Raw genomic sequence first — 72,089 nt, 5'->3', positions numbered from 1 at the left:
CATACTCCCAGAATGCAGAATGAGTTGGCCGATGCTTTTTCCACCATCGCCTCAATGATTAAACATCTAAGTACTGATTATATTGATCCTTTGGATATAGCATTGGAAGAACATTGAGTCCATTGTTTATATGTTAATGCAGAACCAGACTGTTTGCCATGGTATTTCAATATAAAGAAGTATTTGGAGTCCAGGATTTATCCTAAAGATGCTACATCCAACCAAAAGAAGTCCATACGCCGTATGGCTCTCCATTTATTTCTAAGTAGAGAAATCCTCTGTAGGAGGACTCCAGATTTAGGTCTTCGCAGATATGTCGATGGTGTTGAAGCTGCGAAACTTATTGAACAGATATATGCCAGAGTTTGTGGCACACATATGAATAGGCTCACTTTGGAAAGAAAGATCCTTCGAGCAGGTTATTTTTGGATGACTATAAAAGATGATTGTTGCAAGTTTATATAGAAATGCCATAAATGTCAAGTGCAAGGTGACTTAATCCGAGTACCGCCTCACGAACTTAATGTTATAGCTTGGGCATGGATGTCATCGGTATGATAGATCCAGCCGCTTTTAATGGACACGGATTTATTTTTGTTGCCATTGGTTATTTCACCAAGTGGGTGGAAGCATCTTCTTACAAATCAGTAACCAAGAAAGTTGTCGCTGATTTTGTTCGCAACAATCTGATATGCAGATTTGGAGTGCCAGAATCCATCATTATTGATAATGGTGCAAATCTCAACAGTCACTTGATGAGAGATATTTGTGAACAATTTAAGGTCACTCATCGAAATTCAACCGCTTATCGTACCCAAATAAATGGAGCTGTAGAGGTTGCCAATAAGAATATCAAGAAGATTCTAAGAAAGATGATTGACAATCACCGAGGTTGGCATGAGATGCTGCGATATGCTTTATTGGGTTATCGAACGACTGTCAAAACATCGATTGGAGCTACCCCATACTTGCTAGTATATGGTACAGAAGCATTCATACCTGCTGAAGTCAAAATACCATCTTTCAGAATTATCTAAGAAGCTGAGTTAAGTAATGTTGAATGGGTAGGCAAGAGGATTGATCAACTAACTTTGATTGATGAGAAGAGAATGGTTGTCGTTTGTCATGGTCAGTTGTATCGACAGAGAATAATTCGTGCTTTTCACAAAAGAGTAAGAGCTAGAATTTTTAAAATTGGTAAATTAATACTTAAACGCATTTTCCTCATCAAGACGAGTACAAAGGAAAATTCCCACCGAATTGTCAAGGACCCTACATTGTTCGCGAAGTATTATCTGGAGGTGCTTTAGTCATGTTGGAGATGGATGACACCACATGGACGAAACCAATGAACTTAGTTGCTGTCAAAAGATACTACATGTGAAACTTTGGTTTGCATTTCTGTTATTTACTTGTAATCATTCCATTTGCTTGTATTTTCTTTGTTTAAAATTTAATCCCTCCTTGTAATGAACTACGTCTGACCTGAGTTCTCAAAAATGAGATACGTAGGTGTCCTATGTTAGCTTCGGTCACCCTTTTTATCCCTTTAAATATTTATTTGTATTTGAACTACATTCGACCTGAATTTTCAAGAATGATATACGTAAGCGGCCCATGTCGGTCTTGGTCAATTTCTTTGTAATATCTTACTATTTTTAACCTTGAAAGTGAACTATGTTTGACCTTATTCCTTCCTCAATGGGGTACCTTGGTGCCACAAGGGTTCGGTCTTATTCTTGCATCAGACTCAAAGAAGTTCGCTAAGCCTAACGTGACATGACACTTGGCAGTGACCCTGTTCAAAATAGTAATTCACAAAAATTTATTTTTCTTATAGTTTTCCCTTTGTGTTTCATTTGTTTTGGCATAAAATATTTTTTCTTATCTATCAAGAGTCGGGATATCAGGAAATCAATTGAAGACAACTAGAAAAGGAGCAGACAACTGAAAAAAAGACACACATCAATCCGTTTTAAAACTAACGATTTTCTCTGGCTACAGGTTTATAGCTTTGTTCTGAAACTAGAAAATCCTTCGATCGATGAATATAGAGAAGTCAAGGGAGGAGAAAGCTCTCCTAAAATCAACGGTGTTCCTGTAACGCAGGAATTATTTTATATTGCTTATACCGAGAATTTAGAAATACGGATGGTTTATTTAAATCTGTTTCCAATAACTTGAAGTCTATAAGGGACTTCCAGCTAGATTTGAAGGTGAATCAAGCAAAAATCTCAAGAAAGATTTTATGGTTTCCGTAAAGGACGTCATCTGCATTGTAATGTCAGATATGATATTATATATTGTCGGATGAGTCATTTAATTTATTTTCAATTAAGACAATTTATTACCCAGGGGCTTCATTTGTTTTATTATCGATCAAGACGATATACTATCTGGAAGTTATTTTACCGTTATCATCAATTGAGAAGATATGATCATCCAGAAGGCACCCTGAAGATTCATGCATTGCGGAAGAACATGCATTGTGAGTTAATATTCATGCATCACGAGTCAATATTCATGTATTGCGGAAGATCATGCATCGCGAGTTAATACGCATGCATCGCAAAAGATCATGCATCGCGAGTTAATACTCATGCATTGCGGAAGAATATGCATCACGAGTTAATATTCATGCATCGTGGAAGAACATGCATCACGAGTCAATATTCATGCATCGAGAGTCAATATTCTTTTTTTGCGAGTTAATACTCATGCATCACAAATTAACATTCATGCATCACAAGAAGATGTCCATGTCTCGCAGAAAGTTATGCATGGCGATAAGATATTTATGCCTCGCAGAAATTTATGCATCGCAGGAGGATATTTATGCCTCGCATAAATTTAGCATCACGAGATGATATTCATACATCACGGCATATCATGCATCGTGAGTCAATATTCATGCATCGCGAGTCAATATTCATGCATCACAGAAGATCATGCATCGCGAGTTAATACTCATGCACCACGAGTTTATATATATGCATCACGAGAAGATATTCATACCCCACAAGAGATCACGCATCGCGAGAAGATATTCATGCCCCAAAAGAAGTCATGCACTCACAAAGAAGGAATCATGAATCTTTAGAGAAATATTTACCCATCGACATGAACTGCATCTGTATTTGGAAATATTAGACGCCAAAAGAATAATTAGAGATGACTTTAAAAGAAAATATCAACACACTGATCAACATTCATTTATTTTTAAAATCAACAGAATATTACATTGAAGAATATATTGCAGACACAGGACATAAGCTTTATGTCAAACGGATGAAGTTGACGTCAAATGTGACGGAGAGAAACTACGTGTCAACGCGGTAAAACACACTATCTCCTATTTGAACTGCATTTTTAAGCTCACAAGTTTATTTCAATCTTTGTCAAGAGCATCCGAAAGAATGCATTCTCTAAAAACAAACCATAGGTGTGGATGACATCAAAAGGGATGCAGCATAATGTGGAAGTTTTTCTTAGAAGCGAACTGGGACATAGTCCAAAGAGGAGTGCCAAACTCTTAGGAAGCAAACAGAGGAGCGACTTCCACCACAATCAAACCACACCACTATCAGAAGACATGTGGGTTTTCTTTAAGTTTTGTCAGTCTTAGTCTTGCATCCTGAATTTTGATCTGTCGAAAGGAAGTTTCCCATCTGAGTGACAATGGGCCAAGAATTTTGGAAATTATGTCAGTGTAAAATTCTTAATTAGGGGTGTGAAGCGCGCCACGTTCATGTATAAGAGGTTACAAGCCTCCTTTTCAGACTTATCTTAATTTGTCACTTGTCCAAAACCAAATGTTATCTAGCATAATATATTTCCTTTTCGACCAATCGATTCAAACTACAAGCAGCCTGATTCCTAAGGTGTAAGGATATGTAGGCGAGCTCAATGTCGAACACTCGACTGTATTTGAACCTTCTCTCTTAAATATAATTCTCTAGCATTTCGGTCCTTTCATAATTCAGTATCGGTATGACTTTTGGTTTCTTTGAAAATCATGCATTATATCAAGCGTATCGAACTACGAGTGGATTGAATTCTCATATCGCCTGAGATATGTAGGAAACCCATTTCCGCGGTTCAACCATACTTCCTAAAGTCCGTACCAAATTCCTTTCACAAAGATGAATGTGTGGTCAGTCAAAATTGGATTGGTCAATTTCATTTTCCTCGAATTTCTTGCATCAATCCGAGTAAAACGATGGACAGTTGTTGACACCCAATTTTTGACCCTCCCTAATAGGAATTGATTAACGAGCTTTTTAATTCTAAACGATTTGGAATAATTAGATTTATAAAATTTAAAATGTTTTTCTAGTCGTCTTAAATTAACCTTATCATATTTTTATAATTTTAGATAATATATATATATATATGATTTACATAATTATGTATATAATTAGTATCTTTTATGAATATTTGAAAATCTTCTAAAAAAAGACTTTAATTTTAGTTAAAGTTTTGATAATTAGTCTACTTACATAACAGTCTATAATTTTTATTTATTTAGCTTGTAATAAATTTAAGTAATTTATTTCGTAATGATCAAGAAGCTCGTTAATTAATTTATATTAATTCATTTTATTTGGGTATTGGCCATAACACTTAACTCAATTTTGAGACAAATATTGGGCGAAGATTCAATTAAGTTTTTCAGACAAGCCCAATACTATTCGCAGCCTAACATTACAGCAACCCAACTTCAAAAATAGTCCCATCCGGCCCAATCCTTTTTCTCCCTTCACAAAATGACCCGGCACTTTCCCTTTTCTCCTCAAAGCGATCCAAAACCAGACGATTCCAAAGAGCAACGTTAATGACATCTTCAGGGCGCCTCCTATGCAGCGACGAGTGATCAACGAAAAAAACCCCTACATGTGATTCATCACCGCCACGCGACGTCAAATAAAGGGAGGGTGACTTCCAATGTCTCCTTCTTTAGGGAGGTACAATTTGGGGCAGCCTTTTAACGATTTCAGCTTGCTTTTCCTGTGATAATCTTCTGCAAACTCGTCCTTTCCCTCGTGGCTAAGAGCCACGTAGCACTCAAGGACGAGCTGATGAATCCCAGCCATCCGTCCCCCTTCCTATTTTGGGAATGATTTTTAATTTTGCAGAAAAGGGTGTTTAGCAAAAATAGTGAAAGATTTTTTAATTAAAACTAGTTGAAGATTCCGAGTTTTGCGTCTCCCTTTCCCCCCAGTCTCAACCTAATTCTCCTCCTATATAACATAGCTTCCTGTTCATCAAAAGGGGCAGAATTTTTTTTTCAAGGAGTGAGGCAAGGAAAACCAAAGACTAATCTTCATCCTACTAAAACAATAGCTTAAAATAGATATAATACATACCTTTGGAGAGAGCATAAAAGAGTATCAATTCTATCCTTGCACTTTTCCTCTAATTCTCTCTACATAAACTCGCCTGGAGTAAAGGTTCCATCCATCGTTTTGTTTGTGTGTCGTGCTTGTGTTAGTGTATGTGTTCGTGTGGTCAAAAGAAGCTCATCCCTGGTCGTACTATCCCTGAATCGCTGCATTTAGAAAGGTAAATACACTTCTTCTTCCATCATTTACTTCTCAAGATGTAGGTCGTAATTATATGAAGGTTGCAAGATTTGTAAATATCGAAAGTTTGGAATAATTTTGATTTGCTCTTAGTTGAAATTAGTGGCTTCTTTCTCTGTTTTGGGTATTATATTTTTGCTTATGTTCATGTAGTTGGAAGTTTGGTCGACCCTATGTAATTCCAAATTGCTCTTACTTATATTCTTTAGTTTAATCGCTAATCTTATGATGTCAGTTGTGAATCTTTCTTTAGTTTTGAGGTCCGGAATCTAGTTTTATTGTTATTTATTTTAATCTGAAGATCTTTGCCCATCTTACTTTGAATCCTGCGGCTGAATAGCTTATTGTTATGTTCCTGTTTTCATAAGATTTGCCGCTTTCCATTAAAGGTCAAGTGCCCTTATTGATCCAGTAGTTATCAGTGTGTTAGTGCTTGCTTTCCATGACATTTATGAATGAGATGGCTTTATGGAGGTAATTTGTTGTGTTGTTTTTTTTTCTTAGAGAGATTGAACTTAATACCGTAAGATTCATCATATTGAGTTGTTTTCGCTTTTGTGCATGAATCATTTTATTTAGACAAATATGCAGCATGCTTTCTTGACATTGCTTGAGTTAGGTTGTTATTCAATGACTACGTACGCTTAGGGGCCTAATATATTCACAAGTGCAGACATTGCATAACGGATGTTACTGTGGTGTCATGTTTTTGTTCATGACATTTGTAAGTGATAGTTGGATTCTTTTGATTTTTTCTTGAAGTTATATATTTTGGCCTGACTTGAATCTCTTAAAATAGGTTTTTTTTACTTATAAATTATGTTGTGTTTAAGATGTGCCTTATTTTATCATTCATGGCTAATTCATTTCTATTTTATTGCATGTGAAACCCCTTCCAATTCGTCACAGAATTTACTCCATTTCTTGCACTACCTTGTTGAGCCATAAATGCTCAAATTATCCTCTCCGAGTCGGCCAGCCCCTCTAAATGGTGTACAGGTTGAGAACAATAAAAGAAAATGCTGGAAATTAAGCTTTCCAACACCAAAAAGGCAAATACATTCGTTATACCAACTGTATACACTGGTATACAGTCAGAATATACATTATATGGGTACAGAAAATGTGAATACTCAGGTCAAAAGTACAGTGGATAACGTTTCAAAAAATGCAAGCCTTGAAAGGTCCAAATGGGTCGGATATGCCATGTATACAGCAGTATACACAAATTGTATACATATCTTTTTAAGGCAAACAAGCCCAATGTTTAAGTGCAGGTTCAAAGGAAAAATGGCCTAGGACCCACATAGACATAGGATAGGGAAGAGGTTGGGCCCATCAGATTTGTGGATTAGGGCTGATTAGCCGAAATTAAATTTTCTATCCCCTCTCCCTCTCTTTATTTATTCATGTTTGACTAATATTTTGGTTTCAATTTAATTAATTCTAAACTATAGCCATTTTATTTATATTTATATACAAATACTCAAAATTTATTTATACATATATTTTTACTTGGTTTTTATTCTACTTCTTCTTTGTTAACCCTTAAGTTCATCTCTTTAGGTCATCCCCTTAGCTATTTTCCTCTGAAAGAGATAATTAATGTAAAGGATAATTAAATGAAAAGAAAATAACATAAAAAATTATTTTTATACAAGTCACTTATCCTTTATCTTATTTTTATTCTAATCAACCACCTTTAGTCACTCCCTTTTAAAATAATCTCTTCTTTTCACTAAATTAATTAATTAGAAAAAAATAATTTTAAGTAGCAAATGATAAATGAACTTTAGTTGGAAAAGTTTATATATTCAAGTGAAAGTCTTTTTTAGTGAAATAGTCGGTCAACCGCGAGTTAGCGGGCATTGCAAAGGCCTAACACCTTCTTGGAGTGTAAATTTGAACTTCGAACCCTTTTCAACTAATTTTCATTTGTTTTAAATGTTTTGAAAAATAATTGTAAGCTTTCTTGGTTTTACTAAAAAATTCAAGTGGTGACTCTGTTAATTTGGAAAATCGATTTTTCTTAAGATTAGTCGATTTTTTGAAACTTTGTCATTTTTACTTTATGTGTCTATTTTCGTAAAATAGTAACCCAACAAGAATCATGACTAATATCCTACTTCACATAACATGTCATTTAGTTGTACATATCATCTTACTTTAATAATATAAACCAACACATATTCATAAATGAACTAATCAACATATAGTATCATCAATGTGCAAGTTCATCGTATATATGTCATGTAGCGTTATAAGCATAATCGTACATAAGAACATCCTCGTAAGAATCCTCTCAAGTCTAACTTGTGCAATGCTTAGGTAGAGTACCATGCCCCAACCTAGACTAGGCTAGATCCCTTAGGTTATCTTAGTTAGAGTTTATTTCTTTAGTTCATTTTACTTTCTGGGTACATCTTGCCTTAACCGACATAGACCACATGAGCTAGTGTGAAATCCGGTTCATAAAACCCTACAACGATGGAAGGCAGACTACTTGCCAACGTAGTACTAAAAGATGAAACATAGCAACTACGGGGATCCGCTAGTTAGTATTCCTATGGGGGAAACATAGTTCAAGAACTACGAGACATAGTTGGGACCCTCTTTATACTACATTCATTGTAGTCTCCAATGTCAAGAGTACTTTAGTGATCCTACATTCCCTATGTGGGAAGGGACACTCCTAACTCAAGTTCACTCTATGCTAAGATAGAGTCCCTTTTTTGAATGTCTTTAAGCCTTTATTATCAATCATAACTTAGTTTAGGTCATAGGGTCTACCCTTGTATATTCATCATCATCAATAGCTCAATAAGAATTGCATTAGCATAAATCCTTTCATTAAAATTCATATAGGTAAGGTTAGGATATTTGCATATTCAGTATCACAATACGACACATTGGTAGTCATCACCATCCTTATAACATATACATCTTAATCAACCTCACAACAACGTCAAGACCTTTCAATTAAATATTATACTGACCCCATAAATCCTAATAAAAGGCATGCTATAATACAACATTATGACTTAATCACAATTAACCCTAATTTGAAGTAAAGGATAGAGATCATTAGACTTATTTAGTCTCCTTTATAGTTATCATCAAGGTCTTACCATAAACCCTCGATTCAACCCAATTTGGGTATATATCATCATAAGTCAATAATCAACATGATAACAAGGCTAGAAGAATCACTACATCACAATTCAATTCTAGATCATAACTTAGGAAAAGATACATAGGTCAATTCACTTCCTAAACTAGAGCATCTTCCCAAGAACTAGCATAAAAGACTAAAAGTTACTCTAATTTATTCATGATTAATGTAATCATCCCAAAGTAATTCAACCAATAATCAATTCAATTGAACCAATTATGACCTAATTCATATCAAGATCAAACCTAGGGTAAAAGGTTTAGGGTCATCTTTTACAAACTAGACCAAACCATGAAGATACATCATAATAAAGATATAATTCATGTTAATCTACTCATAATATCCAACAGAAAGCATAAACAAACAAATTCATGAAACAAAATTTGAGATGGAGAAGAACCAACATGAAAATCCAACTTCTGAAAATCCTTTGAAGGAACCCTTTGAGGAACTAGGTCTCAAAGGTGAATTAGATCCCATACCTCAACGTCTGATGAAGAATTGATGGTGAAATTGTCCCTTTAGATCCCCCAAATCCCTCCCCTAGCTTGTCTTCAATGGTGTCTTCTAATAGAGAGAGCAAGAAGAAAGAAGGAAGAGAGTTTTGTTTTGAGAGTTGTAATTAGAATAATGGGGTTGGGGTCTTTATATGGAGGGTTAATTAACTTGATTAGGCTTCCCTAATACCCTAATTAATGGGGGGGTTAATTAACTTAATTAGGCTTCCCTAATACTCTAACTAACCACCAAAACCCTTAATTAAGTCGTTTAGATTTAACTTATAATGTGCAGGAATATTGTAGTGTCAAACGACACCACGATCGATAGATCGTGAGTCAGTGGAATATTGTAGTGTCAAACGACATCACTCCTCCGTGCTGCACATACGTGGTTCTTGTTAGAGACTTGTGCAGGCGAGGGCTCCAAATATTTTTCTAAGTGTTGTTCGTTCTTTGGTAACGATGCCTTGTCGATCAACACATGGATCATCAATTGCATCTCGTGGGTACACACTGCCAGGCAGTGTTGACTCCCACGTGCAAGGAGCCTCCTCAAGGGACCTTGGTTGGTCCTTGGGGAGTTGTACCCGGATGTTCAAACCATGAATCAACTTAAACACATGTTAGTTACGTTTACACCAATTTTCATGAATTTTCGACTCCTAAAAATTAGTCAAATAGGCTAAGGCACGCTAGTACCTCCTTGCATTACTTTCCGAACGTCATGGACGTTCTTGGATGTTTTGGTTTGTAAACTTCCTAAATGACCTATATTCATTATGATAGGCCTTCAAACAGGTTCTAGACCTTATGACACTAATTTCTTGCTTTAAGACACGTCTTGGATTTTTAAAGTGTTACATTATCCTCCCCTTTAGGAACATTCGTCCCCGAATAACACTAAAATTTTTTAGAAGGAAGAAATAGACTCAAGACTAGAAGCCCAACCAACAACAATACATAACATCAACCATATCTCTTACACAAGGCAATTGAAAACTTCAATTACCACACATAGGGCTCAACATTACATTATAAGGAATATCCTTCTCATAATAACAAGATCTCAACATAGCATATATGAGTCAATGTAAGTCAAAGTTCAACTAATACTATTTAATAAAGAGTCACCATACCAAAATGCACGACATAACTGAAAACAAGACAAAGAGAAAAACTTCAATTTCAAATGCACAACTTCACTGTAAGTCACTGTAAAGCTATTCAAAAATGCACATTTGCAATACTTCACCAAACTCAAAGCAACTTGAATTTTAGTCATGATTTTCATTACTAGTAAAAACTACTAACCTTAGTTATCAAGTAGGTGAGAGTAACGGGACTTCATGTCGGCCTCGACCTCCCGTGTTGCACCCTCAACTAGGTGATTCTTCAAGAACACCTTTACCGAAGCCACCTCTTCATTCCTTAACTTCTAGACTTACCTACCAAGAATTTGAACCGGAACTTCCTCATAAGGGAGGTTATCCTTTACACCAAGACTCTCAATAGGAAGAATAGACCTTGGATCACCGATACACTTCTTAAGCATGGAAACATGGAAAACCGGATTAACCGAAGCCAATTCACTAGGAAGATTCAATTCATAGGTAGCCTTACCAACTCTTTGCAAGATTTCATATGGACCCACATAAAGAGTACTCAACTTCCCCCTCTTGCCAAATCTAACCACCCCTTTCATGGGTGAAATTTTCAAATATACCTTATCACCATCTTCAAACTCCAAATTTCTTTCTCCTATGATCGGCATAAGACTATAGGTTGTTTGCAATCGGTTCCTTATGATATGAACTTTCTCCAAAGTCTTATAAATCAAATCGGGACTAAAAAAAGAGGGCTTACCTACTTCAAACCATTCAATAGGAGATCTACACCTCTTACCATACAAGGTTCGGAGAGAGCCATGGAGATGGATGAATGAAAACTATTATAATAAGAAAACTCCACCAAAAGGCAAATGCTTATTCCAATTTCAATTGAAATCTATAACGCAAGACCTAAGCATATCCTCAAGGGTATGAATAGTACGCCGCGCTTGACCATCCATTTCGGATGAAAAGCTGTACTCAACCTCACCTTTGTACCCAACCCTTCTTGGAATGACCTCCAAAATCTATATCTAAATTGTGCACTCCGATCCGATATGATGGATAACAGAATACCATGTCAACACACAATCTGATCTATGAAGATCCTAGCATAATCTTCCGCTGAATAAGTAGACTTGATGGGAATAAAGTGAGTGACTTGGTCAACTTGTCCACAACCACCCGTATAGAGTCATATTGACTTTGAGTCCGATGTAAACCCACTACAAAGTCCATATTGATATCTTCCGACTTCCAAGTAGGAACTTGGATTTCTTATTGTAAGCCACCCAACTTTTGATATTTGGCTTTCACGTGCTGTCAATTCGGACACTTAGCAACAAACTTAGCTATGTTCATCTTCAAAACTTCCCACCAAAATACTTCCCTAATATCATGGTACATTTTTGTCAAACCCTGGATCAATGGAGAAGCGAGATAAATGGGCTTCCTCAAGGATCCGGTTCCTCAACTCATCTACCTTGGGAACACACAATCTTCCTTGGTACCTCAAAACAACCCCCCCCCCAAGGAGAATGCCTCAATAATCTTTCCAAGGACCGATTCCTTCAACTCCATCAATGATTTATTAAGGTGTTGTTTGGACTTCACCTCGACTACTAATGATGACTCTGAGTTATGATGGACTACGAATCCACCGTTTAGAGAATCTTCCAACCTCACACCCAACCTAGCCAACCTTTGAACATCCTTCGCTAGGTATTTATCGGCTTTGTCTACGTGAGATATAATACTCTTAGTCATACGTCTTAGAGCATCCACAACCACATTGACTTGCCGCGGTGATGAGGGACTCTCATGTCATAATCTTTCAACAATTCTAACTGCCTTCTTTGTTGGAGATTCAAATCCTTTTGGGTAAACACATATTAGAGACTCTTATGGTCGGTATTAACATTAACATGGACATCATACAAGTAATGCCTCCATATTTTAAAGGCAAACACCACGGACGCTAACTCAAGGTCATGAGTTGGATAGTTTCGCTCATGCACCTTAAGTTTCCTAGAATCATAGTCTATCACCTTCCCATGTTGCATGAGCATACATCCCAAACCCACTCGGGATGCATAAGGTTATATAACAAAACCCTTTGAACCCTCCGGTAAACTCAACGCCGGAGAGGAAGTAAGCCTATCTTTCAACATTTGGAAGCTTCTCTCACATGCGTGCGACCACTTAAATTTCTTACAATTTTTGGTCAAAGTAGTCAAGGGAGATGTAATAGACGCAAAACCATCCACAAACCTACGATAATAGCTCACTAAACCCAATAAACTCCTAATGTTGGTTGGAGTCAATGGTCTAGGCAAATATTTCACCGCCTCCGTTTTACTATGATCAACCTCAACTGCCTCACTAGAGATTATATGACCAAGAAATGTCACCGACTTCAACCAAAAACACATTTATTATACTTGGAAAACAATTGATGTTCTTTAAGTACTTGTAAAACCACCATCAAATGCGTTATATGATTTAATTTTTTGTATATACAAAGATGTCGTCAATGAAGACAATGACAAATGAATCTAGGAAATTCCAAAACACCCTATTCATAAGGTCCATAAATTCCGCCGGAGTATTAGTGAGAGCAAAGGACATTACTAAGAATTCATAATGAGCATATCTAGTCCGAAATTCCGTATTTGGTATATCCTTACCTCTCACCTTAAGTTGGTGATACCCCGACCTCAAGTCAATCTTAGAAAAGTAGCTTGCTTCTTGGAGTTGATCAAACAAGTCGTCAATCCGAGCGAGAGGATACTTGTTCTTGATTGTGACTTTATTGAGTTAGCGGTAATCAATATACATTCTTAAGGACCTATCCTTCTTCTTCACAAATAAAACTGGAGCACCGAATGGAGAAATACTAGGTCTTATGAAGCCTTTGTCTTGTAAATCTTTGAGTTGAGCATTCAACTCTTTCAATTCATCCAGAGCCAACCGATAAGAAGGAATTGAAATTGGATTTGTATCTGGTAAGAATTTGATACTAAAAGCATTTTCTTGTTCGGGAGGAATGACGGGAAGGTCATTAGGAAAGACCTTCGTAAATTCACTCTCTAGGGGGACCTACTCAATGGGAGGAATTTTGGATTCTAAATATTGTACTCTCATAATACATATTGCATGCATTGAGACAAGATATAATACGACCTCTAGGAATAGAACTTACCCCCTCCACTCAACAATGGGTTCAGTTGAAAAGTTAAACTTCACCACCATTGTCCAACAATCAATAGAGGCAAATCAAGCATGAAACCAATTGATACCCAATATTCAAAATCAAGCATATCAAGTTCTACTAGGTCAACACAAGAAACTCTATTGGGAAACATTATTGGAAAATTTCTATACACCTTTTTTGCAACAACCGGCTCACCCACCGGAGTAGACACTACAAAAGTTTCATGCAAAATATCAGGCAAAATAACAATTTTTTTGTCTACTAGAGGGTAACAAATGATAAAGTAGCATTGGGATCAAGTAAGGCATATACATCAATAGAGAATACTTTCAACATACCGTTCACCACGTCAGGAGAAGTCTCTTGCTCACTCCTAGAGTGGAGAGCATATAAGAGGTTCTTCTTAGGAGCGTCATGTGAACCACCTGCTTGAGCTTTACCACTACACTTGTATTGAACCCTCACATTACGACAATCCCTAACCTAGTGACCACTTTTACCACAATCAAAACAATTGCCCGTCCCCTTAAGACAATCACCATAGTTCTTCTTGCCACACTTTTTGCAAGTTGGCTTCTCGGTTGGTGAACTAGTATCTTTATACTTCTTAGGCTTAGGGTTAGACACCCTATCACCACTAGCCTTAGAGAACTTGTAAGGAACTTGATTAGAAACCCGCTTCTTAAATCTAGGCTTGTCTTGTATTTCACGCCTATTCTTTGAAGAACCTCCATCAAAAGATCTTGCCCTCTTAGCATCTCTACTCTTCCTCTTAGACCATGCCTCTTCCACATGTTTAGCATGCACCATAAGATGAGAAATGTTCATATTTTCATGTAGCATAGCCTAATCACACTCCTGTTGCAAATTATCTGACACCCCCTTCACAAAGCGGCTGATTTCATCTCTAGGATCGGAAATCACAGAAGGAGCATATTTTGACGATTTAGTGAATTTCAAGGAGTATTCATGAACACTCATACCTCCTTGGTGAAGGTTGATGAAATCCACCAGTTTATCTTTCCTCGTCTTCCTAGGAATGAACCGATCAAGAAAAGCCTTCTTCAAGATCTCCCAAGTTACCGGACCACCTCTAAATGGCCTGTTATCTCTCCATTGGACATACTATGCTTGATACACATACTTGACTTGATAGATGGCTAACTCGACCTTCTCACTAGTGTATAACCCCATAGCCAAGTTTATCTTATAGACTTCATCGATGAACTCTTTGGGGTACTCTTCAACTTAAGACCTCTAGAAAGTAGGAGGGTTCATCCTAGTGAAGTCCCTTAGATGGGAGGCCACAGTAATAACTTGTTGATTTGGACGGGGTGCAACCTCCCGGTTAGCTTGGGTCTTCATAGTTTGGGCTTGTGTAGTAACGACTTGCGCCAATTGGATAATGGCAACCCTTATGTCACCATCTGTCAAGGGTGAAGGATTGACCGGAGCTTTTTCAATGTTAGCATGTTCTTCAAGTGGAGGAAGTTGATCACCACCGGGAGGACCTCCCACATTGGCAATCTCCTCTTCAAGCCTTCGTGCCGCATTCCTTTGAGTGTTAATTTCCTATAATTGCAACAATAGGATTAGATGCAAAACCACACCATAAGTATAATCTAATGTTCCAATATTGGACTTCCAAGAAAATGAGAGTTTCCTAGGCATCTCGTAGGTTCCTATCCATAAGTGTGGCACGCTTCGCAATTATGGATACGAATTTATATATAGGTTGTTGAGAGAGACATCGACTCTAAGATAATTAAACCTCTTGATCTGGTACCAAGTTTTTCATATTCGGGTTAACCCCCTAGACGTACCCGGCGTCGTCGTCCTCTTTGAGGACTAAGATGAGTCACTTAGTTTACATCATTACATTCATAGGTCAAATTTAGCGAAAATTTCAAAAAAATTCATTACTTCTACTTGGAGGTTCACATAGACCTCTACATACACATAATACATACATACATACATACATATATATATATATATATATACATACATACATATATATATATATATATATAATATCGAGTATACATAGACCTTTCATATGGAAAGATTACATATTCTTCTATTTTTATTGCACATAAGTATATAAAGTAAAACATAGACATAATAGTCGTCTCATCTAATAACCATCTAATAAGAGTGTAAGAACTTGGTTATAACCCATACATCAAGTAAAAATGCCTCACATGGGCTACACAATGTTTCATACCAAACGGAAATAAAGAAACATAGAATTCTTTAACTAAAAAGCAAACTCCATAAGCTAAGTAGTGGCATCACCCTCGGAAGTTGAGGACCTACCCTACTTGGATGAATACGAGATCCAAGCCTTCTTCAAGTTGTCTTCGAAACACCTTAATGACCGAAACCTAAAATATTGGGGAAAAGAAAGAAATGGGTTAGTACACTAAGTATGAGACCATATGTGCGCATACTTTAAAATCATGCTAAACAAAGGGATAATTCATAAAGTATGCATTTTTCATTTAAAACCTTTATGCACATTCAAAAAGACCATACCAATCCGCATGTTCATTAAGTCATAGGCATGTACTTCACAAGAACAACAATCATCAATACTAGTCAAGTCAACGTGCTCATCATATAATCGAATAAATATCCAAGTAACTCTATCATCAAGTCATATTAACAACAAATATGTATAAAAGTAAATTTCCACATAACCAAAGTAAGTCAATTACCCATGAACCCCTATCAAGTCAACAAGTGAATGACCAAGCAAAGCCCCATAACCTTAATCAATCAAGTAACTCAACAAGAATCATGACTAACATCCTACTTCACATAACATGAAATTTAGGCGTACATTTCCTCTAACTTTAATAATATAAACCAACACATATTAATAAGTGAACTAATTAACGTACAGTATCATCAATGTGCAAGTTCATCATATGCATGTCATATAGCATTATAAGCATAATCATACATAAGCACATCCTACTAAGATTCCCCACAAGGCTAACTAGTGCAATGCTTAGGTAGAGTCCCATACCCCTACCTAGACTAAGCTAGATCCCTTAGGTTATCCTAGTTAGAGTTCATTCCTTTAGTTCATTTTTAACTTCTGGGAATATATTTCCCTAACCGACATAAACCACATGAGCTATTGTGTACTTCGGTGTCATAAAACCCTACATCGAAGGAAGGCGGACTATTTTCCAAGGTAGTACCAAAAGATGAAACATAGCAACTACGTGGATCCACTAGCTAGTATTCCTATGGGGGCAACATAGATCAACAACTAGGAGATATAGTTGGGACCCTCCTTATTATACATCCATTGTAGTCTCCAATATCAAAAGTACTTTATTGCTCCTACCTACCCTATATGGGAAGGGGCACTCCTCACTCTACTTCACTCGGTGCTAAGCTAGAGTCCCTTTTTGAAATGTCTTTAAGCTTTCATTATAAATCATAGCATAGTTCAGGTCATAGGGTCTATCCCTTGTATATTCATCATTAAAAATAGTTCAATAAGAATTGCATGACTATAAATCCTTTCATTACAATTCATATAGGTGAGGTTACCACATTATCATATGCATATCATAATAAGGCACATTGGTAGTCATCACCATCCTTATAACATATACATCTTAATCCACCCCACAATAGAGTCAAGAGATTTTAATTAAACATCATACCAACCCTATTAATCCTAATACAAGACATGCTCCAATAAAACATCATGACTTAATCACAATTAACCACAATTTGAAGTAAAGGATATAGATCATAAGACTTTCCAAGTCTCCTTTATAGTTCATCATAAATGTCTTATCATAAGCCCTCAATTCAACCCAATTTGGGTATACCTCATCATAAGTCAATAAGAAACATGATAATAATGCTAGAAGAATCACTACATCACAATTTAATACTAGATCATAGCTTAATATAAGATACTTAAATCAATTCAGTTCCTAATCTAGATCATCTTCCCAAGAACTAAAATGAAATACTAAAAATCACTCTAATTTGTTCATGATTAATGTAAAAACATCATCTCATATCAATTCAACCAATAACCAAGTCAATTGAACCAATTACGACCTAATTCATATCAAGATCAAACCTAGGGTTAAGGGTTAAGGGTCATCTTCTCCAAACTAGACCATACCATAAAGATATATCATAATTAAGTTAGAATTCATGTTAATATACTCATATTATCCAATAGAAAACATAAAAAAACCAATTCATAAAGAAAATTTTGAGATGGAGAAGAACCTACATGAAAACCTAACTTTTGAAAATACTTTGAAGGAACCCTTTGAGGAAAGAGATCTTAAAGGTGAATTAGATCTCGTACCTCAAAGTTTGATGAAGAATTGATGGTGAAATAGTCCATTTACAGCCCCCAAATCCCCCCTAGATTTTCTTCAATGGTGTCTTTTAATAGAGAGAGAAAGAAGAGAGAAGGAAGAGAGTTTTGCTTTGAGAGTTATAATTAGACTGATGGGGTTGGGGTATTTATATGGGGGTGGGTGGGTTTATTAACTTAATTATAATTACCTAATTCCTTAACTAAAAACCAAAAAAATTATGTAATTATTTAATACTTAAATTAAAACATGCAGGAAAATTGCAGTGTCACAGACGACACCATGATCGACAAATCGTGGGTCAGTCGACATACCAGCCCTCTTCCGTGCTCCACATCTGTGGTTCTTGTCAATGACTTGTGCAGGCAATGCTACAACAATTTTTCTAAGTTTTTTCGATGGTTGGAAACGATGCCTCGTCGATCCATACACGAATCGTCGATTGCATCTCGTGGTTACACACTACCCAGGCAGTGTTGACTCCAACGTGCAAGGGTCCTCCTCAAGGACCCTTGTTTTGTCCTTGGTGAGTCGTACTCGGATGTTTTGACAATGAATCGACTTAAAAACATGTTATCTACCCTTCCATCAATTTTCATAGATTTTAGACTCCTAAAAGCTAGTCAAATAGTCTAAGGCACGCTAGTACCTCCTTGCACTACTTTTCGAATGTCATGGACGTTCTTGGGCGTTTTGATTTCTAAACTTACTAAATGACCTATATTCATTAGAATAGGCCTTAAAAAATTGTCTGGACCTCATAAAACTTATGTTACGCTTTAATACACATCTGTAATTTTTGAAGTGTTACAAAACCCGACCCCAAAGCAACCTCAAACCATACCAGTTTTAGAAACCAAATAGTTGCTCCGGCAAAACTTCAATCGCAATTGCACTTCAAACCCACTTATCTTTTCTTCCTACTTCAGCGACCAAATTAACCATCGCTCAAGATCTCCTTTCCCATCTCCCTTTTTAATGTTTTTTCCTTTATTTTGCTAGTATCTCGACGCCCGCCATGGATCCATCTCCGATGACATAGTAACAAGAAAGATCCTCCCGATAGCAATAACAAACCATCACGAAATAACCAAATCTAGATGAGAAATCTTCATTTCCAGTGACCCTTGTTTAGACTCATTTTCCTCAAGGTTTTATCAAAACACAAGACAACGCATTCACAATCTATCATCCCAAGGGTTCAGTCACTACCAATTTACATGAAACTTCATCTATTATTTTATCCAAGGTCAATACCTTATTCCTGACATTCAAGAACAACGATGAATTGAGAAATTCAAAGGGAGTAAAGCCAATTACCTGACAAGCAAGGGAGCTAGGGTAATTGTGTGACAACTTTAGAATTCAAATGATTTCCACTTGCCTTTTGCACTGACCCCGAAGAACAGACTTGTTTAAAATTGTGTGATGAAAGGGTTTTGAGGAAAAAATAGAAATTTGGGGACATGGATGATGAATGTGGGGTGATTAGTGGTGAGATTATTGTTATAGAGAGTGAATTTAGTGAGTGAAAAGGGTAAGAAGTAGCGAGGGGGAGTTTGGAAGAAGATGTGGGAATTATTTGAATTAGATGTCTTTTATTTAAAGGCAAGTCGGGTTGGGTCCGCCAGGTTAGGGTTTGGACCCACGAGACCCCATCTACAGTCAGTGGATCGATCTACGTTCATAGATGAGGACCATAAATCCCTCTTACACTTAGAAAATTTAAAGCGCTTACCTAGGATCTACGGATTCCATTCACGGTTCATAAACTAAACTACTGACCTTCGATGGATTCTGTAGACCTCTGCACCAACCTTTTTCTGTAGATTTATATTTTTACCCCACACATGTAGTAACCATTAGGCCTTTCTTTTACATTTTCTTGACACTTTATACACACGGACCCTATGCTATATCTAGCAACCACTAAGATAAGAACAAAACACACATCTAAGTGAGTATAGAGAAATAAATAAACAAAACAAACTACTAAATAGAAAATAGAAACCTATCGTTGGCTAGATTTTAAATCTATGGTCGCTCCCAAACAACGGTTTATTTAATGTCGTGGTACGAAACATGCCTCTTGATTACTCAGACTATTAAGATAGTAGCCCTCTATAGCTTCTTGAACACTCTCTGTGTTTCCTAGATAAAGCTTGATTTTTGTCCGTTCACTTTGAACCTTGTTCACTCACTGTTTTTGAGCTCCACTGCTCCATGTGGAAATAATTGCTTGAGTAAGAATGGACCGGTCCATTTGGACTTAACCTTGTCTGGAAACAAGCGCAACCTACAGTTGAATAGAAGCACAAGATCCCCCACAACAACATCTAGCTTTTCAATCCTTTGATCATGGTACTTCTTTATATTATCTTTATACAAGGATGAACTCTCATAGGATTTTAGGAGAAAATCATCAATCATATTCAAGTCATTCTATCTTTGAGTAGACGCGGCGTCCAAATCCGAATTCAGCTTTTTCATTGCCCGTATAGCCTTATGTTCTAGCTCTACTGAAAAATGGAAACTTCCCATGTACAAGTCGGTACAGAGACATATAAATGGGAGTATTGCATGCAGTGTGATAGGCCTATAGAGAATCATCAAGCATCCTTGACCAATCCATTCTATTTGCATTCACCGTCTTCACCAAAATCTGCTTGTGACACCTCAACTTGTTCACTAGTTCTGCGGATGGTAAGGAGGGGCTACATTGTGGTGAAAACCACATTTCTCAAGTAGTGACTTGAACAACTTATTGCAAAAGTGGGATCCTCCATCATTCATAATCTCCCTAGGGGCACCAAATCTGGAAAATATATTCTTTTTCAAGAATGTTGTGACACTCTTACATTCATTGTTGGAGAGCACAATTGCTTCTACCAATTTCAATACATAATCAACCACAACAAGAATATACCTCATACCATGTGAACTTTCAAATAAACCCATAAAATCAATTGCCCATACATTAAAAAATAAAATCACCAATATCGGATTCATAGGGAGATCTTGTTACTTTGAAATTCCTCCTTTTCATTGGCGACAGTCACAAGACTTGACAAAATCATGAGTATGTTAGTGAATGGAAGACCAATAATACCCACACTTCAAGATTCTTTGCACAGTCTGGATACCACTATGATGCCCACCAACAGGAGATGAATGGCACGCCTCAATAATACTAACCATCTCAACCTCGGGAACACAACAATGAATAATCCCATCAACACAACTACGATACAAATAAGTCTCATCCAAAAGAACTTCTTCACATTAGGCATAAACTTATTCCTTTGGTGAAACGGCAAATCTAGAGGTACCAAGTCGCTTGCCAAATAATTAGCAAAATCAGCAAAACAAGGGATCAAATTCTGAGAGCAGCCAATGCCTGTTCATCTAGGGAAACATCATTAATTTCAGTCCTATCACCAAACTTTAACATAGACTCTTCTTTTAATCTAAACAAGTGATTGACAACTTGATTGTTGATACCCTTTCTATCTTTCACTACAAAATCAAACTCTTGTAGCAACAGTACCCATCGAATCAACCTCAATTTTGCATCCTTATTTTCCATCAGATACCTCAATACAGAATGGTCACTATGCAGTATGACCTTAGTACCAAGATAGTAGGATAAAAATTTCTCAAATGCGAAAACCACCACAAGAAGCTCTTGCTCCATCCCAATATAATTCCTCTAGGACATATTTAGAGCTTTGCTAGCATAGTAAATAGGATGAAGAATCTTACATCGTCACTTTCCTTAACCATACCAAGTGCCACTCTACTTGCATCACACATTACCTCAAACGGTTGTCCCCAATCCGGTGAAAAAGCATCAACACATTCAAACTCAATCTCCTTTTGAAAAAGTCTGCACAATGCATGAGAAGTTTTAGAGAAATTCTTGATGGACCTCCTATAGAAACCTGCATGCCTAAAAGAACTTCCAACATCTTTAACAAAGATAGGTGGTGGAATCTTTTTATTACAAAACTTTGGTCCGATCAACCTCAATACCTTTCTTAGAGATCCAATAACCCAAATAATATACCTTCCTTCACCATAAAATGGCACTTCTTCAAATTTCGCACCACATTGCAATCTTCACACCTTTTAAGTACCTTGGCCAAATTATTCAAGCATCGATCAAAAGACATATCTACAACATAAAATCATCCATGAACACTTCAATAGTGTCCTCCATAATATCAGAGAATATCGACATCTTACAACGCTGGAAGGTCACTAGAGCATTGCACAACACAAATAACATGTGTTTGAAAGTGAAAGTCCTATAGGGGCAAGTGAAGGTGGTTTCCTCTTGGTCTTTCCGAGCTATAGAAATTTGATTGTAGCCCGAACAACTATCAAGGAAATAGTACCAACTCTTACGCGCAAGTGTATCCAACATTTGGTCCATGAATGGCATAGGAAAGTGGTCTTTTTCTGTCCAAGCGTTCAACTTTGGATAATCCATGCAGACTCCCCATCCGGTCAAGGGATACATTTGAACAAGCTCAATACTTTTATTAGAAACCATAGTAATACCACTTTTCTTATACACACGTTGAATATGATATACCTAACTACTATCTACAATTGGTTAAATAACTCCAACATCCAACCACTTGATAATGTCTATTTTAACTACCTCTTGCATATGTAGATTTAGTCTTCTTTGGTGCTCGATACTAGGTTTGTGATATGGAATGAGTTGAATTTTGTGAGAAAATAATACCATAAGGGATCCCAATGATGTCCACCTTAGTCCAATCAATAGCTCTCTTGAACTTGTTCAACACAAATACCAAATATTTTAATTTTCGTCCATTTAAATTTGCTGCAACAATGACTAGTAGAGTCTCGTTTCTACCCAATAATACATACCTCAAATGTGGTGGTAGAGCCTTGAGCTCCAGTTCAGAGTCCTCCTTAATAGTGGGTTTTGCGGGTTGGACTCACGATTCTTCATATCTAACTCCAACTTCTTTGGCTTCAAATGATATTCACACCTATCAAGTGAGGCAACAAACTTATTGTACTCTCATTACAATTACTCTCAAAGTTCATCATGACTACTGCTAGTGCCTCAACACCCAGTCTCTGTTTAATCTTCACCTCAGACCCACTCCCAACTCTATATGTTATAGCAGATACCTATTAGTGCTCACCAGTATGCTTCACAGACCTACAAATATTGAAACTTGATCTTCATTGTTGAGTCTGAACTTCATCTACCCTTTCTCCATATCAACCAAAGCACACCCGGTAGCAATGAATGGTTCAGCGGCACCGCCGCTTAAATTTCATATTCTCATATTACACCTTCCTAAAGAAGCATACGAATCATTATCAAGTAAAGAAATCAAATTGTAGGTTGGGGTCGATCCTACAAGGAATATGGTCTAAACTTAAACTTAATTGATGATTATATATATATATTTATCTAAAATATTTTCGAAACTAAGTAATTAAAAGGGGGAGGATTTGTGAAAAAAATTTGGAAAATTATGTAAGTAATCAGTGATTAAGATTTAAACTTATAGTTGTTATTAAGATGAGAAAGTAACTAGGTGGTACGTGTTCCCCATAAGGACATAATGCAGTTATCTTCATAATAGCAACCCTTTCTTGGTATATTACATGAAAAGTGATAAACTAGATATCGCTAAGTCCTTCGTCCGGCATCTAGAGAATTTCACCCCGCACCTTGGTCCGGCGACGTGTGTACAATTTACCAACCCTTATCTTTACCTCATATGCGATATCACATCGATGTATGACTTAGCTTTCACCCTCACATCGATCGACATTAGACTTATTAGGTAGTATTACATTAAATGTATGTAGATAATTATTTTCTTATCAATCACTTCTTTGGTCTGGCAAGTAGCAACAAAGAGAATACTAACGCGTGTACTCGTTATAAAGACTTCTGAATGAAAGAATTATCAATGCATGCAACAACACTATTCAAGAATTGCTTAATTCCTATTCATACTTTTTTAAGATCTCATGTTTTCCACAATTCTAGTTGTGGATTTAGTTACCCATATTAGCAAGGAATACAATTCGTATTTTTAGAAGAAACAATCATGAACCCAGAATTTCAACTTGACTTGCAGAGTCAAAATCTTCAAAACGTGCTTTAGAAATCGATGATTGCCAAAATTTTCAAATTAATCTCCAAAGTCAAGAACTATCACAAGAATAATAAAGTCTAACCTACAAAATGAGGTTTATATATATAAAAATAAGTCCTAACTAAAAAGAAAACAAAATAAAGAAATAATGTTTCAGACTCGTCTTTGATCCACGACACTGACCTATGGTCTATAGATTAATTTACGACTTTATCAAATTTTCATTCTTCAAAAAATCAACATCTTTGATCAAATCGACGGATCAAAATTATGGATCGTAGATTAATCTATAGCCCGTGGATCCTCCTTCGTTCCTTGATACTTAGAATTTTCACCATCAGATACTGGTACCAACTCTTTGAATGATTTGATAGAGCAACAGTATGGTCCGTAAATCAATCTATAATGTGTAGGTTGCAACAATGGTTCAACACTTATTCTAGAATTCTCTGATCTTTAGAAATTTATTGCTTTCCCATCTACGTTCATAATCTACGGAGCGTGAATGGACCTACTGTCCATAGATTACCTCTATAGATGCTCTTTTATGCACTTCTTTCAGATGAGTCTCCGTGTTTCCGCGTCTGAACATATTTCGTGAAAACATGAGAAAAGCACACAAAAACAAATACAAGATGGATCTAGACACACAACTCTTAAGTGAAATGTACCGAAAATACTGTAAACTCACGTACATTAATTTCTTGGTCACACATTGCACTCGGCTCACCCTATCACTATTTGAATTTTGGTACACCATGCATGTATATAAATGTTGAATAATTTCCTTGTTTACTACCTCTTGCATTGGTGGATTCGATCTTCTTTGGGTTCTCAATACTTGGACTACAATATTTCTCCAGTTTAATTTTGTGTGAGCAAATACCTGGAGGTATCCCAATTCTATGAACAATGGTCCAACAAATTGCTTTATTGAACCTTTTCAACACCTTCACCGATGATTTGACTTGTTCAACACTACAATGTGCAGCCACAATAACTGGAAAAGTGTTATATTCACCTAAAACAACGTATCTCAAATGTCCAGGCAACTTCTTCAATTTCAACACATGTGTCTCCTCAATAGATTGTTTTGTTGGAGGGTTTGACTTGTTTAACAATTCCAAGTCTAACTATGATTCTCCCCATAATCAACTTGAGAGACCTGATCATCAAAGTTCATTATTACTACAACCAATGTCTCTAAAGTAAATCTTTATTTTATACATACTTCCGTGACCCCCTTCATTAAGTATATCAATCGCAGACACTACACTCATATCTTCTGTTTGCTTCATCAACTTGCACATTTTCAACTTCACCTCTTGATTATTTAGAAAATATTTAGCTCCCCACTTTGCACATCAACTAATGTTTTACTAGTTTCCAAAAATGGTCTTACAAAAATTATGCAAACTTTAAAATCCACCTCGCCATCCAGAATTACAAAATCATCCAAAAATATGAATATTTCCACCTTCACTAACACATTGATTTATTAGTCATCATCAATGTCAAAGTTATAGGTTTTAGTCCCCCAACTCCAACTATTCTTATATCACCACTGGCATGAGATTGATTCTGGATCCCGAGTAAAACACAACTTTAGCGAACTTGAATTCACCAATCGTGCATGGTACATTAAATTCACCTTGGTCCTGTTTCTTCTACACCAAGGACCTTGTAGCAATAGCACTATAATGATTAACATTATGTGCTAGTTCAAAACTTATTGTATCTTCTTTGTTACCAATTCCTTCATAAATTTAAGATACCCTGCATCTATTCCAAAGCTTCGAATAATGGAATGTTTATTGATAGCTTCCGAAGCATGGATATGAATTTCAAGAATTTTCCATCTTCAGCTTTCTTCTTGATCCTTTGAGGGAATCCATGAAGAGGTTTAGGAATCTTATGTAAAGATTGTGGTGCCTCAACTTTAGATTTCTTAGTTTAGTGTGCCCTTTATTAAGCTTCTCATAATCTCTCTACTATTCTAGATATTTCTGAATCATTTAATACTTCTGCATTTACCTCTTTTTCCGAATGCCTTTATATACTCTTTTCCTGCTCAATGTTTTCTGGTGTAAGTTCTAGTTGTAATTTACCACTTCTCGTGGTTATATTAATGTAGTGAGCATTTTTCTTTGGGTTTTGAGTGGTATCACTATGCATTGACCCAGTTTTTCTGGTTAAGTGAAGGCGACAGTTTCCCCATCTGTTGGTCCAACTGCTTAATAAAAATAGAGTGTGAGTTTACAATTTCACTCATGCTGGAGAAATCATTACTCAACTCTTTGACTCCAACATTTGTAGATTCAAATCTCTGTAGAACTTTGCAAACAAATCCACTATTTCGGGCCAACTAGAACCACTACCTGTTTGATCTCTTTTTCCTGGACGTACATAGACACTAGTGCGCTTATTTTTGTATCTCTCCTTGTTTTGCCAACTTCCTTGCTCTTTGTTTCTTGGTCTGTCATATTGACCCTCTTGATAATAGTTCCTACCTTGATTTCCAGAATTATAACCATGGTTACTTGATTTACAATTTTGGAAACCCCCTGGTTGTTCAAATATTTCACCTCTTTCATCAAAGTCCACATCTTACTGTTTGTACATGTTTGCTGTACCTATTCTGTTTTATCTTCCAGAATAACAATGAGATGTTTCATAATTATGTCTACTTGGGTTTCATATAGGTCATGTATTGGTTCCGTTCTTCCTATCTCAAACTCTGTTCAGCTGAGAGCCCAAAAGAGAATCCCATGTCTCTAATATCAGTATCTCGTGTTTTCAATGCTATGGTTCTTTGATACCTTATCCATCACAACCATGATCTCAGGAAATGATTTTGTCATGAATGATCGATCACATACGCATCCAAAACCAATTTAGTCACAAACTTTAGTGACCTCTAAAATACCTACTTCTAGTGCTTGTTGATAAGGCCATGATTTCGGGACTTTTTTTAGCTTTTGGATAGACCTTCACCATGTATCATGCATTGCGTCACCTAGTAGCTTCATGTGTGAACCTATTTCATCCGTCATTGAACTCTTTGTCCTTTGGGTAAAACCTCTCCAGGAAAGCCTCTCTCAGCTTTGCCTAAGTTCTAATTGAGTCGTGTGGTAACTCATTCTATCAGTTAGTTGCTTTCCCAGTAAGATAAGTGGGAACAACCTTGGTCTCATCGTTGTTTGGATGGCTTTAGAAATCTCAGACAACTTACTTATTGACCCGAAATTCATGTCAGTTATTGAACTCAATCTCTTAGAGGTAGTGGTTGGAGATGAAAGGGGCTATATCTTGAACTCTTTCGTTCTCCTCATTCACTCTATTTTATTCATTGGAATTATTTTCAGAATCTCTACCCACAGTCTTTGCATCTTCTGTCAACCTCTTTCTCTAAGTTGCAAGTTTCTATGCATTCACCATTTTCGTTATAACTTTTTTTAACTTAGGATCCTATGGAATAAAAGGTGCTCTGTTACTTTTGTTGTTTGGCATGAAATAGTTACTTCACTTTTAAATTACAATGACAAGAAAAAAGAACTAAAATTAGGAAATATAACTACAACTGAAGTACTAGCTAGTAGAGTATATTTGAACCGAAATTCCTCAACAACGGTGCAAAAATTTTATATGTTCAAGCCTACACCTCAATTAAGATGTATAAATGTCAAAGTCAACTATAGAACTCATTTGGAATTGAGGTCGATCGGGAATTTACAACAGAAATAAACTTACAATGCTTATATTCAGTTGCGGTTAATATTTCCGAAAGAAGTGAATTGCGAAAAATAAAGATTCAGCTGTTTTGAATTCAAGTACCCATTTTTTGTTAAATTTGAATGTTAAAAATAGAAAAAAATAGCTCCAATACATAATAGTTGATTTAGCGAGGCTAGGACTCTCTTCCTCATTTAATTCTGACTCGAATTATATACAAATAATGATATATTGTTAACCTCATATGATCCTAGCAAGTTAGATACATCTAAACGGTTTTTCCTTCCTATTAGATGACTTTCCCTCTTCTCCTCTTGGTTATAGAGTTTTTTGAAGCTTACCCTTGCATACTTCAAAAGAAGATTATCCTCTCCCAAGCTCTAATCTCTAAAACAAGTTAATGGAATTTGTTTCTAGATTTTCCTGATCATCACTTTTTTCTCGAACAAGTGATAAATAGAGGCATGTTCTACTGTGTGCACTCATTAGAAGACAATCATTATGAATGTAGAAAGACATATCTAATTAACCATTAAGCGTTGCTTCTGTAGAATCCATCGTTATATTCCAGTCAGAGTTTCCAAAACCCTAGTTTTGGTGTTTAGATTCTCATAATTCAATGAAAAAATAACGATTATTGAAACCATAAATAAATAAATAGACTTAAAATAATATCAAAACCAAAAGCTTCTTGATTATCAACAGTAAATAAAAAATCACCAAGGTTGATCACAAAATATTTCACCAAGAAATGTACTAAAAAAGGAAACTATCATTTGTCCTAGCTCAAAATGTCTCAATGTTTTTTCACATATGTTAAAAAAAGAATAAACCATAAGGAATTTAAAATAGTCTTGGAAAAGAGTCGCACACTAAGTAATATATACTCCGTCAACTCTGAACCTACATCGAGACAAAAAGTTGTTTCTATTCATTGCACCTTCTTCATGAGACGATGTACGGCTCGTATAGTGAACCGTGGTCCATATGGTACCTCTTCTTGTTACAAGTTAACTTCATTCTTCCTAGATCACTTCCACGAGCATCTTCACAACTCGTGCAACATTTCATAGTTCGTATAGTCCTCCGTGTAGTATCTTGCAGTTGCATCTTAACTTTTACTTCTTTCTTTCCCTCAATTTATTTTAAGTGTTTATCTCTGCACATTATCAAATACCATCATATCTACATAAACAAGCTCGGCTTCCTGCACCAATCCTTTGTTTTGCGAGTTCAATGTGCTATGAGTTCATGGTACATCAGCCCTTGCATATGATAAATATGAGAAGAACAGAAGTATGCAAGTAGCAACTATTAACACATTAAGCAATAAATGCAGTAGTCCTATAAAAGAGAATAATACAACTCATAAAATTGCGGTTCAAGGGGAAAATGGTATGTCAACAAAGGAACAGATTGCACAATCTTTTGGCCAGACATTGCAAGTACAAACTGCATCAGTGTTCCTAATCAGGATAAAAGTACAAAAGTTAGTCAACAATATGTGATACAGTAGGTGCAAGTAGTATGAGATGCATGATGTGAGGCCAAAAATACATATTTTAAATCATTATTTGCCTCACATTTAAGATTTATATTTTTCCTTTTTGAGTATGAATTTTATGGATTGTGCTAAATAGTGTATTAATTTATAGGATTAAATTGCTATAAAGATGAAGGTGTATGGAGTTAAAAGGAATTAAAAATGGGAGATTGAACTAGTATATCAAGCATGCAGCTTATATATATATATATATATATATATATATATATATTATCATATTATACTAAAAGCATGAAGCTCCATAGTTGAAAGTTGAATTATAAAAATATCCCTAATCATATTAAAAATAACCTCTTTGTCCTGATCATTTAACTAATTTATCAAACTTTTCATATTACAGCATTTATATCTTTTATCTTTTAAACTTCAATCAGTTAAATATTCTATACCCTTTTCATATTCATTGAACTTTATAAAGTTACCACCCTGTCAAATTTCTTTATCATTTTATTCTTACTCCTCTTCTGTTAGACTACAGAAAAACTACTATTACTATCGCCCTCTTATTTGTTGAATTTTGTCCAGCATAAGGTAATACTATTTTTCTCGTATTTATCATTTTATTCTTACTCCTCTTCTGTTAGACTGCAGAAAAACTACTATTACTATCGCCCCTCTTATTTGTTGAATTTTGTCTAGCATAAGGTAATACTATTTTTTCCCTATCAAATAAGTTCAGTTTCTATTTACTGCTTAAATATGGCTTGTGTTTACAAAATAATGTGTATAGATAATAGTTTTTATTTTATTTATTTCACACTTTATATTTTTAGTTTGCTACAAAAAAATATCACTTTGCGAGTAGCTACTAAACCAAATTCATAAGTATGTATTTATTTCATGAGTCTTATTTTAAATTCAACTTTATTGGTTTCATTTAATGTCACTTTTGGATGCTTTGTGGGCTCTCACTTCTAATTTAGTATAGGTATTTATTTTTAAAACATTATTAGTATCATACTTAGAAGTTGTGTCTTCGTGAAGAAATAGAAAAACTTTCAAGCATGTATCTCATTTTATTACATGAAAGATGAATAATATTACATTACAAATATATGTTGCATTTGAATCTACTTTTCAACTGAAGTACTGTTCAATTTCTCCTTATATACATATTTAAGTAGAGTATTATATACTTCATTTTAGGAAGTTTATTAATTAGCATGAGACACGTGTCTAGAAATTAGTTCAACTAAAACGAAGAAGAATCTAAGTCAAAATAAAAATATCCCTTTAACTATTATTTATTATCTACAAATTATTTAAAATAGGTTTTTTATTAAATATTTATTTTGGTATTCATGAATTTTGATTCTTATTATTATGATAATTAACACTCCTATATATAGATAGACTTACAATTCAATACTCATGATTAAATTGTAAGTTATTATTAGCAAGAAAACAAAACAAAAAAAATCTAAAAACCTTACATTTTTCACGTAAAGATAGTAATTATTTTTCATAATGATAGTTGCTATGAGTTTCTTAATAATTAGTTATAATGACATTCCATTACACATTTAATATTTTAAATTTATTTTAAACATATTTTGTCCTTAGATTTTTACTCTATCACATATAAATGTTATAAATTATAACATTAATTAAATATTCAATTATAAATAGCAAATCATCATATTAATACACATAACTTTTATGATCACTAATTTTTCATTATGTAAATATATGTAACTCCCTGATTATATTTATTATGATTTTGCTCCTATCATTCATCATAATCTAAAATGGACTAATCTCATATAAATAGTATCATATAAATACTGATATGTACTTAAATCAATTACAAAAAAATAAAATATCTATGCTCTCTTCTCCCTTCTCCTTTTATTTGCTTATTTTAATTTTTATATTAATTTCTTGTTTGTTGTTATTGTACAAATTTTCCAGTGTTGTGTTGTTATTATTATTGAAAATTTATCATGGTTTGTTATTTCGTATACATTGTGGTATTTTAGTATCCTCATTTGAATATTCAATATGTGCAATAGTTTGTTAATTTTTACTTAAAACACTTTTAGTCAATTATATATATATATATATATATATATATATATATATATATATATATATATATATATATATATTATCTGAAAAGTGATGGAGTTTTTTTAGTAAATACCATAGATTCAAAAGGGATAAAAAATGTCATTTGCAATACAAAATTTATATGAAATATTTTAGAATAAACATGCGACGCACGTTCCCTAGAGAGTATATAGTTAAAGATAGGAAGAGGGAACTCCATTAACTAATAAGTAGATGTAACTCTATAGTTTAACCTCATGATCATTTCCTTGAACCCCGCTTTGGTTATCATATTATTTTGTTGTTGTTACGGTTCTTTTTTTTCTGAATGGTTTGTAATGCTTCATCTTGGGAAGCTCCTAACTTAAAGTTGAATTACCATTTTTCCCTTATTTATTCCTAAACTAAATTAAGTATTAATATATAATTAATTTATAATTAAATAATCATATTTAAATACATGCATCTAGACACAGTGGTTCAAATTCTAATTATTTAAATACTAAGTAATAATTAGTGGTGGAGCCACATGTAGTGAAGGGGTGTCGACCGACACCCCTTTGTCGGAAAATTACATTATGTAGCTAGAATAAAAATATTTTTAATGCATATTTATATCACATATTGACACTCCTTGGCTTTTACACGATTTATTTTCTTTAGATTTTGACACCCCTTAGACAAATTTATATTATATTATACTAAATACTAAAATAAGAAGGTGTAAAGTCAAACTTTGAAAGACAAAAAATATTTCATAGAAAATTATTAGAAATTATTTCATAGAAAATTGTTAGGAATTACTTTTTTAAAAAAATAAAAATTCTCTATTCTTTCTCTATAAGTAGTGTGGTTAAATGGATCAAACTTGTTATCTTTTCTCTATAACTAGTATAATTAAATGTGTTGAATTATTAGTAAAAACAATCAACCTTTCCTCTCCCCCATGTCTAAGATCACTAACTTCTAAAAATTATCTTAAATAACTCCTTACCTTTTCATTTTATCATATAAATTTTTAGCTATATATATGTATCATGAAAAAGTAATTTTTCTCACTTACCTCTTTTTGATGTGAATCATTAGGCAATTTTCATGTACTTTTTTGTTTTAAATATTAATATTTGTTTATCCTAACTAGAATGATATTTGTATCATAGTTTCATCTTTATTATTTTAGATGGTTTTTTTTGTTACGGGAGAAGGTATCATCAAGAACTTTACTCCTTATGTATTTCTTTTTACTATATATATGGTTATAATTAATGTCTTAAGAAGGGTGTGAATGTTGCATTTGTTTTTATCTGTTTATTTTTTTGTATTCTTTAACGATTTATACTTCTTTAATTTAATATACTATGAAATTATGAATGTTACATATATTTTTATTAGTGCTGAAATTACTGATTTATGACTTTTAAATTCATTTTTAAATGTACTTTTATAATATTTTTTTCTTTTATCCTTTTCTTACTGATACATATTTGTGTACTTAGTATATGGAGCGTAATGAGAGATTATTAAGGATAAATCATATAAATATATTCATATTATTAGATGCTATAGTAATATTATTATTTTTTCATATTTCTTGCTTGATGGTCAATGTAATATTCGATTATTATGAATTTTATTTAATGAATAAAATATAAATTGGTAAAACTAATATTTTTAAATTCAACATTTTCTATATAGTAATTGTATGGAATTGTAACGACCTGTTTAGTCGTTTTGAGCAACAAACTTCAATTCTGGAAAAACAGGCTGAGGCGACGGACCAAACGACGATCCGTCATGGGCACGACGGACCGTCGCAGGGTCTCGTTTCAAAACACTTAGAAAATCTGAAATTGGGTACTGAAAATCGACTCTCTGAACTTTGTAACGGAGTGGCAGGACGGACCGTCACAGGTGTGACAGACCGTTACAGGCCATTCACCCAAAATCAAGTCTCTGAACTCTGTGACGGGCAGCAGGACGGACCTTCGCAGGCGCGACGGGCCGTCACAGACTGCGAAATCCAAGTCTGGTCGGATTTCTGGTTAAGTTTTAAGGGACGTTTTGACTATTCTTGCCTTAATTATAAAGTTCGTGGGTTTATATTAATAACTCAAATTCTTGGGGGTTAAAAGAGATAACCCTAAGTTAATTAGTGGGGTATTATTGCCATCTTTTATTCTTAATTATATACTAATTAGGGTAAAAGAAAGAGGGTTTGAATAAGAAAATAGAAAGAACAAGAAGGGAGAGAGAGAAACGATCGAGAAGAAGAGGAAAACACCAAGCTTTGGGAAAATTCTTGCTTGATCCAATTCTTCGGTGGAGGTAGGTTATGGTTTTCATGCTATTCGTAGTAAACTCTTAATAGTGAATGATATGTGTTAGTAGTATTGTAAACCCTTCTATATGCTTAATTGTATGCTTGCATGAATGATGTGATTATGTAATTATGAATAAATAAGCATGATGAAGCTATTGAATCCCAAATCTTGAAAAGAAACCCTAATCTACTTTGTTAATGATGATGCCTTGGTATAAAAGAAGGCTTGATGAATGAAAGTAGTGAGATTAGGGGATCGGGTGCCACGTTCCGGTACTAGGATAGAATATGGATCGGGTGTCAAGTTTCGACACCAGGATAGAATATGGATCGGGTGCCACGTTCCGGTACCAGGATAGTATATGAGGATCGGAGTGTCACGTTCCGACACCAGGATAGAATATGGATCGGGTGCCACGTTCCGGTACCAGGATAGTATATGAGGATCGGAGTGTCACGTTCCGACACCAGGATAGAATATGGATCGGGTGCCACGTTCCGGTACCAGGATAGTATATGAGGATCGGAGTGTCACGTTCTGACACCAGGATAGAATATGGATCGGGTGCCACGTTCCGGTACCAGGATAGAATGAGGATCGGAGTGTCACGTTCCGACACCAGGATAGTATATTGAGGAGCGGAGTGTCACGTACCGACATGAGGGGAATAAAGATAATGAATCTTGAAATATGTTAATATATCCAATCTAATGAACTAAATTCCCAAATGAGTATGATGAGGAGGTGTGAGTCCTCATTGATGTGCTTGGTGTTGTAACCAAGGGTTATGGTAACTGTAAATGCTGCATGCTAAGGATATTAGTTGATTTTATGATATTGCTTAATACATACTGTTTTCTATTTTGAGTTGGCCGATGATATCTACTCAGTACCCGTGTTTTGTACTGACCCCTACTTTTATTGTTTTAATCTTGTTTATTTGTGGAGTGCAGCAAACGGTGCCATCATCTTCGACTCAACAGTAACTCAAGCCAGTCTTACTACATCGGAAATTCAGGGTGAGCTAATGCTTCTAGCTTGGACTGGATCTTCTTCTTCAAGTCTTGATGCCTTGAACTTCCGGCATGGACTAGCTTCTTATGTATTTTTAGCTTCTTAGAATACTCTTAGTTTAGTAATTTGATTATAGATGTTCTTGTGATGATGACTTCCAGATTTTGGGGATAGTAATAGTTATTGATTTTATTAATGATTTTAAGTCTTCCGCATTACTTTATGTTGATATTACCTTGAAATGTTAAGGTTTAGATTGGTTGGGTTCGCTCACATAGGAGGGTAAGTGTAGGTGTCAGTTGCGGCCCGGATTTGGGTCGTGACAAAACTTGGTATCAAAGCATTAGGTTCGTTGGTCTCATCACACAAGAACAGGTCTAGTAGAGTCTTAAGGAACGGTAGGGGGACGCCTTTACTTTTCCTTGAGAGGCTATAAGACTTTAGGAAAATTTCACTCTTTCATTCTTTCTTTCGTGCTACTACTTGAGTCCAATTGGTATCTAGGCGATACGAATTGGTATCTAACCATCTTCACTCTCTTTCGTAGATGGTTAGAACTAGAGCAACGACTACGTCAACACCAACACCGGCCCGACAAGAAACAACTGAGCCAGCCACTGGGCTGTGGCTCGAGGAAGAACAGCGGCGAGGGGCCGTGGAAGAGGTCGTGGGAGGATGTCCTCTAGAGGAAGAGACAAACACCTAGCCCATCTGATACTAGGGCAGTGACTCCTCCACCGACTGAGGAAGTAATAAGAGAAGGGGAGGATGGGGAAACTGAACAAGTGCAAAATGAGGAAATGCCACCCCAACCTACCCCAGAGATGATCAATCAGGTTCTGGCTTATCTTAGCGGGTTATCTGATCAAGGTCAGGCACCTCCAGTGTTTTCTGCGCCAACACCTCCGGTTTCAGAAGTACAACATGCGGCTACTATGGCTCCCCACATGGATGTTCCATTGGACATAGGCACATTTCCACGTCTGACTACTGAGCCTATAATGACAAATGATCAGCATGAACTTTTCAGTAAGTTCTTGAAATTGAAACCTCCGGTCTTCAAGGGTGCTGAATCGGAGGATGCTTATGATTTTCTGGTTGACTTTCACGAGCTACTACACAAGATGGGTATAGTAGAATGGTTTGGTGTGGAGTTTGTGACTTATCAGTTTCAAGGGAACGCCAAAATGTGGTGGCAGTCACATATCGAGTGTCAACCAATAGAGGCACCACATATGACTTGGGCCTCATTCTCTAGTTTGTTTATGGAGAAGTATATCCCCCGGACTTTGAGGGATAGGAAAAGGGATGAGTTCTTGAGCCTAGAGCAAGGTAGGATGTCGATTAATGCTTATGAGGCTAAGTTTCGTGCACTATTCAGATATGCCACTCAACTCTGTTTCAGTCCTCAAGAGCGGATTCGCCAGTTTGTGAAGGGGTTGAGGTCAGAATTGCGGATTTCGGCCTTACAGATAGCGGCAACGGCAAAATCCTTCCAAGAAGTGGTACACTTTGTGATAGAAGTGGAAGGAGTGAAGCCAGACGACTTCACCACAACATCGACATCAAAAAGGTTTCGAAAGGGAGGTGAGTTTAATGGTTCTTACACTAAAGGACAGGGTTCGGGAAGTTACGCAGTTCGACCCATTCAGTCTTCACTACAGACTATAGTTGGGGGTCCACCTCCGACCGGTCAACACTTCTCTGAGAGACCTATGCATGAACCCAGAGAGTGCTATGGATGTGGGGATATTGGACATATTAAGAGATATTGTCCAAAACAGAGTTACAGACCTCCAAATGTTAGAGGTAGAGGTGGTCATGGCAGAGGCCGTTATTCTGGAGGACGTGGTGGTCAAGGAAATGGTGGTCACCAAAACGGCCGAGGTGATGGGCAAACTGGAGCCACTACATCACAACAAGGTAGGGGCAACGGACAGATGAACGATAGGGCCCATTGTTACGCTTTCCCTGGGCGGTCTGAAGCGGAGGCATCTGATGCTGTCATCACAGGTAATCTTTTGGTTTGTGATTGCATGGCTTCTGTATTGTTTGATCCTGGATCCACATTTTCTTATGTATCTTCCTCATTTGCTAATGGTCTAAATTTACATTGTGAATTACTTGATATGCCTATTCGTGTCTCTACTCCGGTGGGTGAGTCTGTGGTAGTTGAAAAGGTATATAGGTCTTGTTTGGTAAACTTTGTGGGGAGCAACACTTATGTAGATTTGGTTATCTTAGAAATGGATGATTTTGATGTGATTCTGGGTATGACTTGGCTTTCTCCGCAATTTGCAATCTTGGATTGTAATGCTAAAACGGTGACGTTAGCCAAGCCTGGGACAGACCCGTTAGTGTGGGAGGGTGACTACACTTCCAATCCGGTACGTATCATCTCCTTTTTTCGTGCTAAGAAAATGGTTAGTAAAGGGTGTTTAGCTTTCTTGGCACATCTCAAGGATGACACTACCTAAGTACCTTTGATTGAGTCAGTTTCAGTAATTCGTGAGTTTCTGGATGTGTTCCCTACAGATCTGTCTGGTATGCCACCGGATAGGGATATTGACTTCTGTATTGATCTCGAACCGGGCACACGCCCCATTTCTATACCCCCTTATAGAATGGCTCCCCCGGAGTTAAGAGAGTTAAAGGCACAACTTCAAGAGTTATTGAACAAAGGCTTCATTAGACCAAGTGCATCTCCTTGGGGTGCTCCGGTTTTGTTTGTAAAGAAGAAGGATGGCAGTTTTCGAATGTGCATAGACTATAGACAACTGAATAAGGTAACCATAAAGAACAAGTATCCTCTTCCTCGCATTGATGACTTGTTCGATCAGTTACAAGGTGCTTGTGTCTTCTCTAAGATTGACTTGAGATCCGGTTATCATCAATTGAAAATACGGGCAACGAATGTGCCAAAGACTGCTTTTCGAATGAGGTATGGGCATTACGAATTTGTAGTGATGTCTTTTGGTCTTACAAATGCCCCTGCTGCGTTCATGAGCTTGATGAACGGGATTTTTAAGCCATATTTGGACCTCTTCGTGATTGTATTTATTGATGATATATTGGTATACTCAAAGAGCAAGAAGGAACATGAAGAGCATTTGAGAATAGTATTGGAAATGTTGAGGGAGAAAAAGCTTTATGCCAAGTTCTCTAAGTGTGAGTTTTGGCTAGATGCAGTGTCCTTCTTGGGACACGTGGTTTCTAAGGATGGAGTGATGGTGGATCCTTCTAAGATTGAGACAGTGAAGAATTGGGTAAGACCTACTAATGTGTCAGAAATAAGGAGCTTTGTTGGGTTAGCTAGCTACTACCGCCGATTCGTCAAGGTATTCTCTTCTATTGCTTCCCAATTGACGAACTTGACTAAGCAGAATGTTCCATTTATATGGTCGGACGAATGTGAGGAAAGCTTTCAGAAGCTCAAGACTTTGTTGACTACCGCACCTATCCTTACCTTGCTAGTAGAGGGTAAGAACTTCATTGTTTATTGTGATGCATCCTATTCTGGTTTGGGTGCAGTACTAATGCAAGAGAAGAGTGTGATTGCTTATGCTTCAAGACAATTAAAAGTGCATGAACATAACTATCCCACTCATGATTTGGAATTGGCCGCGGTAGTGTTTGCATTAAAACAATGGAGACACTATTTATATGGGGTTAAGTGTGAGATCTATACGGATCATCGTAGCCTTCAGTATGTCTTTACTCAGAAAGATTTGAACTTAAGACAGAGGAGATGGATGGAGTTACTAAAGGACTACGATATCACTATCTTGTATCATCCGGGGAAGGCAAATGTTGTAGCGGATGCTTTAAGTAGGAAGGCGGGAAGCATGGGAAGTCTAGCTCACTTGCAAGCTTCTAGACGCCCATTGGATAGAGAGGTTCAAACTCTAGCTAATGACATGATGAGATTAGAAGTAAATGAGAGGGGAGGATTGTTGGCTTCTGTGGAGGCAAGATCTTTCTTCCTTGACAAGATTAAGGGAAGACAGTCTGATGATGAGAAACTGCGCAGAATTCAAGATAAGGTATTGCGAGGAGAGGCTAAGGAAGCACAAATCGATGAGGAAGGTGTTTTGAGGATCAAGGGAAGGGTATGTGTACCCCGCGTCGATGATTTGATCAACACTATTCTGACAGAGGCTCATAGCTCAAGGTATTCGATACATCCGGGTGCAACCAAGATGTACCGTGACCTAAAGCAACACTTTTGGTGGAGTAGAATGAAGCGTGACATTACGGATTTTATTGCCAAATGTCCAAACTGTCAACAAGTAAAGTATGAACACCAGAGGCCCGGAGGAACACTTCAGAGAATGCCCATTCCTGAATGGAAATGGGAGAGAATTGCAATGGACTTTGTGGTTGGTCTTCCAAGGACAATGGGTAAGTATGACTCCATTTGGGTGATTGTTGATAGGTTAACTAAATCTGCTCATTTTATTCCGGTTAAGGTGACTTACAATGCCGAGAAATTAGCCAAGATCTATATCTTAGAAATCATTCGATTGCATGGGGTTCCACTATCCATCATATCAGATAGAGGTACGCAGTTTAATTCTAAGTTTTGGAAAACATTGCATGCGGAATTGGGTACTAGGTTGGACCTTAGTATTGCGTTCCATCCTCAGATCGATGGTCAGTCTGAGAGAACGATTCAAGTGTTGGAATATATGCTTCGTGCATGTGTGATAGAGTTTGGTGGTCATTGGGATAGCTTTCTACCCTTAGCGGAGTTTTCATACAATAATAGCTATCACTCAAGCATTGATATGGCTCCATTTGAAGCATTGTATGGTAGGAGATGTAGGTCTCCCATTGGTTGGTTTGATGCGTTTGAGGTTAGGCCTTGGGGTACTGACCTTTTGAGGGATTCGATAGAGAAAGTGAAGTCTATTCAAGAAAATCTTCTAGCGGCGCAAAGTAGACAAAAAGAATATGCAGATCGAAAGGTTAGAGACTTAGAGTTCATGGAGGGTGAATAAGTCTTGTTAAAAGTTTCACCAATGAAAGGGGTGATGCGGTTTGGTAAAAGGGGTAAGCTAAGTCTAAGGTACATTGGACCATTTGAAGTACTTAAGCGAGTAGGAGAGGTGGCTTATGAGTTAGCCTTGCCTCCAGGGCTGTCCGGAGTGCATCCGGTATTCCATGTGTCTATGTTGAAAAAATATCATGGGGATGGAAATTACATTATCCGTTGGGATTCAGTCTTGCTTGATGAGAACTTGTCTTATGAGGAGGAGCCTGTTGCTATCTTAAATAGAGAAGTTCGCAAGTTGAGGTCAAGAGAGATTGCATCCATCAAGGTGCAATGGAAGAATCGACCGGTTGAAGAAGCCACTTGGGAGAAGGAGGCGGATATGCACGAAAGATACCCACATCTGTTTAAAGATTCAGGTACTACTTCTCTCCCTTGTTTTCCCTCTTTTGATCGTTCGCGGACGAACGATGGGTAAATTGGTATCTATTGTAACGACCTGTTTAGTCGTTTTGAGCAACAAACTTCAATTCTGGAAAAACAGGCTGACGCGACGGACCAAACGACGATCCGTCATGTGCACGATGGACCGTCGCAGGGTCTCGTTTCAAAACACTTAGAAAATCTGAAATTGGGTACTGAAAATCGACTCTCTGAACTTTGTAACGGAGTGTCAGGACGGACCATCACAGGTGTGACGGACCGTCACCGGCCATTCACCCAAAATCAAGTCTCTGAACTCTGTGACGGGCAGCAGGACGGGCCGTCGCAGGCGCGACGGGCCGTCACAGACTGCGAAATCCCAGTCTGGTCGGATTTCTGGTTAAGTTTTAAGGGACGTTTTTGACTATTCTTGCCTTAATTATAAAGTTCGTGGGTTTATATTAATAACTCAAATTCTTGGGGGTTAAAAGAGGTAACCCTAAGTTAATTAGTGGGGTGTTATTGCCATCTTTTATTCTTAATTATATACTAATTAGGGTAAAAGAAAGAGGGTTTGAATAAGAAAATAGAAAGAACAAGAAGGGAGAGAAAGAAACGATCGAGAAGAAGAGGAAAACACCAAGCTTTGGGAAAATTCTTGCTTGATTCAATTCTTCGGTGGAGGTAGGTTATGGTTTTCATGCTATTCGTAGTAAACTCTTAATAGTGAATGAATGATATGTGTTAGTAGTATTGTAAACCCTTCTATATGCTTAATTGTATGCTTGCATGAATGATGTGATTATGTAATTATGAATAAATAAGCATGATGAAGCTATTGAATCCCAAATCTTGAAAAGAAACCCTAATCTACTTTGTTAATGATGATGCCTTGGTATAAAAGAAGGCTTGATGAATGAAAGTAGTGAGATTAGGGTATCGGGTGCCACGTTCCGGTACCAGGATAGAATATGGATCGGGTGTCACGTTCCGACACCAGGATAGAATATGGATCGGGTTCCACGTTTCGGTACCAGGATAGTATATGAGGATCGGAGTGTCACGTTCCGACACCAGGATAGAATATGGATCGGGTGCCACGTTCCGGTACCAGGATAGTATATGAGGATCGGAGTGTCACGTTCCGACACCAGGATAAAATATGGATCGGGTGCCACGTTCCGGTACCAGGATAGTATATGAGGATCGGAGTGTCATGTTCCGACACCAGGATAGAATATGGATCGGGTGCCACGTTCCGGTACCAGGATAGAATGAGGATCGGAGTGTCACGTTCCGACACCAGGATAGTATATTGAGGAGCGGAGTGTCACGTACCGACACGAGGGGAATAAAGATAATGAATCTTGAAATATGTTAATATATCCAATCTAATGAACTAAATTCCCAAATGAGTATGATGAGGAGGTGTGAGTCCTCATTGATGTGCTTGGTGTTGTAACCAAGGGTTATGGTAACTGTAAATGCTGCATGCTAAGGATATTAGTTGATTTTATGATATTGCTTAATACATACTGTTTTCTATTTTGAGTTAGCCGATGATATCTACTCAGTACCCGTGTTTTGTACTGACCCCTACTTTTATTGTTTTCTTCTTGTTTATTTGTGGAGTGCAGCAAACGTGCCGTCATCTTCGACTCAATTGTAACTCAAGCCAGTCTTACTACATCGGAAATTCAGGGTGAGCTAATGCTTCTAGCTTGGACTGGATCTTCTTCTTCAAGTCTTGATGCCTTGAACTTCCGGCATGGACTAGCTTCTTATGTATTTTTAGCTTCTTAGAATACTCTTAGTTTAGTAATTTGATTATAGATGTTCTTGTGATGATGACTTCCAGATTTTGGGGATAATAATAGTTATTGATTTTATTAATGAGTTTAAGTCTTCCGCATTACTTTATGTTGATATTACCTTGAAATGTTAAGGTTTAGATTGGTTGGGTTCGCTCACATAGGAGGGTAAGTGTGGGTGCCAGTCGCGGCCCGAATTTTGGTCGTGACAGGAATAAACGTGCAATGCGCGTTTCAATAACTAGCATATATATGAGCAAAATTTCAAAAGGAATTGAAATTCCTTACCTTGCTGCCACGTGGCTGCAAGTGAAGCAACAATAGAAAGTTAAAGGCAATTGGATGGATTAGCATAATAAGGAATTCTAGTTCCACTTTGTTTTTTTGTTCCGCATTTGTTTTGGATTGATTTTTATTTGGATTGATTTTTTTCTGTAGCACCCCACATATTTTTTGAACAACGACTCGAACCATCCTTCGTTGTGAGTAGGATTCTACGAAGGAATGAAATTTTTCTTAGGTATTAAGATCACTAGATAGAACATATTGAGTGTCAAAAAGAGTTAAAAAGAATTCGTTCAAGTCATTTATTAGTTCTTATAATTTTTGAATCAACTCAAATGACCATAATATTCAGTACATAATACGTTACGAGACTCACAAGATATAAAATGAAAGATTTTTGAGTCCTCATTAAAATGCCACCAATTTTGCTAAGGGAGATATGCCCGTTTCAAGTCAACCTGTCAATTTAAGGAAAGCTACCAAAAATAGGAGGGGTATTTTAGCTTTTCATTACCCCACTTAATCTAACCACGAATTACACCCAATTAAGGATCTAAACCAATTTGACTTAGTTTCATTCATCTCCAAAAGCGTTTAGGATTTTAGAGAGAAGAATCAAGAGAAGAAAAAGTTCAATGTTTCAAAAATTCATTCAAGAAATTCAAGATTTTGCCAAGAGCTTAGTTCTTTGAGGTATGTAAGCTTTCATAGTGTTGACTTCGTTCACCCACACTCAAATCATGAATTAATTTTGTGAATATATTCATAAATATTGAGCAATTTAATTTCTTGATGAGTCCTTATCGATTATGTTTTGACGTAAGATTCTACTTGGATCGACTTCAAACAATCATATCTTTTAGAATATAAAGATGTAGCAACCCTCAAAATGAACTAGGTTAAAATAGAGCCTAACATGTGTTTCATGAGTTAATAAGTTATAAAAATGATTAATTATAGAATTATAAGTCAGTTTGGAAGAGTTTGGAAGTGAAACTTCAAAGCACGTTTAAGACGTCCGTTAGGCTTGTGTGTGTTCTAGTGTGCCTTGACATGTTTTACGTGTTGTTTGGTGTCTAAATTGATAGGATACGACCCTAACATCTAAATAAACCTATTTCGGATCGAAATTTCCTGGCATGACTCCCCAAGGACCACCCTAAGGTCCTTGAGGAGGACCCAAACCTTGGCAAGCAAGCTGCCAAAAACTGTCCCAAACGACGCCCCACCATCGAAGCCTCGTCATTTAGGGTCATAGTCAAACACTTGTTGGTGGCATATTAGCCCCCTTTTAGGAGTATCCAACAAAAACCACACACCAGCAAGACGGTCCTTTGGTTGGTCGACGCTCCGTCAATTGTGTCCGTCAATTGACATCTGCAACTTTCTGCAGGTGCTCGGCCCAGTTGGGGGTGTTTTAGGAAATTCACCTAGATTCCTAATTAAGTTATGAACTTTTATTTTAAGTGTTTTTAGGTAATTTAATTTATTTTATAATCCTAAAAACTAATTTAGAATTCACTTTTCAAAATTAAAATCTCCCACCCAAGAAACACTCTCCCTAGGCTCTATTAAAGCTTGAAGCAAGTTGAACCTAGGATTGAAGTTCTTCACCAAATTTCATGAATTTTCTTCAATAAATGTATGGTGTTTCATCCTTTATTATTCTTTCATTCAAGTAGAAAATTGCAAAGGCTTTTCTAAGACTTTCTAAAGCTATGAACTTCTATTTGAATTCTAAGCATGAGTTCTTGAATGAAAATATTTAAATCAATGTTTTATGAAGTAATTGATGTTAATTGAATGTTTTAATATTAAAACTCCTATTAACCCATGCATTTCATGAGTTCCTATTTTTGGCTCTAAAGTGGGTGAATTGATCATGACTTAATTACATTGAATTCATGTGTAGATTGCATTCGGCTATAGAATTATGTATTGATTAATTTTAAAATTGTTCATGGATGCCTTATAATGTTGATATCTATATTGAGTATTGATGGATCATTAATTTATTTGAATTATTGGCTTAGTCTCATGTATATTGTTATGAGTAATATCTCTATTATGTGAATTTATATTGGAAGTGCTAAAGGATGATGATTAATGATATGGGAAGGTGGTGACTTGACCTAATTCCTTCGTTTAGCATTGAATTTATATTGAATTGTTGTTGATTGGTACGGTCCACTTATGGTGGCGGTGTTTACATAATACAAGTGTTGTGAACATGACCATTCAACATTATATTGTGAAATATGGTATGATTATAATAATGTATATGAAAAGGTACAAGGTGAAGTTTCATGTGATGCCTATATGATCTTGTATGAGTCTATGATGCTATGATTTGATATGTTACCTCTCTAGTTAGTGGTAGATGATGTGAAGAAATAGGGAAAGCCTTTATAAAATAATGTGGTATCTTGAGTGGTAGACTAGTTGTCCCTACTTGGTACCTAAATGGTATTGAATGAATGAAAGAATAAAAGTATATGATCTATAGACCTAAGTTGGTGCCCTTCATTGAATGATTAAACGAGGTATTCTAGAGCATGTCTTGAACTGGTAGACCTAAGCATGGTGCCCTATCTTGATGTGTCTAGAACCCTAAGTGAAGGTTAAGAATGATAAACCTTGAATATGAAAAGAAGGTTAATAAGAAGTCTTGAAGTGAGAGATCGTAATGATGTCCTTATTGAGTGGAATGATGGACTTGGGGGTAGGTTGGCTGGAACGACATAAAACCATCTCTAAAAAAGTCGTTAGAGCTATCTAAACAGTCCTTGGTTGGCTGCCTCAGTGGACCCATCCTTGGAAGAAAAAGGTATTGTGAGTTGGCAGGGCATAGTGATGTTACATTCTCTAATAAACCTAGGGAATAATACATATAGTGAAGTCTATTTCTGTCTTAGGAGGGCCTCCAGGTTGATCATTTGGAAAGAAAAGTGAAGAATCACTAACAATGGATACTAACTGAATAGGTTGTATCTCAACACTAGAGTCATTAGCGTAAACTAAGTGATATATGCGACCCTTGGAAACTAACTTTATAGCCTTAAGGTGTAAAATTAAATGACCATTAAGCACTAATGAACGGATCATCCATTGTATAACCGGACCATTAAGAAATGATAAATCTAGTCCATACCTAGAATTACATCAAGATCTATCATCTCTAACTCAACTAAGTTAGCCATTATGCTCTTGTGATTGACGGGAATGGTACAATCACGATAGAATTTCGCAACTAGAATGAGGAAGGGTATCAAAATTCATCACAACGTAAGGAGTCACAAAGTATTAACTCGCTCCTAGATATAGTAAAGCATAAATGTCCGAATTAAGAACTTTAATCATACAAGTAGCAACATCTGGAGAATTCACTCGCTCTTGGTGACTAGTTATAGCATATAGGCAATTTCCCTCCACTTGTCATTGAACTAGCTCTTCCGAGTGCAGCTTTGTCTGGTGAAGCAACTGAAGAATCTTGGGCTCTATTTCCCCTATTTCCACCACCCTGCCTATTCTTCAGACACTCTTTCATGATGTTATCCTCTTGAAAGTAGTTTAAGCAAATAGTGGAGCCATCATAACATGCCCCCGAGTAGATCCTACTACACATAGCACATGCAAGAGTCTCATTACCTCTTTGTGCAACACTAACCTTAGACTGTGCAGGTCTAATTCTAAAATTCTAATTATTGAACTCGTTTTTGTTTCTTGATGCAGGTGCACTAGAAGATGACGGAGCATATTCATTTTGCTTATGTTTGAAAGATGACCGTTGTCATTACTCTTTTCCTTTCTACACTTCTCCCTGTCTTACCTTTCTTATTCCAAAACTTTTCTCTATATCTCAACTATTCGTCCTTAACATGTTACACATCGATCATCAACCTTTCTTTGTCCATGTCCCATATTAGCATAGTTGTATTTCCCTCTTTACTTGATACACGAGGCAACCTAGAAAAAAATAGTCACCTATCTCTTCCTCATGTCAGCAACCATTTTTGGGGCATAATAGGAAAGTTGGGTGAACTGAAGGCTATACATATGTACGCTCATAGATTCCTTCTTAAGAGTGATGATTTTTTTTACCTTTTCCTCTCCTAGATAATGGGAAAACAAATGCCCTATTAATGCACTCTCTAACATATCCCAACTCTCAACGGGTTCAACCTCATCTCTACCTTTCTTCCATTAGTCAAACCATATCCTAGCAACACCCTTTAGTTTGTATGCAACTAGTTTCAGTCGCTCAGTATCAACAACATGCATAACCTCAAACAATTTCTGCAATTCCTCTACAAATTTTTTCATATGCTCAGTGAAGCTTAGAAGATTCATCCTTAGGATCTCACGGATCCTAGAAGTATCAGCTACTTCTTGTCGATTCTCTTTTTTTGCCCATCTTGGTTGGTCACAATTTGTCTCAGCGTCTAGATAGCTTCACGAAACCCAGGATTAGTGACCTCTTCTTGGGGTTACGATTCTTGTGCACTAGGTACCTCTTGATACTCATTATTCTTTCTAGCTGAGAGACCTCTGATAGTTCTCTGAGACATGACCTCAAAAATACACACAAGAACGGTTAAGGAGGTAGAGGACTATTGCACAAAATGAATATTCAGTAAGTGAGATAGTTACTAAATGTTGCAACCTCCTAAATATAGGTCTGGCGCACTTCACAATGATAACTAGAACTCTACAGACACGACTCCCTAAGACTCTTGAATTATGTGCTCTGATACCAAGTTTGTCACATCCCAAGCCTATACCATGTGCGTGAATACAACTCGAGAACCATTGTAAGCCCCACACAAACCCTTTCCCTTGCTTACTACTCAAAAGAAAACTTACCTAAACAAAGATTAATTCACGAAATAAACTAGAATGCTATTAATAAAACATTCAACTAGACAATAAAGAAACTCAAATATTATAATCAAAACAAGTGAATTCAACAAGATTAATGAACTAATAATGTTTAACTTTCTATGAAGCATCTAATACTATGAGGAATGACGGGACAAGAACGTCGGCCATTCTAACAACTAAAATTACAATCATGCTAGACGTGATCCCCTTGGAAAGCAAGGAGGCTTAACAAATGATTTTGAAGCTCAACTGGATCAATGAAACACTGGATGTTGATCCTAGTTAACTATATCTGCAAATCATAAAAATATGCAGTACAAATGGCGTCAATACATGGAATGTACGATCATCTAAGGGGAACTCTAAACAAGACATAAGGTTGAAATGTAATCTTAAAGAAACATTTACCTCTTCTCAACTAAACTCATCTTAATATAATGCACTTGTAAAGGTGCAATATGAAAAAAAGTAGATAAAAACTCAGTGTATAAGAATACACAACAATAACTTAATTTTGTATATGAAAATACATGTAATTCTTTGAAAGATTCACCAACTAAAAACCATCACAATGATCTATGTTATGATACAACATCTAACACATGCTTCGATAGTTGTCCTATCTTTGCGGAGATATACTACTAAGTGGATTCACTAGTCCATTTTAAGAAATATTTAGGAATCATCTAAAAAGAATGATCCTTTCTACCCATGTTGGCTACATGGTTTATGGAGATTACGTTATATGAACTCATCACCATATTGGTATTTAATACTACTCCCAAAATTTGACTTGTTTATATTTAAAAAATTACTTTTTCTATAGTTTGAGATTATTACTCAAAATATCTTTCTCTTAAAAGAGATTGGACCAAAAGTTCTCATGAAAACTCTTTTAGAAATTGGTGATTCCTCTCATTATAAATGTGAAACCATCTATTCTTTGGGAATACTTAGTTCCTATATATCATTTTAAAGAAATTAACTTGATTCTACTCTTTCTCAATCTCAATGCTTAATTCTTTAAAATAAGTATAAAATAATTGTAATTTTTTTTAAAGACTCAAAGAACTCTCTTGACTTTACTCGTAGCTTTACACTGATTTTTAATTATGGATTCAAGGGTTATATTTCATGTTATTAATAATATCTCTATGTTTAGACGTACCTTAAAGTGTAGAAATAAACTATAAAACATAGGTGATAAACCGTGTTTTCAATGCTTTTTCCTTAAGAGTTGTGTGTGTCTAGAGCCTTTTTGTAGTAGTTTTAACATGATTTTATGTTCATTTTGCAGGAAAGATGTTCAGAAATAAAATGCTGAAGGCACCTACGATAAGGTGCTGAAGCGACCAATAAATGAGTACTATTATGAAGACGATACTTATGCAGTGAATGATCAGATGGGGGGTTTCCGACCAAACACACAAGAATCCAATTAGGAGAATTGGTGTCAAGGTCAAGGAAATCAAGGTCGAAACTATATTAGCTACAATAGAGAGGGCCATTATTTTTGAGATGGAACTACAACTGCGACAACAACTTCAAACGGGGTAACTATAGTAACAAACATGATTGGAGTGGGCCCTATGTTCCATCTCAAAATCGAGAAGTTGATCCTAGGGATGGTAGAGGTAGTATGGCATGAGTTGAGGATATGTTACAGAAGATGGTGAGGAGGTTTGATACTAGTGATGAACATGCCAAGGAATTGAGAAGTCACTTAGAGAACCTTGGGGAAAAGGTGGATACACATGTGGTCTCGATCAAGATCTTGAGTTAGAAATGGACAAATTATCCACCACTATGAACCCATGCCATTCAGGAACTCTTCCTAGTAATATCGTCTAAAATCCTAGAAATGATGGACATTGCATGACAGTCACTACTCGAGGAGTGTAAGCAAACTATTAATCCACCTATGTCGACTGTGGTAGAATATGAGACGAGAAAAGACAAAGAGGTGGTGGAAACTAGTGGAGAATTGGAGGACGAAATGGCAAAAAAAGCAGAGGTAACTCAGAAAGTGGTGCCCATTCCTAGACCTCAACCACCATTCCCTCAGAGATTAGTGAATAAGATTGAGGATGGTAAATACCGACATTATAGCACTATGTTGAAACAATTTTCCATCAATGTCCCTTTGATAGAAGCTTTGGAACAAATGTATGGTTATGCTAAATTTACGAAGGATATGGTTACAAAGAAGAGATCAATAATTTTTAAGGATGATGACCTAATGCAGCATTGTAGTGCTATTGCTACAAGGTCTGTTATGCATAAAAGTGAAGTTCTGAGTGCCTTCACTATTCCATGGGAAAAAGATCTAAAAACAAAGATCTCTTTCCTAAAATTCCCCTTTCCTTCACTTAATATCATACTTCATCTCAATGAATATTTACTAGCAATGCATTCTAGGCACAGATCATTGGTATTGGATATATCATTAGGTTGTGCCAAGTAAAATCTGCTCTCTTTTTTCCAGGTTGGCGTATGCCTGAAAACTAGTCCAGAATGGAATCCTGTGGCAATTATCGACTCGAGAATGAATGAAGTCGCTTCACTTCAAAGTAGAGGTTTATGGTAACGGTGGACTGACAGATCATTTACAAGGCCTGAGTGCCTAGGTTTCAGTGGTAAGAGTCACTGCTGATGAGTTCCAACTGCCAGAGTCTTCGATAAGAAAGAGGCGTCTGAGTAAACAAAAGTGAGATCTTCCTATTGATACTGTTTCAGTTCACAAAGATATATGATCCTTCGCATACTTTGCAGCCTCTTTATCGACTGTATCGCAAACTTTAAGTCAAAACTATGGACGAAATTGTCTAATAAGGGGGTACTTTTCCAAGTTGGTTCCCAAGACATTCCTAATTCCAAGGGAATGTTTTGGAGGTGTGGTAGATAGATTGGTTGGAGGTCTCTGAAAGAGGTTTTAATATCATCTAGGACATCCAAAACTCTCCCAATATCAGGGTGAGGAGAGTGGATCCCTCTTGTTCCTGTTTAGTCCCCTTCATTTCGGAAGCTCTTTCTATTTCTATATCTCTTTTTTCCTCACTTTCCACCCTTTCTTCTATTTTTGAGGATTCTTTCAGTTTCTTAGTAAGAATGGGTGAGAGTATTCTGCCTAAATAGTAGACACTGGTAATAAATAAGGGAATACTAAAGATTTGAGCCATAGGTGTTCCTTCCAGAGATAATCTATTATGTTTCCCTTAAAAAAAGATTAAGAGGTTTAAATCTCACAATCCAATATTCAAGAGGTAATAGATGTGACTTATGTGGTTTGCTTGCATCCGCTTTTAGTCTTTCCCAACATTTAGATTGAGTAGACATCAAACGAGAACGAACTCTAAATTCAGCCCCCCCCCCTCCTAAAATAGGTAAAATCGATGGTGAAATTGAATACTTGGTTGCGAGTTGACACAGCCCTCTGGCGGATGGAGAATTCGACCAACAATGTCCGTTATAAATGTATCGGATCTCAGGACATTAATAACCGGTGAGGGGGACATGCATAAGCCGTATGCAACGCGTCTCATGCTTGTTCTCCCTAAAGAGCCTGTCAAGTACAATAGGGTGGAAACCTATTTCAGCGATGAATTTTCCTATTTTCTTTATTCTTTCATGTCGAGTTTTCGAAAGCCACTTGGGAGGGAGAATGAAAGATCGACTGCTAAAGATCTTGAATAAAGCATTGATAGCTTTGCAGAGGTGAAAAACTTTGATTTTTCCCGTAGGTGTTCGTTGTATGCTGAAGTGAACAGGGGTGGTACCAACTACGACTAGAAAGCGGTCACTCCTGTCAATGAATACCATTCATGGTTGTCTATGTTAGTAACATAGCCTTAACGACTTTGTTTTACTGCTTGAGGTGGTGATAGCTTTTATAATCAGACAGCCATCCCTCACCAAGCTACTGGCATTGCTAAATGCTCCGCCACAAAGCAACCTTTCCCGAATATGGCGGAAGTGTCTAAAGAAGTCAGAGGAAGAAGGTAGTTGGACAACTATATACACGAGGGTACATTAGTATTCTGGGAATTGGCAACGTTGAAAGAAAAGGTAAGGGGTAGATATACACTTTTTTAGGTCTTACTCTACTAAAGTAGTCGGCCTAACCTTCGGTTCCCGTAACCAAGTTTTTCTTTCTCACCCCTTATGTACTTTTTTTTCTTCATCCATACTTTTTTACCTTTTCTGAAGTGTGGGGTTGTACCATTCAATTATTACACTTTGGTAAAACACTATGTGATCTAGGTGCAAGCATAAACCTCATGCCTCTTTCCATTTATCAGAAATTGGGTTTGGGTGACCCAAAGCCTACTACAATGCGGTTACTAATGGACGATCGAACAACGAAGAAACCCATTGGGGATACTCCATGATGTTCTCATGAATGTGGAGTCATTTATATTTCCAGCCCATTTTGTGATTCTAGTTTATAAGGTGGACTTTGAGGTTCCTATTATTCTTGGGAGGCCATTCCTTGCCACTGGTTGTGCCTTGTTTGATGTGGAGAAAGGGCATATTAAGTTTAGGTTGAACAATGAAGAAGAAACATTCAACATTTGTAGGTCGATGAAGTAGAGTGGTGAGTTCTTAACGGTATATGTTATATCATATCGGGTTGAGAGTATGTCTGAGGTACAAATCAAAGAACGCCTAGGTGTCAAGGCTCTAGCGGCAGTGATCTTGAATTTCGCAAGTGATGGTATTGAAGAGTAGGGTCTTTTATTGCAGCACTTGATCAAAACAAATATTTGTCCAAACCAAAGAAATTGGAGTTAGATATGAAGCACCGTGAGTCTCCACCCGCGAGACCATCTATTGATGAGGCTCCAAAATTAGAGCTTAAGGCTCTACCACCTCATTTGAGGTATATATTTTGTGGTAGAGATGACACTTTGTCGGTAATAATTGCAATTGATTTGAATGTAAAACAAGTAGAGTGTCTGGTGGAAGTTCTTAAAAGGTTTAAACGAGACATTGATTGGATTATTGCGGACATTATTGGGATCCCTCCTAGTATTTGATTATATAAAATCCAACTCATTCCCGATCACAAGCCAAGTATTGAGCACCAGAGACGGTTGAACCTACCTAGGCAAGAGGTAGTGAAGAAGGAGATCATTAAGTAGTTGGATCCCAAAGTCATATATCCTATTACAAATAGTAGTTGGATATGCCCTGTTCAGTGTGTTCCCAAAAATGGGAGAATGACAGTAGTGCCTAATGAGAGGAATGAACTTGTTCTAATGAGGCCAGTGACCTGGTGGAGAGTTTGTATTGATTAATAAAAGTTGAATGCATGGATTGAGACCATTTCCCTATGCCTTTATGGACTAGATGTTTGATAGACTCGTAGGAAAATGATGGATCTATTTTCTTGATGGATATTTGGGTTAAAATCAAATCTCTATTGCCGTAGAGGATCAAGAGAAGACCACTTTTACTTGTCTTTATGGGATGTTCACCTTCAAGAGGATGTCTTTTGGGTTATGTAATGCATCGGCCACCTTCTATGATGTAGGATGTCGATATTCTTCGATATGATGGAAGACACCATTAACGTGTTCATGCATGACTTTTTAGTTGTTGGTGACTCCTTTGATCAGTGTTTGAGTCACTTGGCTGAGGTTCTCACAAGATGTTAAGATTGCAATCTTTTGCTTAATTTGGAAAAATGTCACTTTATGGTGAAAGAAGGTATAGTATTGGGCCATTGCATCTTGGAAAATGGGATGGAGGTTGATCGAGCGAAAGTTGAAATAATAGAGAGTCTTCCTCCACCCATCTCTATAAAAAGTGTGAGAATTTTTTGGAACATGTGGGCTTTTACTAGAGGTTTATTATGGATTTCTCAAAAATTGCAGATCCTTTGTGCAAATGACTGGAGAAGGAATCTAAGTTGTATTTTGGTGAATCTTGTTTGAAGGCATTTGAAGAGTTGAAGGAGAAGTTGGTGTTCGCGCCCATTATTATTTCCCCATATTTTAGTGAGCCATTTGAGGTTATGTGTGATGTTAGTGGGGTTTTTCTTGGTGGGGTATTGGGAGAGAGAAGGGATAAAATCTTCACCCAATTTATTATGAAAGTAAGGCGCTGAATGAGGCCCAAAAGAACTATACTGTGCCTGAACAGGAGCTTCTTGTAGTAGTATTTGCATTTTAAAAAAAATTCTCCTATTTGCCTGGCACGACGGACATAGTCCATACAGACCACTCTGCTTTGAAGTATTTGATAACAAAGAAGGATGTGAAGCCACAATTTGTTAGATCGGTGCTATTATTGCAAGATTTTTATTCTAAGGTGAACGGTAGAAAAGGGAATGAAAATCAAGTTGTCAATCACTTGTTGAGGTTAGAGGATAAAGCTATGCGAGAACTGGTCAAAAGGTTGAAATTGCTGATACCTTCCCTGATGAGCATGTATTGGCTGCTTTCTCATGATTTGATTCCATGGTTCGCCGATTTTGTGAATTATCTAGCTAGTGATATAGTGCCATCATACTTGTCCTTCCATCAGACGATGAAGTTCCTGTATGATGTAAAAAAGTTTTTTTGGGATGAGTCTTACTTATACCGGAGTTATGGTGATGAGATTATTTTCCATTTGTGTACCGGAAGTTGAGAAGTTAAGTATTTTGGAGGCATGTCACTCCTTGCCTGTGGGTGGTCACCATAGTGGTATCTGGACTGCCCACAAGATTGTAGGACTGGTCAACCACTCACCAATATTTTCACACGCTGGCTAAGTCATGTGATAGGTGACAACAAAGAGATGGAGGAATTTTGAAGAGGCAAGACCTCCCTTTAAATCCTATTCCTGTTATAGAGTTGTGTGATGTATGGGGCATTAATTTTATGAGTCCGTTTGTGACTTCCTATAGGATGAAGTATATACACGTGGCAGTAGAGTATGTGTCAAAATGGGTGGAAGCGATAGCACTTTCTATTCAAGATTTGGCACACATAAGGCCATTAATAGTGATGGTGGATCTCACTTCTGCAATAAGTTGTTCAAAGGGATATTAGAAAAATACGGGGTTTGCCATAATATAGTCACTCCTTATCAACCACATACTAGCGTGCAAGTTGAGGTGTCAAATCTGGAGATTCAAAAAACGGTAAATACTAATAGAACAGATTTGTCAAGAAGTCTTGACAATGCTCTTTGGGCCTACAAGGCATACAAGACCCCCATAGGTATGTCTCCATACCAACTGCTTTATGGGAAGGCTTTTCACTTGACAGTTGAGTTAGAGCACAAAGACATGTGGGCAATGAAGAAATTGAAGATGGATTGGAATGAAGAGGTACAACAAACACTTAATGGGTTAAATGAGCTTGATGAGTTCCGCCTAAAAGCTTATGAAAGTTCAGGAATATACAAAGATAAGATGAAGAAGTACCATATCCATAAGATTTAAAAGCGACAATTTGCGGTTGGGGACTTGGCGCTTCTATTTAACTCTAGGATATGCTTGTTTCCGGGCAAGACCAAGTGGACGGGACCAGTCATTATCACTAAAGTGTTTCCACATGAACAGTTGAGTTGGAGAAGTAGGAGGATTAAAAGTTCACTGTCATCTGTAAAAGGATTAAGATCTACATAGGGCATGAAGAGAGTGTCCATGAAGTGGTAGAGGCATATCACCTTGATGAAGTCTGAGTAATCAAGTATCTTGCATCGTGCCGCAACGTTAAATCAAGCGCTTCTTGGGAGGGAATCGAAGGTGTATCCTCTAGCTAACAATAAGTTTTTCTTTTTCTTTGTAGTAATAGTCACATTTTCTTGTTTCGTTTTGGTTTGCTCATCATTGTGCTTTAATTTTCATTACTGTTTGCTAGAGAGTAGTTTAGGGTCCGTGTCTCAAAAGAGTCTAGAAAAAACACAAAAAATAGCTTAATGGGTGTTAATTGTGCAGGGACCAAAACTAAAATTTTGTTGAAAATGGTCTGGTTCACAAATCTACAGACCCTATCGACGGGTTCGTTCAATTGACGGACCGTTGATGGTGTCAGTAGATTCCAAGTATGTCTCAAAAAATTTCTTAGTCTTTATCGATGGCCAGTCGATGATTCGTTGACGGTCTTTTGTCAGTCCAGAGTAATAGTGACCCGACCCCACACGTTGGTAATATTAAAAGTTATAACCTTTCATTAGCCTCCAAAATCTTTTCAAATTCTTTCCCCAACCATTTTGCTTCCCTTATTTCTTTCCTTTCTCGTAAAACATCATATTCCCCCCTTTCATAACCATCAAATTCTTCAAACCCCCAAATTCTCAAAACCTTTTTTTTCCCAATATTCTACTTTGTTCCCATTACCTTTGTCGCTAGGTGTTCAAGTCGGACACATATGTTGTTGCAAGGATCACCCCCCCCCCCCCAATTACTCCACTACGATCATAAGGTATTTTGATTCCCTTTGTTTTTTTGAATCTCGTTCATACATTGTTAGAATCACAAATTATAAATCGGGTCTTGACTAAGAGACACAATTGTGTGATTTTTCTTGTTGAAACTTGTGTAAAATGTCCCTTGGAATGATAGAAAGTGATTGGGTTGCTATGATTAAAATGTGTTTGTAATAGTAACGATAGAATTTCCCATTTAGGGCTTTGTAGCATTAATGACTTAGATCATGAATCTTGTGAAATCTAAACTCTAAGAATGAAGAAATCGTCTTTTGATTGTTGCTATCTGTTGTGTAAACATGTGTGGGTCTAAAGGTGTCAAAATGTGGAGTTTCAAACATGGCCTGATATCTGTCTCAGGACACTAGCCCGAGACCCCATCGACGGACTATCAATTGATCGACAAGCTGTCAATGGGGTGGTGGTGGTGGTAGTAGTAGTAGTAGTAGTAGTAGTAGCAGCAGCAGCAGCAGCAGCAGCAGCAGCAGCAGCAGCAGCAGCAGCAGCAGCAGCAGCAGCAGCAGCAGCAGCAGTAGTAGTAGTAGTAGTAGTAGTAGTAGTAGTAGTAGTAGTAGTAGTAGTAGTGTTTATGACTATTTTGATATTAAAGTTGGATTATTAATTGGGTGGGGTTTAGTTAGTAATCGGTGGGTATTGGATTGGTTTATAAATAATACAAAATAAATTAAATAGTTGAACATCAAGAATTTTAAAAATATTTAAATAGTTTAAATTTAAAATCATTAAATAAGTGGTCAATTTTAAACTCAAAGGTGGATGACAAGGGTATTTTGGAGCCAAAAGGTGGATGAAAATGGCATTTTTGAGTCAATAGGTGGATGAAGGGTAATTTTGTACCATTTTCAATACTTTAAGGATATTTTACACCCTTTTTCCGATTATTTTTTAAAAGAAATCAACTGATGTAATTAATCCTAAATTTCAAGCCTAGAAGTTTATTGAGCATTTATGTCGACCCATTACAATTACTCATAATATAAATAGACTCTTCCGAAAATTAGATAAAATGTTCATTAGTTTAAATAGCCCACTTTAAAAATTAGTAGTGTTCTTTGTCATTCTTCTTCTGTATCTTCTTCGTCTCCCTTCTTTTTTTAAAAAAATGAGATATTGCAAATGTGAATTGTTTTAAGTGAATTACACCTCAAAAAGACTCGAAACATTGAGAGAATTTTATATCTAAAGCTAGTGAATGTTTAGAGATGATTTTGAGTTGATCGAGATTGAAAAGTCAGCGTATACTTCATATATAGTTAAGCTATATTCCAATTTTTGTGTGTATTATAATGTATCGAAAGTGTAGAGTTCATATATAAGTTATATTGTATAGTCAATGTATATTTTTTATGACTATATTTACCGTAAACTAACTACTTTATTGTATATATTTGAAACTAGCCCCATCTCTTTAGAATTTTTAATTCATCAACTACCTTTTAAAAGATAAAAGTTGAACGCACTTGTAATTTATAGGTTTATTCTTTTTCACCATAATGAATCTCTCTTGAACTATTTCAGTAAGATAGTTCATGTATGTGTTATTTTTGTTTGAGAAAATATTTCAAATCCGTCACCGTAAAATTTACTCAAGCATTTTACCTTAACAGAATACACTTATTATACAAGATTAGGAGGGTAAATAAATCTATGCATGGTTAAAGTGCTAAAATAGATGTTAATGTCAAGTTTATATATTTTCTCTTTCTATTTCTACCTTGTACTGTATCTCATTTTTCAATGTTCATTAAATTACCTTCTAGATTCTCTTGATTGTTTCCCTGAGTAATAAACTGATAGCATTTTAATTCTAAATTAAACCTTGATTTTCTCCTAATGCAAGATTTAAGTTAATTGATTTCCTTGACTTAATATTGAATTCCTCAGCCTGTTAATAGTGGATTTAATATTAAATAAATCTAGTACAAATTGTGAAAACGAGGTTGATATCTCACTATAGAGAAGGCCTCATCTATGTCTACCTAAGATTTGGTTGGCAAAATTACCTAATAACCTAGAAGAAAAATTGCAAGCTGGGCAGGACATTTATGTATATGAAACGTTTTTTTAATTATTTGGAATACATATTTCGATATTATTATAATTGGGACAAGTTAGTCCTGCAAGTTAAAACCTATGCAACAACATAACTATGTTAATACAGAATAATGTGAAGACTGCAAATGATCACAAGTCAATGGCTGGAAAATACAGAAAATCTTTGGGTAAGCCCCAAACCCACCTACCAATAGCACCATACAAAATCTTCCTAAATACACAACTGGATAATCACCCTTGCTGAGTAAGGTCTTTGTGACTATACACAATTGATTTATCACCATCAACAATTTGTCCACTTCCCCTTGCAAGCCTATACAAAATTGCAGCATTGGGTAAATAACTCATGTCCAAAATGCACAATGAAATTCAATCCCAATCAAAATAAGTAAAACAAGCTTAAGGAAGAAAACCCATTTATAATTGTAAGAAACGGCTGAAAAAGCATCAAATAGGTACTGGACTCTAGAACTTGGTATAGATTTTAAACAGCAAATAAACACAGTAAAACCATGGCAAACTCATGCCTCTGATCTTTTTTATTGTTTTCATTTCATTTTGGTGATGAAGTATTGATAAAATGGCCCTTAATATATACGGGTTGGACTTATTATGGTCCTTAGATGTATTTCACTAAACAAAAATTAGACATTTTTTGGTCTTAAACCCTAAACTAATGGTAGAGATGACAAAGGTGTAGCAAATGTAATAAAGCTCAAGGACATGTCGTATAGGAAAGAAATCGTATCTAGGTCAAGTTGAGAGAATTCATTTCGACCTGCGTAAGGAAAGATTAAACTGATATCATCTTCTTTACTTCCATTTTCTCTTTTATCATAAGAGATATACGAGTCACCAAAGAGAATTGAGAAGAAACAGTTTTGTTGTTTCAAAAGGCGAACTCTCAAGAGTGGTAGCTTTCCAGGTAGGACTTAAAGCCAGAAAGAAGTAGATGAGGAACTGAAGTAAAAAGACAGTTCATAGCACACATACCATTTAGTTGTTAGCAATCCTTCAACTCCAACTGGGCCACGAGCATGAATACGACCAGTACTAATGCCCACCTATTCACCCAAAACCAAGAAAGACACAGATAAATATGAAACTACAATGCCAAAAGATAATTTGGAATCACTGATAGATTATATACCTCTGCACCAAGTCCAAAGCGGAATCCATCACTAAATCTTGTACTTGCGTTGTGAAATACAGCAGCACTGGAAAGTGAAAAACAAATGTATATTACTACAATGAGCAAAACTTATTATTGGGAACTAATGAAATGCCAGAGGACTTACAGCCTGTTTGGATTGGCTTATTGTAAGTGCCTTTAAGCACTTTTGAAGTGTTTGGGTAAAAATATAAAGAGTGTGTTCGGTAAGAAGGAAAACATTTTCCAGAAAATGTTTTCCGATTTTCTCATGTTTGTTTGGGGCAAAAGTTTTGAAAAATGTTTTGCAAATGAACTCATTTCCCTCAAAATTAAGGAAAAATGATTTCCCTTCAAAAATTAAGAAAACATTTTCCAAAACTCTCCTCCAATTTTAAATTAATTTTTTTATGAAAAACAACAATTTTAAAAAAAAAATCAAATAAAATTCTTATTTTTTTTACCCGATCCTTGACCCTTCACCCACCCACCACCGGCCAGCTCCCCACCCCCCCCCCCCCAAAAAAAAAATATAATTTTGCTTTTTAAAAATATTTTCAACTTCAAATTTTTTATTTTTAAACTCCTCCCCCCCCCCCGGCCAGCGCCCATTTACCCCCAACCCCCAAAAAAATTAATTTTGTTTTTAAAAAATACTATAAAGTTCAATTTTTTATTTTTTCACTCCTACCCCCTCCACCACCACCCCAAATAAAAATTGTTTTTAAAAAATATTTTTCAATTTCATAAATTATTTTCTACTCTAGTAAAAATAAAAGATGTCTCTCAAAAAACATTTTTCATTCATAAATCAAACACAAAATCATTTCCGGAAAATATTTTCTACTCACCAACCAAACATGAGAAAATAAGTCCAAAATCTGCTTGTTTTCCAGGAAAACATTTTCTAGGAAAACATTTTCCATGGAAAACATTTTCCTTTCATACCAAACACACCCAAAAAGTGCTTATAAGCACTTGATTTTAAGCTAAAATGGTAAAAATAAGTCAAAAGTCATAAAGTTAGAATTTCCAACTTTATGGCTTTTGGCTTATAACTCGAAATCGAAAAGCCAATCCAAACAGGTAGTTCGTATGTCAGACTGAAGAAACTATTCATGAGTTGTGGTAAAGGATGAAGTTGAAAAACACAAGAATGATAAGATAAAGTAATCCGGTAAATATACCTGTCAACCTGACGTAAAAAAACTTCAGCAACTTCCTGATCTTCAGTAATGATGCTATCGGTGTGGGCACTGCAGTGAGTTGGGTATAACAAAATAAGGATTGCAAAAGTTTGCATGGAACCGGAGCTTCAATATGAAGTAGTTTTTAAAAAAATAATCATAATGCATCCTAGTAAAAAAATAGGCAAACATAACATGCCTTCCATGCTGATGTATATGATCTATCGCAGCATATACATCTTCAACAACTTCCACAGTGCAAGCTAGTGAACTATATTCGTGACGAAATGTACGTGCCTCTGGAATCATGAGCAGGGAGCTAGCTTTGGGTCCACCATATAAAGAAACCCCTGGCAAAGAGGCAAACATCAGATAACATGTCTTGAATCTAATTAAACTGTTCTTTCAAGGCCAAACAAGTTGAGGATAGTCAGCATCACTTTTCTCATTAAAAGTAATTGTTGCAGATCGTCAGCATTTACCACATATTTTAAAACTTAGGATAGAGCCATTTTCTAGTAATGTTCAATCTAATATGTATTAATCGATATTAAGTTGATTGGTTTGAGTTATGAACAAAAAAGCTACTTCGTTTCTTCTTGTCCAAGTCACTTCTTTTTTTGTCCAGGTTGTTTGGGTGTGACTCCACGTGATCTTTTTCGAGATCATTTTGATGTTTTTGAGAGAAAGGACCCAGATTTTTCCTTTAGTTTGCCATATTACATCCACATGCTCTTTCTCCTTGACTTGACGGCTAGTACACTTCTCAATATAAAAAGATTATGCTTTAAAACTACAGCTCACAATTAGTGCCTTGTATGCAGCTAGTATTACATTGATTAGCTATCCACAAAGCATCTTGAACATGTTCATGAGTAATCCAAATATTATTAACCACTTCTAACCACAATGATGGTAGTGCACAAGACCAGAAAGTCACATTGATAATTAGAAACTATAAATAGAAACACTAGTAACATTAGTAACTCCCATAATATCATAAAGCAATCTATAGGCTAATAAATGAATAAGGATAACCATAAGTGTCGCAGCAATCATGAGATGGCAGAGGTTGCACATACAAGATGGACAGCTTAAGGGTATCCTAAGTACAAGCTTGGATGTAAAGACAAAGAGGGGGTACAGGGTCACACTAGATGAGAACTACAAAGATGGATAACATGTCAGAGCATACAAGGGATGAAATGACAAGTGTGACGCGACCATGGAGCAATCAGAAAATATAAGCTAATCAGGATTCAGGTATGAAGTAACTCATGGATTTTGACAACTGAGATGGACTTTACATAATATTTGATTACTTTTTATGTATCATAAATCAAGTTTGAAACAACAAAGGAGATACAGAAGATTTGAATGAAATACTCAAGGAACAGAACATGTAACATATCTTTTTTAAACACAATATAGATTGTGTATCCTGTTAATTGTAGATGAGATTTAATAACAAGAGTGTTTATGTTGGTGATTCAACTAAAAGCTAAACTGAGATTAAGAAAGTGATCTCAATTTTTCTCCCCTACTCCCAAGTCAGGACCCCAACGTATTCATCTAAGTTGTGCGGACTCTTTTGGTACTGCAACCGTATCGATACGACATGTGTGTGGATGTGGGATTTGGTCAATCGATTTTGGGTATTATAACTAAAATTGATAAAGAAATTTGAGAGAGATGCAATGATTTCTGAAATCAAAACAAAAGCTGGGGTGAAATCATAATTAGGCATATGTCCTTTTAATGTTAAAAGATATTTGTATGAAAAACCAGAAGATGCTTTGAAGATATTTATAGGTCAACATCACTGCTGAATGCGCAATGAACTCAAGAAGTCTATCATGAACTCTAAATCATTTGCAATAACTATGTAACACCAAAAAAAAACAGCAAGGAAGTGTGTTTGTACTTAATAATAATTACAAATTCAAACTTGCTCTCAAAATTTATGCATTCCTTTCCTTCCAAATAGTCCACCATAATTTAGGCATATCTAATTTAGACATTTGAATTATTTTTAGCCAAACCTGCGTACCTGTATACATTACAGGATCCGTTCGCCCAGATCTATTAATTACATCTATGATTGTGAAATTAAGGAATAAACAGATGCAATAATCATGTTCAGTTTCTGTTGACAGTAGATTATGAAGGATCCAATCTCTAGATCCACTCATTTCGGACACCAGCACCCAAAATCAGAAACTTAGGTATTCATGTAGAAGCTCAATTATTGAAGGAGTTCGCAAAAAAAAACCTTTTGTTTGAAGTTCCACAATCAGATCATTAAGACCTCCATTTTGTGCCAAATCCTTATGCACAAGAAGTGTTTCCTATAAGGGAAAGCAATGAAAAATATTCACAAAAAACAGAAAAGAAATAAACTACTGAAGTTAAATACTGGACACTGCTTTACAAAAAGGTATAAAGAAACTACCATCGCATTGCAGGCTGCAGGATAATCGATTTTTGCATCAACAGTAATGCGCTTAGCCATATCCATGTCAGCAGACTTGTCAACATAAACATGGCAAATTCCATCTGGAAGCAAACAAAGTGACTTTCCCATTATCGGAACAGAACTCTTGATATCAAAGCAGAGAAAGCAAGTATAAGTAATTATCATGCAAGTAACATAATTACCAGCATGGCCTAGAACAGGAATTTTTGTTGATGCCTTGATTTGAGAAACAAGTTTATTGCTACCTCTTGGGATAACAAGATCAATCACATCGTCAAGCTGCAATGCAGGAAAAAAACGAAGAACCAAAATCATGTCTGATGTATGTCATGACTTCTTAAAAACGAAAGAGAGATAGAATATAAGTTTCCTAAGATATTCGGCAGTCACCTTAAGTAATTCAGGGATCTCTTCTCTAGAAGTCACTAGTCCAATAAGTCTTTCACCTACACTTACAGGAATTGCCGAGGTAATCACCTGACAACACACACACACACACACACACACACACACAAAAAAAAAAGAGGAGAAGGTGAAAAAGTTGTCATGAAACAAAGAGAACGTGAACCTCCAGTATAGAGTGTATGAGAACATAAAACTATCAGTTAAACCTTGTGTAAGATGGCGTTTGATCTTTTGGCCTCCTTTCCTCCTTTCAACATGAGGCCGTTCCCACTTCGGACTGCTAGAGAAGCTATCTAGTCATGCATAAAAAATTGAAACGAGTTTGTGAACGATAAAAGTATAATCCAAGGATGGGCACTTCAAGCATGCAGAAAATTGCATAAGTTTACATACAGTGACATGTCAGCCATCATTATCCTCACTGCTAGTAACAAAAATGTGTTGAATAACTACTAAAAGTGAGCCCTACTAATTCATATTGGGAAGGGGGGAAGTAAAAGGCATGCAGCTGAGTCTCTATTAGTGGGAAACATCAACTTTGCCAGCACCGCATACCTGTACAAGTGCATCAGGTCGTGACTCAAAAATAATCAATACAACGCCTAATGGAGATGATGATTTCTCCAAGATGAATCCATCAGCAATCTGAACAAGATGACAACATTCCAGAGATCAAATCAACATTCCATTCAGGAAATAAAGGCTTATAATTGAACACAGATCAATGAAAGTTGCAAGTACAAATCCACATCTCTATTTCTTCCAATCTTCCAGCAAGTCAGCCAGTTCATTCCATGACTCAAGAAACTAAACAACCACAAAAATATATTTGGCTATACCGTTCAGTGTAATTGTCACTGGACATAGTGATAGTATAATACCCACTAAAATCGTCTCATAGTTCAGAAGGTTTTCTACAAAGAGGTACTTCAAAAGATTCCTTCACAATCTGTTTGTTCCTCGTGTCAATAAAAATTATTGTGCCACATATATTAGCACTCACCTCCGTTCTTTTTAAAGTGTGACCAAGGGGCTCATCCATGTTAGACAGCACACGAACTGAGTTTGCAAGACTAGAAATCTATGACAAAGGAGTTGTAATTTCAGCAAGAGTACTAAAAAGGTACATGATCACTCAGACTAAGTTGCATAAGTGAGCAAGCTCTTACTTTTCCTGGATTTAAAGCCAGACGAGATATCAAAGACTTCTCATATCCGGCCTGTTGAGCAGCAACCACATCAGCTTCATTCTCAGCGAGGATTGCCTTTTCATTTGCTTCCAGTGCATCAGCTATATCCTGCAATATTTTACTCCTTTCTTGGGAAGACAGTGCCTGGAGGTGAATAAAGAATACATAGTCACATCATTGCAGCTTACAAAACGTTATAGCCAGATGCCCCTCAAAATATACCTGAAGACGTCTGGAACATGCCCTTGCAGCCACTGCCATCTCACGAGCATCAGTCTCTCCAATTGAGGCCCATTTATTGGCATCACAATGAAAGAGTGTGCCTATACGTTCCCCATGCAGCACTTTGATGATGTTATCTGTCGCAAAGCCACTTTATTCCCATGAAAGTGTGCAGTCAGAGTGAGAGAGAGAATCAGTAACAAGTTTAGGCAAAGTGAGCAAGAAACATTGAAAAATGAGCTTTCATACTGAATGTCTGAAGAACAATGCTTCACTGCATATAATACATTTGTAGTGATTCGCATTTGTTTTTCAGCCTTAATTTATTGCATTCCTTTTCAACCTAACCATTTACTGCCACCATCTTGTTCTGCTAACACACCTTTTCTTTTTAAATAACAGTGGTGTGTTGGACCATCTTGCATGCACCTTGTGATTTTTTAACCGAGTACTTACATCATCCCACCAATACATACATAGGGTAAGGTAACTGTGTCCAGCTGGCCTCTGCTAGATTTCAGATTGTGGTCTCCTATGATTTTTAATCCAGTTTCATCAACTGAGTCGCGCCTTGGAAAGCTCTTCATTGAATAGTTATCCTTTCTAGCTAAGCTCCGTAATAGACATTTTCACAGTAATTTCACAAGGACCAAAGATGATATAGAATAATCTCTTTGAGAAGCTCAGGCAACTTAGCGTAAATTCGATTATAACATTTGGTTTCGATTAAATTCCTTTTAGCATGTTGCCAGAATTCATTTGCGTTCACAAATGAGATAAACCTTAAAGACTTTTAACAAATCAACTATTCCTAACGAAGTTGTCAGTTTGCCTTCTGACAAAAATGAGAGTTCATGCAAACAGATTTTAAGGAGCCAAATTCCAGATTTGAAGACAAACCCTTTGTTCCAATTGCTAAAATTTTGGCCACTTTGGCCTTAAAATAATTTGGGCTCAATTTATTTACTGCAACATTTTTAAGGTGCTGATTAGGCCAAAAACGTTTTCTAGGCACTCAATGCAGGGGCATATCTATGTAGAAGGGTGGGGATGCCATGCCACCGGAGGCCTAGGTTGAAATTATGTTGATATGTATAAAAAATCATATCTTTATTAGGCATGCCACCCAGAGAAATGTTAAAGAGGAGCCAGTGGCAAAGTTAAGTTTTACATCTAGTTCAATTCCCATTTACCACACTTCCTAATCATTTTCAATAGTATTCCATGTTTAAGCAAAAGATTATTCCCATGGAACCATAACACCTTTGACACCTATATTTAAATGGACCCCTCTCATCTTTTTCCTTTCTTTTAAATTTTCCCACTCTCCTATTTTCTGTTGTAGATCCTATTTTTTGTAAATTATATTTTCAAAAAATTGTATCTCTCTAGTATGTATTTGTCTGTGTATTACAAAACCTTGTTTTCTCCAATCTCTTTTTCATTTTTTGGTTTACAGTAACACCCGACCTCACCTATAAACATGTACCACAAAATACAATGACCTCACATCATTAAGGTAGTGTGAGATGATTTTTTTGGCAATTATGACTTAATTGTAAAAAATTTACACTTAATTATTTATTGACCTTTTAAATTGATTCATTTCTTTATTTTGCTTTTTATTAGGCATAAAATATATAGGATTTGATTGAAGTTTGAAATTGTGACAGATCCTCCCAGAACTCTCTCATTTCTTGATTATTCCGACAACTACTTTTTACAAATCTTTTTCATACTTTTTGAAAGAAAAAAAAACTACATTTTAGCCTCAACTATTACTTATTGGAGCATCTTCCTAAGCCGATCTTGATTCCAATTTCATACTAACTGATTATTACTATGTATTAATTTCTTTGTGACACCACCTAACCTTGGGGAGGTACACACAGACGTAATGTCTATTCAATATGCTTGCTTAAACTTGTTAACAACTTATGTAAGCACACAAATAAGATGCCTCCTAAACTAATACATGATTGTTTAATTTATCACAAAAAGCGTGAAATATTAACGAATATAAGTAGTTATGCATCACAGAATGTTTCCAAAATATGCTTTGTCGAGTACATTTATAAATAAATTATATATATTTGTAATATTAGTAATATTATTGAAATTTTTTGTTGTACACCAAGTTGTAATTATTTCATTTTTCATTTTCAAGTTGTCTATATAAATCAAAAGTCGAATAACCCAAACTGAACCCAACAACAATGTGCCTAGTGTAATCTCACAAAGTGGGGTCCGGGGAGGATAGAGTCTAAGCAAACCTTACCCCTACCTTGGAGTTGGAGAGATTGTTCATGATAGACCCGCAGCTCAAGGGAAAAACAGTCCAACGAAGAATGGTTAAAGAAATAATGGAGATGAAAAAGTCATGGCTAAATACTACTGACAGCATGGAAAATCATCCAGAACAGTTATCACATCAAATATTTACCCTATTTGGATTGTGTAAATAGCAACATGTCTATGTTCCAAACAGTGCGACACTCAAAACCTCCAAATCATGAATCCGACAATGACTCAATGGAAAAATGGCCATGTCTGGCCCAATTTTTAAAATCTGATTAATTAACAAGCTCAACCCAAAGGATCTTTATGGATACTCAATGCATATCAAAACAAATTTGGGCTTTGGCCCAAGTCAAACTGACTTCAAAAGGACATATTTCTCAAATCTCTTTTAGCCCAATTCTTTTATTATGCCCTAAGTTACACGGACTCTTCACTTTTGGTGTCGCACCCGTGTCGCCACGACATGGGTGTGGGATCCGTGTCTGATTCGGTCTAGCGATTTTGGGTACTTTGACCAAAACTAATGGAGGAAGTCTGAACAGTTTTACAGATTTCTATAATCAATACAAAAACTAAGGCGCAATAGAAGGAAATCAAATACCTTTTATATAGAAATTTCTATGTCACTCATTTTTCTATTTAATGAACTAAGGATACTACATTTGATACCAACTCCCAATTAGGTTATCCATTTTGATTGAAATGATGCATCTTTCTATTTAATGAACTAAGTTTTAACCTGACATCCCATAGATAAAAAGGGAAGTATTTGTTAACTGTTCATACTTCTGAAAGTTCCCAGTTTCAAGAAAAAAATGTTTAATACTTCTCAAAATGCATTCTACACAACACGTGATTTGCAATGCAGAAGTCAGTTTACCTAATGTTCTTTCTTGCTTTTGCTTCTTTTTCATCTTATTTTTTACTTTTTCTTCTTTCTTGTGTGCCTATTTGTGCTTTCAGCAGATCAATATCATGTTTTATCATAGTACAATGACATGTTTTTCACTTTCAACTCCAGTAAAATACCTCAGATTCTTCTGTCTCCCCTACTGTAAGCTATAAATGCAACTTCGATGCAGACTCAATGACAGCATTTTCCCTTTCAGCTCCAGTCAGACACCTCACATTTACTTGTGCATCCTCAACTGAACTCTAGATTCAACTTTGATTCAGACTCTTTTGCTGCACACCACCCTAAATGCTTCTCTTTGGACAGTTACATTGTTTTATTGACAAGAAAAAGGGAAAAACACATAGACAAGAAGCATCAAAAAAATTTATCAACTCGTTTAAGAAGACATCACTTAAATATTTTAAATAAACATGTGTACAAATGAAGTACATAAAAATTAAAATTTAGAATTGAATAAATACTAGTATCATACCTGGTTATGACAACAGGAATGCCAGCATAAGCAGCATACATAGCAGCTTTTACTTTGGCAGTCATGCCTCCTCTTCCCACCCTGGACTTGTCTCCAAAAGTAATCACTCTCTCATGTATTTCCTTAATGTATGTGTAAATCAACTTTGAATCTGGATCACGGGGAGGACCACTGTAAAGACCGTCTACATCACTCAACAGAACTAGAAGATCAGCTTTTAATTCCAAAGCTAGAAGAGCTGCCAGACTGTCATTATCCCAAAATATTCCAGAAGAGTCCTACAAGTAATGTTCATCATTACAATTAAACTATGAGCAGAAAGAATGATTTTTAATTAAAATAGTGGATACAGAAAACTTGCAGGAACTCGAAATCATATTACAGCTACAAACTAAACCTCATCAAAGCAAAGATGAAATTTAGCGCCAAAGTGGCAGGAACCAACGCTAAATGACGTACATAGCCACATGCACTATCTCAATTCATTCCCCTCCCAATCCCAGGAATCAACACTGAGAATAATTACAGAGAACTGATGGGTAAAAGCCTAAATCAGATAGTATACATCTATATGTCATATATATAAATACATATAATTTCATTATGCTTTGTAAGTTATAACAAAGCATAATGAAGTTAACATATAAAAGAGATGCAAGAACATTAGTAACAAAGCAGAAGTTAATATTTGAAAGATATGGATGAACACTAGTTAGGGAATTTCTACGCCCAACACATGGATTGATCTAGACACATGTAAGCAACAGATCAGGCTCTACAGCAAGAAACATTGTTGATCTATCTACTAATAGAGGAACTCTTCACAAGGAGCAAGAGGGTAGCAACTACATAGTAAAATCAGAGAGACACACCTCATAAGGAGCTCTCCGCGTACTGATAGCATCATTCTCATTGAATATAGGTATAACTTTTAGAGAAAGCAACGAATTTACTGTGTCATTGAGTTGTCTCCTAAAATCTGGATCTCTAAAGTCATTATCAGTCACCAGAAGCTGAGCTGATGTCACATCCAACTGTATAAAGATGACACAAAGAATAAAAAGTCAGTAGACAATATTTTCAGCTGAAGACATTTTTGTGGTTATGATAGGCATATCATGAGTTGGACCAAGCAGAAAAGTTCCAAAAACTGTGTGTCAACCTGACTGAACAAAGAATCATACAGAGCCATGAGGCCATTCTGGCCCACAGCAGCACAAGCCTTGCCATCAAGCTCAGTTTGTGGCTTTTGAAGATCAAGAAAACTGCAAATATGATAAATTGCAAGTTAGTAGTAAATTACAAGTACTGGAATTCAAATCCTATCATTGGATCTTGTCACCAAGGATAAAAGATAGAGTTTATTCCCCTTTTCAGTAATACACCAAATCAAAATACTGTTACCTTTGTCAAAAAAAAAAAAGAAAAAGTAATACACCAAATCATGAAGTAATCTTATTGATTCTTCTTCAATTAATGTCTTATTTACAAAGAGGCATTTGTATAGTTCAGTACTTCATAACCTACATAGATATGAAAAACGAAATGAATTACTATCTAAGATCCAAATTCTATGACACTCTTTCCATTTAGAGATCCCAAAGTGACTGACTCTATAATATCTCTATAGAAATTTCAAGAACTCAAATTTATTAAACTATTCAAAGTTTAAACACTAATGTGGTGTTTTTCTATCAAACCAACTTTCCTTATATTACTTTAATATTTTTCTTCTGCCGTCACTAATACAATGTGTTAAATTAGTAACTTAACTAATGCACAGTTTAATATCAACTGCAAATGTAACCTATCTACAAGTAAATAACTTTTTTGACAACAAGGACATAGTAGAAACCTGCTGTTGAGCAACTTCCTATATCTAAGCCGCTGACGACCAACACCTACAGCACCAGAAGTCACCAAAATAACTTCATACCCTTGCGAATTAAGCTCCTGAAGCTGTATGCAGCAAATCCACTAATGTTTAGAATAATGCAATTGATACCAACAAAGAATTTTAACCTATCAAAACAAAATTTAAAAATCCACCTGCTCACAGAGGGCTCCTAATCTTCCAAGTGCTAATCTTCCATCAGCTCGAGTCACAACTGCAGTCCCAACCTTTAAAAATAAAATTTTGTCAGCGAAAAGCCTAAAAAGGGGGGAAAACAAAGGATACACATTGTTGGTTTCAAAAACTAACAAGCAGGTCACTTGTATACATTAAACACGGCTTGAAACAGCGTGAAATTACAGTCAATGTATTTAGTTTGTGCAAGAGAATAAAAAAATCAAATCCTTCTAGGGTAAACGATTTTTTTCCAATCTGAAAAGCAAAAAGGAAAAGAAATTGGAGGATAAAGTTGAGACCTTGACAATGAGTCGTTTGACGTTCTTCACAAATGCTCGAGTTGAATCAACTGTCTCCATTTCTAGGGAAGAAGAGAAATGTAGGAGCAGAAATGTGCAGTCAACTTCCTTCACCCACTTTTCTAGTCTAATATGAGTTTGGGATTGTGGAAATGCTCACCACGTTTTATACTGGTTTTTTTTTTTGGATTTGTCCAACTCAGTCCTTTCACTTTAAACTTGTTTTCTTTTTTGTCCAAATCACATAGTATAAATTAGTACAGTATGTCTTTTCTTTTCTTTTTTTTAGTTGATATCTAAATTATTATTAATTAGTTTGAGAAATACATTTTTATAGTAATATATTTTTTTCTATTTTATGTGCGATTTTTTATTTTTTGAGAGTCTAACAGTTTAATTTTGATTGGACATTTGCATATGAAATTTTCAATTTTTTGAAATAAATTTATATATTTGTAAACGACGTTAAGAGTACTATAAGTCACAATAATTGATAGTTCAAAATGTTAAAATGATCTATGAGGAAATTACGGTCAAAAATGCACTTGTTTAAATCTCAAAATGCGAAAAGTGTCACATAAAATGAAACGAAGGGAGTATACTTTTATCTTTTATTTACGAGATTTTATCACTTCTCATTTCATATGAATAAAATATTTCACCTAAACAAAAGTTAAACAAACTAATACTAATTAAAAATTAAAGATTCACGTATTATTATACCCGAAAATTTAATTTTTTTATAAAATAAAATTTAAAATATTTTTCTCACCCCACCCCCATCTAATCTTCCGCTCCTAATTTATGTTTACTTTTTTTCATTTGTCTCCATCTAACTTTTCGCTCTTAATTTATTTTAAATTCTATTTCATAAAAAAAAAAATTGGAAATAGTAGTACTTTATTCTTTAGTTCGTAACTAATATCAGTGGTTTGTTTAATTTTTGATAAGGTAAAATATTTCAATCATGTGAAATGTCAAGTGATAAGATTTTTGTAAGTAAAAGAGAGTGTATTACACAAATATATTTCTCAAACTAATAAGTGATAGTTTATATATGATACACTCTCAATAGTTTAGGTATGAAATTTTAAAAAAAAATTGTTTAAGTGTGTTTTTTACTCTTGTCATTTTTTTTACCTACCACTTTTTTTTACATTTCCTTCACTTTTACTTGTTCGTCAATTTGAAAATATTTTTTTCTTTTATGAATGATAAAGTAAAAGTAAATGGATGGTATCAATTTTAACACATTAAGAGGTCCGTTTAGTGTGAAAGATAACATCAAATAGCCATGAGATTGAATTACAGTGTCACTTAATTTGTTGTTTGGTTGGCAGGTCTGAGATAACTTATCACGAGATTAATATATTTGTACTGAAATAAGTTATCCCTCTCCTTGGGTGGTATTATAGTAAATGACAAAGGTTTTCCTTTAAATCATTATTATACATCACACTTCACATTCGTGAAATGTATTTTTATAAGTAAATAACATGTTCTTAACATTTTTGGAATGAATATTATTTTGAAAAAAACAAATCAAACACTCAATAAGAATTAATATCAGTATAATTTATCTTGTCATAACTAATCTCAACATAACTTATCTCACCATAATTAATATCATCATTACTTGTATTCAAATCAAACGACTTCAAAGAAATTACTACATCTGTTCACTTCCGTTTATGCATTATTCTATAAATAAGTTTTCACTTTTGTTTGTCA

The 72,089-nt window shown here is 36.0% G+C and overlaps 4 protein-coding genes and 1 long non-coding RNA gene across 6 annotated transcripts in view; 4 read left to right on the top strand and 1 right to left on the bottom strand.

The window, feature by feature from the left end:
• The window catches only part of LOC138337873 (uncharacterized), a 1,271-nt gene extending 234 nt beyond the window's left edge, over positions 1-1,037 (top strand). Inside the window, exons 1-3 of the mRNA XM_069288310.1 lie at positions 1-70; positions 143-418; positions 562-1,037. The exon at positions 1-70 is cut by the window's left edge and continues 234 nt beyond it. Coding sequence (XP_069144411.1) covers positions 1-70; positions 143-418; positions 562-1,037 — 822 coding nt within the window. The remainder of the gene's footprint in view (positions 71-142; positions 419-561) is intronic.
• Positions 1,038-4,794: 3,757 nt separating this feature from the next.
• On the top strand, positions 4,795-7,051 carry LOC101266354 (uncharacterized). Its single transcript, XR_183003.5, has 2 exons — positions 4,795-5,562; positions 6,492-7,051. It is a non-coding gene; the product is annotated as an uncharacterized lncRNA (long non-coding RNA).
• Positions 7,052-49,093: 42,042 nt separating this feature from the next.
• LOC138337872 (uncharacterized) lies at positions 49,094-51,762 on the top strand. The gene is made up of 3 exons (XM_069288309.1): positions 49,094-49,440; positions 51,070-51,170; positions 51,614-51,762. Exons 1-3 carry the CDS (start codon positions 49,094-49,096, stop codon positions 51,760-51,762), a joined length of 597 nt encoding a protein of 198 aa, XP_069144410.1.
• Positions 51,763-54,103: 2,341 nt separating this feature from the next.
• On the top strand, positions 54,104-54,604 carry LOC101257988 (uncharacterized). The gene has a single exon (XM_004244943.1). The coding sequence runs from the start codon at positions 54,104-54,106 to the stop codon at positions 54,602-54,604; it is 501 nt and encodes a 166-aa protein (XP_004244991.1).
• A 3,052-nt stretch (positions 54,605-57,656) lies between these two features.
• PRO2 (delta 1-pyrroline-5-carboxylate synthetase) lies at positions 57,657-70,579 on the bottom strand. Of its 2 annotated transcripts, NM_001246978.2 has the most exons (20): positions 70,359-70,456; positions 70,038-70,109; positions 69,844-69,947; positions 69,151-69,253; positions 68,861-69,022; positions 67,989-68,266; positions 64,300-64,450; positions 64,057-64,221; positions 63,891-63,968; positions 63,443-63,532; positions 63,094-63,180; positions 62,873-62,959; positions 62,665-62,761; positions 62,459-62,562; positions 62,279-62,354; positions 60,206-60,356; positions 60,007-60,075; positions 58,820-58,886; positions 58,663-58,733; positions 57,862-57,982 (listed from the first exon to the last, which is right to left on the bottom strand). In NM_001246978.2, the coding sequence occupies exons 1-20, from the start codon at positions 70,416-70,418 to the stop codon at positions 57,901-57,903; spliced, it is 2,154 nt and encodes a 717-aa protein (NP_001233907.1). In that variant the 5' UTR covers positions 70,419-70,456; the 3' UTR covers positions 57,862-57,900. The 2 variants fall into 2 exon arrangements, with proteins under 2 accessions (XP_010324853.1, NP_001233907.1); XM_010326551.4 differs by lacking the exon at positions 63,891-63,968 and having other exon boundaries at positions 57,657-57,982; positions 70,359-70,579.
• Positions 70,580-72,089: the final 1,510 nt, after the last annotated feature.

Source organism: Solanum lycopersicum, chromosome 8 (genome assembly GCF_036512215.1).
Source record: "Solanum lycopersicum chromosome 8, SLM_r2.1".
Lineage (NCBI taxonomy): Eukaryota > Viridiplantae > Streptophyta > Magnoliopsida > Solanales > Solanaceae > Solanum > Solanum lycopersicum.
Note: the sequence above shows the minus strand (reverse complement) of the source record. Positions and strands in the feature narration are given on the sequence as shown.

Coding starts and splice junctions, on each gene's coding strand:
- LOC138337872 (XM_069288309.1), top strand. CDS start 49,094: ATGTCGACTGTGGTAGAATATGAGACGAGAAAAGACAAAGAGGTGGTG. Junction 49,441..51,069: donor TGTAGTGCTATTGCTACAAG/GTCTGTTATGCA, acceptor TTTTATAATCAG/ACAGCCATCCCTCACCAAGC. Junction 51,171..51,613: donor AAAGAAGTCAGAGGAAGAAG/GTAGTTGGACAA, acceptor TTGTGATTCTAG/TTTATAAGGTGGACTTTGAG.
- PRO2 (NM_001246978.2), bottom strand. CDS start 70,418: ATGGAGACAGTTGATTCAACTCGAGCATTTGTGAAGAACGTCAAACGA. Junction 60,076..60,205: donor CATATACATCAGCATGGAAG/GCATGTTATGTT, acceptor AACTCACTGCAG/TGCCCACACCGATAGCATCA. Junction 57,983..58,662: donor GGATTGCTAACAACTAAATG/GTATGTGTGCTA, acceptor AATTTTGTATAG/GCTTGCAAGGGGAAGTGGAC.
- LOC101257988 (XM_004244943.1), top strand. CDS start 54,104: ATGGGTGGAAGCGATAGCACTTTCTATTCAAGATTTGGCACACATAAG.